At 49.5% G+C, this 72,089-nt stretch overlaps 1 protein-coding gene across 1 annotated transcript; it reads right to left on the reverse strand.

Annotated features, from left to right (window-relative positions):
- Window positions 1–50,381: 50,381 nt before the first annotated feature.
- On the reverse strand, window positions 50,382–53,252 carry LOC119318139 (subtilisin-like protease SBT1.4). Its single transcript, XM_037592658.1, has one exon. The coding sequence runs from the start codon at window positions 52,960–52,962 to the stop codon at window positions 50,611–50,613; it is 2,352 nt and encodes a 783-aa protein (XP_037448555.1). The 5' UTR covers window positions 52,963–53,252; the 3' UTR covers window positions 50,382–50,610.
- Window positions 53,253–72,089: the final 18,837 nt, after the last annotated feature.

Here is a 72,089-nt window from a genome sequence, read left to right on the forward strand (position 1 = left end):
CTAGGGCGGCAAGAGTGGAACAAAACACCAAGCATAAGGCCGAGCCTTCCACCCTTTACCAAGTATATAGATGCATTAATTAAATAAGAGATATTGTGATATCCCAACAAGTAACATGTTCCAACAAGGAACAACATCTCCATGTTCCAACAAGGAACAAACTTCAATCTTCACCTGCAACTAAGAACGCTATAAGAGGGGCTGAGCGAAGCGGAAACATAGCCAATCAACGGTTTGCTAGGACAAGGTGGGTTAGAGGCTTGGTTCAACAGTATATGAGGCATGATAAGCAAGTGGTAGGTATCGCAGCATAGGCATAGCAAAAGAGCGAGCAACTAGCAAGCAAAGATAGAAGTGATTTCGAGGGTATGATCATCTTGCCTGAGATCCCGCAAGGAAGAAGAAGAGTCCATGAAGAAGACAAACGGATGTAGTCTAACGAATCCTCACAAACACGACGTTATCGGAACCAACCCGAAGAAGCAACACCGGAAAGAAGCAAACAACATAGTAAATAACCACCACATAAGCATGACACGATGCACAACCAGTATGATGCATGTCCAGTTTAAAGAAGCATGGCATGGCAAAGTGCACAAACAATCCTACAAATTAAGTGGAGCTCAATATGCAACGAGTTGCATATTGATGGAACACCACATCAATTATTTAGTTCTCTCCCGGTTAGGTACTCAACAATATTAAATGTTGTTAAACATGGCAAGAGGTGAAGTATAACAAAACCACACCATCTAAACAATTTAAATGGGGCCGGATATAACAAATAACGAATCCGGTAAATCCCCATATGCCTTAGTAATTTATTGCAACAACCATTTAAACATTTTAATTGTTGTTATCATGATGGAGATGACATGAACAAGTTTATGCAATTTTTATTAAAAGTTGACAAGAGAATTATGAAGCATTTGTCACCGTGGTGGAAAGGAAAGGGGTGCAACGGCAATGGTAACGAAAACGGTGCCACGGCAACGTTCCGGTTCCGGTAACTCGATTGAGATACCGATGCAAAGGAGAAGTGTGTGGATGCATGCAAAAGATGGTGGGGCGCTCCCGGATTCCGGGTGTCCCACGAGTTGGCGACAAGGAAATGAGTGACAAAGGACATGGTGCAGACACGAGCATCTCAAACATCGCAAGCATCCATTCACGGACATCGTCTCGAGGTTATACCTTCGAAGCGTGCAAGCGGGACAGTTCAAGTTCGTAGCGGAAGTAGGCGTTCTCGCGACGGTAGAGGAAGTAGTGGTACACGTCTCAGAGAAGGACTTGACGCATTCGATGTTTCCGAGGGGACGGTAGGGGAACTTGGCGTTAGTGCTACACGGGTCTTCGGTGACGGTCGATGTACATGGCAAATGTAGAGGTACTATGCTTCGGTCGTCGTGGTACTTGGCGATCGTAGTGGTACAAGGGTTGTAGCCGGCCTTGGCGGTTCATCGTGTAGTCATAAACGTTTCGTAGATGTTCATGTCATCGTAGCCGTTCGGATCTTGGAGCGATGGTAGTCGTTCACTTGACGGTCTTGAAGGATTCGAAGGGGTACTTGGCGGTCTGTCGTGGTACTTGGCGTTGTTCCTTGTTCAGTGGTCGTTGGACTTGGCATCAAAAGCAACAACAATTGGAGGTGCATGATGATAGCAGTGCGTCGTGGTCCGGCACGAGTGCAGGAGGCCGGGGCGGATGACGCAGATGGGCCTCGGTGGGGAGGTCCATGGCAGAGGCAAGCGCTGGTGGTGGATCGACCCTCTGCCTGCTTGAAGCAGGAACACGGCGGCACAGCAGTAGCTAGCGAGGCGTGAGGGAGGTCTAGCGCGGCGCCGGAGACGGGGAACGGGTGCAGGAAGATGGACCCGGCCAGTCTTGAAGGAGACCGAGGCGCAGGAGGCAGCTCGAAGCAAAGGAGGCGGCATCCGGCGACCCACGGCCCTGGCGGCTCGATGTAGGTGCGCGGGGGCGCTCGAGGCAGGGCCGGAACCTGCGGGGCTTGGCGCGGTTGGAGGACAGGACCGCGGGGCGGAGGAAGGCGAGCGCCGGCGTCAACTGGTGCTCCGGGAAGGTCGAGGAGGCAGGGGCGCAGCGTGCAGCAAGGATGCAACGGCGCGGCGCTGGAGCATGGCAAAGTAGCACAGCAGTGGCGAGCTCGGGGCAAGGGCAGCGCCATAGGAGGGGTTCGAGGGAGTTCGAGGAGAGGAACGAGGGAAGTGGGGGCGGCCCTGGGGATCGAGAGGGAGATGGGGATCGGGATGCGGGCATCGGGCGCGTGCATCCTCTCCTGGCGGCGCGAGGTTAGCGAGAGGAGGGAGAGATGGGAGATGAGGATCGGGCTACGGTACTAGGGTTAGAGCGGGACTGGGAAGCGGGCTGGCCTGGACTGAGGCCCAAGTGACCAGCTCGGCTACTCTCTCTCTCTCTCCCCCACTCCTTTGATTTTTTAGAAAAAAACAGAGAACTAAAAGAAAGGAAAAAGGACAGAGGAGAAGGTTGAAGAAGAATTTGGACAAGCGGTAAATTTTCTTGGACTCACAACAATATTTTTGGTCCGAGAAAATAAGAAATGGCAAGATCGAATGATAAGAATTCAAACTCATTTGAATTTAATTCAAATGGGTTTGAACTAGAACGAGGTTTTAGGAGTGCCCAAAAATGTTGAGATTTTTGGTAAAGCTCCAGAAAGTGAAGAAAGAATTTAGGGCAAAGTTTGGAGACCAAACTTGAAGCAGAAAAGACACGGAATTATTTTGCAAGTGTGTTTATGGGCGAATCCAAATTATTGGAATATTTAATATAGCTCTCTAAATATCGAGAGAATATGTTGTAAAGAGAATCACCATGTGAATTCCCTCAGTTTAAATGGATCAAAGATCCATGCCATTTATTTAGTTGAGATGCAAAAAGACTTATGACATGATGACATGATGCAATGCACATGATGCAACGAACCAAAATGAAACACCCGACAACACCCGGAAACATGGAAGGCATCTGAAGCTCCGGTCTTGGGGCGTTACAAATCAGAAGCAATAATGTCCCAACAGCTTTTGAGAAAGGTTTCATTGAAACCATCTGGCCCTGGTGATTTGTCTGCAGGCATGTTTTGACCCGACATTGGTGCTTTCATTGAGAGTTCCTCTGTGTCGTCGCCATCAGGAAGGATGCCTCGCCCCGTCTTTAAAGACGGCACCGTCGCTAAGGGAGCTTTGGCTGTCGGCCAAACCCTCCAGCTAGGTGGTTTTCTTATGACCGCCTATTCGGCTTCTGCGCCGACGATGACCTCTCGAGCCATCGAAAAGAATCTTCATGTCAGCTCGGAACTCGCCGAGCAGTTGGATCCAATGGAGCTCTCCTCCATAAACGAGCTCTTGGATTGCATCGCCGCCCTGGGAGTCGCTACAGATTACGACCAGATTGGGCCTAAACCCGATCTGAGAGAGATTAACTCTCCCCAAGTCACCCATCATGTTGCCATGGTAGAGGGACAGTGTGACGACCCTTCATCTATCTTAAGGACTAGCTACGTCCGGATTCCCGATCCCTCCAAGCCAGATACCCGCGGAGGGGAGGATATCACTCAAGACCTAAACTTAGAGTCAGGCGACGGACTGGATTCATTGAACAACATCCAGGAATCCAAATTTTCGAGTTCGGAAATTCCTCGGCCTCTGAGCCTCAGATGGGGTGAGGCTTCGGATTTAATTCCACCCACCCACCCGAACATTGGCAATCTATCCCAAATTAGGCAAGAGCTCGAAGAAACAGTACATCATTACTGGGCCAGATTCCTCCTCGTTATGAACAGGATAAAGGACTACCGCGAGGAAGACGCATTCTCAATCTTTTGCAATAATTACACGGACAAGGGAATCCTCAATGCCATAAGTCGCCGTGACATTGCACGTGTCGCTGACTTGGCGTCCATCGTATGAAAGTACTGTGCGATGGAAAGCACCAGGAAAACCGAAATAAAATTTTGGGACGATCCGGCCCTGAATACAAACCCAGTCCGGAGTAAACGGGTGCATCATCGCCAGACACCCGGGCCAAACACCAAAAAGCAAAAACCCTCTGCAAGGCATGGAACCGTATTGGAAGGGTGGCTTAATGGACCCTGTAAAATTCACAGTACAGAGGGCGCCACACCAACTCACAGCCTTAGAGCATGTTGGATACTCCGGCAGGTGGCCAAAATTGGCGAAAATCTCATAATTCCGGAGGCCACAAAAAGCCACCCCAGAGATACCAATACGGTATTAACAGTCTTCGAGACTTTCGCATCAAATAATATGTGAAAAAGGACAATCCGCAGCCTTGCCGAAGTGTACCAAGTAGCAACAATAAACCCATGGAGTGACATGGCTATTACCTTTAACGCAAGTGATGAACCTAAATTCCGAACAGCCCGAGCACCAGCCGCATTGGTCCTCAGTCCAATAGTGGACGGCTTTCGTCTTGCCAAGGTACTCATAGACGGCGGCGGCGGATTGAACCTTATTTATGAGGAAACCCTTCAAAAAAATGGAAATAGACTGGAACTGCATTGAGCGAAGCAGCACAACCTTTAGAGGAATAATCCCCAGTCAGGAAGCGCGTTGTATAGGAAAAATCACACTAGATGTGGTGTTCGGCACGCTGGATAATTACAGGTCCGAAGAGGTCACGTTCCATGTGGCTCCGTTCAGCAGCGGTTATCACGCTCTGCTAGGGCGGGAAGCGTTTACAATCTTCCAAGCAATACCCCATTACGGGTACATGAAGCTCAAGATGCCCGGGCCCAACGGGATCATCACTCTCGCTAGTGATCCGGACATAGCACCCCGCTCCGAAAACAAGACAGCCGCACTGGCCCTCGAGGCACTATTCGAAGCCCTAGCGGCTGAGGAACTGACTGCGCTGCGCTCTATGGTGAATAGGGACGATGTGGTACTCGACAAAAGATCCAAGTCCACCTCCTTTAAACCGGCGAACGAAATAGTCAAATTCCAAGTCCATCCAACGGACCCCAATAAAACAGCTTCCATCGGGGCACAGTTAGACCCTGATGTAGACGTCGCACTGCGAAAGTTCCTATGAGAGAACTGGGACATTTTCGCCTGGCACCCTTCAGACATGCCAGGAATCCCACGCAGGCTGGCCGAGCATAGCTTAAATATCCAAACAGGATTCAAACCTGTCAAACAGGCTCTTCGGCGTTTTTTCGAACCTAAGAGACATGCCATGGGAGAGGAGCTAGCAAAGCTATTGGAGGCCGGATTCATCAGAGATATAAAACATCCGGACTGGCTAGCAAACCTAGTGATGGTACCAAAGAAGGACAAATCCTGGCGCCTGTGCGTTGATTTTAAAGACCTTAACAAGGCTTGCCCAAAGGATCCCTTCCCCCTCCCCTGCATCGATCAAATTATCGACGCTACCGCAGGACACGATTCGTTGTGTTTCCTCGACGCATATTCCGTCTACCATCAAATCAAGATGGCAGAATCAGACCAAGCCGCAACGGCATTCATCACACCATACGGCCCATTCTGCTTCAACACAATGCCCTTCGGGCTCAAAAACGCCGGCGCAACATATCAGCGCATGATTCAGACATGTCTGGCAAACCAGATCAGCAAAACAGTGGAGGCATATGTAGATGATGTGGTCGTCAAAACAAGACATGTCGAATCTCTAGTAGACGACTTGAGGCTCACATTCGATAACCTCCGAACATACGACATCAAGCTCAACCCGAAAAAATGCGTTTTCGGCGTTCCAGCCGGAAAGCTCTTGGGCTTCATTGTATCCGGTAGAGGAATTGAAGCAAATCCAGCCAAGATCTGAGCTCTGTCGCAACTGGATATCCCAAAGGACCTCAAACAAATACAAAAGTTAACCAGATGCGTGGCGGCCCTAAGCCGCTTTATCTCCCGCTTGGGAGAAAAGGCCCTACCCCTTTACCGCCTCCTTCGGCGCACCAAACACTTCGAATGGATGGATGCAGCCACGGTCGGACTCGACGAAATAAAAGCCATATTGGCAACAAACCCAGTCCTGGCCGCGCCAAACACTGGCGAACCAATGTTGTTGTACATTGCAGCAACACATCAGGTTGTAAGCGCAGTGCTCATCGTCGAATGAGAAATGGACGGACACAAATTCCCCCTTCAAAAGCCGGTCTATTATGTGTCCACTGTCCTCACTCCCTGCAAATTACGGTACCCGCATTATCAAAAGATTGCGTATGCGGTATTCATGGCATCCCGGAAGCTACGACGCTACTTTCAAGAGTGTTCAATCACAGTAGCCTCGGAAGTACCACTTAATGATATTATAAATAACCGTGACGCAATGGGCCGGATTGCAAAATGAGCCATTGAGCTCCTCCCGTTCGACATAACTTATAAGCCACGGCGAGCCATCAAATCGCAAGTCTTGGCCGACTTCGTCGCAGAATGGACGGAGGCCGAACTCCCTAAAGAGTACGGCACATATTCAAATTGGATCATGCATTTCGACGGCTCCAAGATGTTGGCCGGACAGGGGGCTAGCGTCGTTTTGACGTCCCCCACAGGAGACACAGTTCAATACGTACTCCAGATTATGTACACAGACTCCAACAATGCAGCCGCATATGAGGCCCTTCTACATGGTCTCCGGATGGAAGTATCCATGGGCATTCAACGCCTAGAGGTGCGCGGGGACTCGAACCTCGCAATATCCCAAATAAATGGAGACTTCGACGCCAAGGATCCAAAGATGGCAGCCTACCGCAACGCCGTCCTAAAAATGTCAGCTCGGTTCGAAGGGCTTGAATTTCACCACATAGCCCGGGAAAATAATCAGGCGGCAGATGTCCTGGCACGCATCGGCGCAAAACGCGATGTAGTCCCCCCCCCCAACATCTTCTTGGAAAGGCTGTTCAAGCCATCTGTAGTATGGGAAGGGGAGCCGCACAACAACAGCCCGGATCCAACCGCACTTCCCGACACCGAACATTCTGACACAATCGGCGGCTCTGCCAATGAAATAACACCTTCAGCCCACGTAATAATGGCCGTCATCGCCCCGTGGACAGAACCATTCCTCGCCTACCTTATTAGGCAGGAACTCCCCGAGGACCAAAATGAGGCACGCTGCATAGTGTGGTGATCCAAAGCCTACAAAGTCCATGAGGGAGAGCTTTATAAGAAAAGCACTACCGGAGTCCTTCAAAGGTGCATCTCCGAAGAGGAAGGCCTTGGCTGAAATTCATGCCGGACTTGGCGGTCATCACGCCACAGCTCGGTCCCTTGTGAGCAAGGCCTTCCGCACAGGCTTTTACTGGCCGACGGCCTGGGCAGACGCCCAGGACTTAGTCCAACGATGCACCGGTTGCCAGCTCTTTGCAAACCAAAGCCATATGCCACCCACCGCCCTCCAAACTATCCCCATCACTTGGCCCTTCGCGGTCTGGGGGCTTGATATGGTTGGACCCCTTAAAGGCGGAACCCACAAGCGAAAATACTTACTGGTCATGGTGGATAAGTTCACCAAATGGATAGAAGCCAAGCCTGTTAAGACGGCTGAATCCGGACCTGTGATAGACTTTATATCCGGGGTTGTACACCATTACGGCGTCCCCCACAGCATCATCATCAATAACGGCACGAACTTTACGGCCGACGAGGTAAAACTCTGGTGCAAAAACATGGGCATCAAGCTCGATTATGCTTCCATCTATCACCCACAAACTAACGGCCAGGTCGAACGTGCAAATGGTCTTATCATGAGCGGCATTAAACCCAGATTAGTGCGGTCCCTCAAGGAATCTAACACGCACTGGGTAGAGGAGCTCGACTCCGTACTCTGGGGGCTGCGGACCATGCCGAATCGCACCACCGGATACACACCATTCTTTATGGTGTACGGCGCAGAGGCAGTTTTGCCTTGCGACATAATTCATGACTCACCTCGAGTGCGCATGTACGAAGAAAGAGAAGCCGAGCTCGATCGGCAGGACAGTTTGGACGCATTGGAGGAGGAGCGTGATGTGGCAAAAGCCCGTTCCGCATTCTATCAACAGCAGGCTCGAAGATACCAAAGCAGAGAAGTACGGGCCAAAAATTTCAACGTTGGCGAATTAGTTCTACGCCTGCCGAACAAGAAAAAGGACAAACACAAGCCCAAGTGGGAAGGTCCCTTCATAATTGACCAAGTACTGACTGGTGGAGCGTACCGCCTGCGAAATGCATCGGATAACCGACTCGAGCCGAACCCATGGAACGCAGCCCGTCTCCGAAGATTCTATGCCTAGCGCCGGCTCCTGTGTTCGTCTCCTTACTCTGTCCATTTTTTATATACTTTCTGTCTTACATTTCTCTTCTTCTTCTTCTTCTTCTCTCTCTCTCTCTTATAGCCTTTAAAGGCTCATAAAGTGACGCGCTATCCGTGCTCATTAAACCTAGGGGCTTCTTTAAACAGAAGCTTATTTATACGAGCTTCATGCCCAGCACATGCGTCACACTTCCGCATGTACCTTTTATTCACCATCATATGCATCGATATGACTTAAGTTTTGGCCAAGCTGGGTTGCCTGGCTCCTGTGCTTACCCCTACGTTCCCGATTGTTCGGCTAGGTGGTAAAGGGAGCACCTATGCGATTGTTACTGTCGGGTCAGCTGGACGTGTACCTCAGACTGGGTGAAGCCGAAAGCTAGCATTCTTAAGGGAATATTCGGTCGGTGAACTAAAGATGATCCTTTTTTATTTTTCTATACGCCCCTAGATGTTTTTCCTGCGTTTCTTTTCGCAGCATAGACATGCACTTTAGGGCATGCCTCCCAGGGAAAGGAACCCCTAACGGAACTATTCTCCCTAGAAGATGTTTCTTACTAACCATGTAATATAACATAACTAGTCGGGCACTTGTCTGTTCACGCAATAATGACACCTACGCCTGGTCTCCATGCATTCCCCGGTTCCTATATAACCGCATGAGAATTCGGACACACTCCGGACCGTCAGGTCCCGAGGCTGAAGCGAAAAGGTCGGCCATGACAAATGATCTACAATCCAGCTAGAAGGCATTATAAATGTCAATTAAATTACATAGTCATTTTGACTGATTGTATTCCTCTTCAATACCATCTAACAGGCTGTCTAATTTACAGTCCTGCTGGCAATACTTCGCGGCCAACTCTACTTGGCCGTATACTAAGCTTACAGGGATCTCCTTCCTATCGGGCCCTACAGGACCGACCTCAGCCATATGGTTGGGGTCATCCTGTGTGTACCACGTCTTCACCATGGCCCAAGCCTCCCTAGCGCCTTGACGGCAGGCCGATATCTTCCACAATCGGAAGCACCGCCATGCTCCCTTTAGCTTCTCTGCAAGCTCTCCAAGACCTTCGGGCATGGAGATGGATGAACACAGGGCCTGGGCGACGCCTTGCATCGCCTGCCAAACTCGATCGAGAAGTTGCGAGAGCTCGGGAAGAAGGTCACCCGTAGAACCGGGCATCTCCTCTGCAGGACGACCTGTTAGCACACCTACAGACATTACTCTGTTAGTCGACTTCCCCGCTGAACTCTCTTTCAAAGGTTCGTTCAAGCACTTACTAAATATGTCGCGCCAAAGCCGCTGATTCTCCTTCACGGAGTCTGACAGCTGGGCACGTACATCTTTCAGCTTGACGCCCAGCTTGGTGTTGGCATCTTGGAGATCGTTCTTCTCCCGCCTCACCTTTGTCAGCACCTTCTCACCAGCCTTTAGCTGGCGTAGGAGGTGTTGCCTTTCCGGATTCAATCCGGCGCCATCTGCAATTTCATTTGTTAGATTCGCACCCATGTCATGCTTCGCAAAATACTTATCTTTCGAAGTGTATATTACCAGAGGGGGTCTCCTTGGGCTCCCCTGCTGCGGCTAGTGCGGCCTCAAGTTGGGCTTTGCACTCTTCCAGCTCCTTGGACAGTAGGGAATTCTTTTCTATAAGAACCTGCATAACAAATGATCCTTAAAGCAGTTATTCTAACTGTTTCAACTCTCGGGGGCTACTGGTATACATATAATTACCAAATTTTCTTACTCGTATGTCTTTTACATATTGCTCCGTGGCTCTGGCTAGACCATTTTGAGCGGCATGGAGGTACGCATCTCCCGAATTGAAGGCATCTAACGCCCCTTGGGAGAAACAAGCGCCGCGTAGAATTGTCCGGCGACGCCTGTGGTTCATGGCACTCTCCACCTCAGAGTTGGTGGCAGACAACCCGTCCACATCCTCCGTCAGAGGAGCATCTGGCACGCGCTTTGGGTTCGCCTCCACCTCCGGACCAGGCTTTAGAGCCTGGCTGGTGGAGGCGCGATTGGCAGCCTCTCCGGATATAGTTCGGCGAGGTCTCTTTGTCCTGAAGAGAGCACGAGTGTCAATGTGCCTCGAAGGTATAACACCTGGGATAGGGGGGCGCGCCATACCTTTGCGCTGACGCCTCAGTCCGGACTGCACTTCTTTTCTGCCCACGGGGCCCTGCGGCCCCTCGTTGGCTTGTCGCCGCAGGTTCGGCCTTCCGCCTCATAAACCTCCCCTGCAAAGCTCGGTTGTAATCAGGAAACTGAAAACACGAGAGGGCGGACACCTATTCGGGGTACTAGGACTTCGATCTCAGTTACCTGGGAGGCCGGGATTAGCCCTGGGTAATCGGCCGTAATGGCCACCAAGGGGTTGTCCTTGCTCAATTGATGGAACACTCCATCAATTAGCTCCACAGATATGCCGGATCCTCTTGAGAGGCCGGGTCGAGGGACCGTCCTGGGTCCTCGGGTTGTGGAGGAGGGCTGCTTATTTCCTTAACAGCCCGGCGCAGTTCCTGCGTTGAAGTCGTCAGACTGAATATTTAACAATTGGAATACAAAACGGATGGGCAAGTAAATGCGACCACTTACCTAGCTTGGGGGATTGTGCATAGAGAATCCGCCCTGTGGGTTGACGCGGAGAAATTCCTCCTCTTCTCCCTTATACAAAGTGGACAAAATCTTAAGTAGAGCGGCAGCCGAATCCAGCCCCTTACGGCCGTAGCGGGTGGCGTCGTCCTCCCCGTTGAAGTCCCACATGGGGTGGCTTCTATACTGAAGCGGCTGCACCCCCCGCATGATGCATTCGGCCATAACCCGGATCATGGTTAGTCCGGAATGGGCTAACAATCTTATTCAGCCCATCAGGTAAAAGATGTTCCTGTTACTTTCCCTCTGAGGGCTCTATGGACGCCAGCTTAGGCGCTTCTTTAAAGGAGTACTGTCGAATTCAGGGAGGCCGATCCGGACAGGATCCGGCAGCGGGACGTCTTCTATATAAAACCATTCCGTGGGCCAGTCTTCGGATGCCTTCTTTGGGGTTTCGGATAGATATCCGGTCCCGGCGATGCGCCACACTTCGGCTCCGCCCACTTGATACATTGACCCCTCCTTAGAGCGGGGAACAAGGCAGAATAACCTTTTCCATAGCCCGAAATGAGCCTCGACGCCCAAAAACAGCTCGCAGAGGGCTACGTAGCCCGCGATGTGCAATACGGAGGCTGGCGTGAGATTGTGTAGCTGGAGGCCGTAGAACTCCAGCAGCCCCCGGAGAAATGGATGGATTGGAAACCCGAGCCCCCTTATTAAATAAGGGATAAGGCATACCCGCTCTCCTTTGGAGGGATTGGGGGCACTCTCCGCTTGCTTTCCGCCATTATAGATGGCAAGACCGGCTCGAACCGGGACCATGTTGGCCGGGGGGAGGAATCCCTTGGTCTGGAGCGTCACTAGCTCGCTATGCGGGATGGAGCATCTCTCCCAATACCCAGGCTAAGGGCTGGAAGGGCGAAAGGAGGAGTTGCGATGGCTGGCCATGGTGGAATGGACCTTTGTCGGATGCGCTCTGATGAACACTCGCGAAGGGGGGAAGATGTGGTTTGGATCTAAATCCTCGTCCCCTTAAATAGGGCAGATCATTTACGCGGCTAGGGGTGTGAATGTAAAAACACTCAGACTTTTCGTATTCGTTTGACACATGGGGAGCGGCCATTATTGGGCGTAGAAGCCAAGGAGCGCAACATCTACAAGAAACCGAACTTTATTCAACAGGTACACGGAATTTGGGGGAGAACCCGCCTTGCAATGTTGAAGACAATCTGCGTGCCGGACTCATCGTCATTGAAGCCTGGTTCGGGGGCTACTGAGGGAGTCCTGGATTAGGGGGTGTTCGGATAGCTGGACTATACCTTCAGCCAGACTCCTGGACTATGAAGATACAAGATTGAAGACTTCGTCCCATGTCCGGAAGGGACTTTCCTTGGCGTGGAAGGCAAGCTTGGCGATACGGATATGCAGATCTCCTACCATTGTAACCGACTTTGTGTAACCCTAACCCTCTCCGGTGTCTATATAAACCGGAGGGTTTTAGTCTGTAGGACAACATAGACAACGACAATCATACCATAGGCTAGCTTCTAGGGTTTAGCCTCTCTGATCTGGTGGTAGATCTACTCTTGTACTACCCATATCATCAATATTAATCAAGCAGGAGGTAGGGTTTTACCTCCATCGAGAGGGCCCGAACCTGGGTAAAACTTCGTGTCCCTTGCCTCCTGTTACCATCCGGCCTAGATGCACAGTTCGGGACCCCCTACCCGAGATCCGCCGGTTTTGACACTGACAATCATTCTTAGGAATGAGGGTAATATAGGAGTAATTAATACTCTGAATGTTCACTTTCCCAGCATGAAAATCCTCAATGAGTTTGTAGAAATCAGAAGCAATAATGTCCCAACAGCTTTTGAGAAAGGTTTCATTGAAACCATCTGGCCCTGGTGATTTGTCTGCAGGCATGTTTTTAATAACATTATCAATCTCTTCCTTGGTGAATGGTACTTCTAGCTCAGCGAGATCAGACAATGGTTGCAGCAATTGATGAAGATTCAGAGGGTTAGAGGTGGGAATAGCAGTGCCCATTCTTTCTTTGAAAGCTTTGAATAAAACAACGGCTTTAGCTTTGTGATCATGATGTTCATGCCCAAGTTCATCTTTAATCATGGAAATGGAGTTGTTTCTGAACTTAATGGTAGCTTTGGCCTGGAAGTATTTGGTGTTTGCTTCACCTACTTTTATATTTCTGATAGTGGCTCTTTGCTTCCAATATTGCCTCTGAAAGTCCAGAATAATTTCCAGGTGCAGTTTGAGAATGTTCCTAGCATTGTGTTCTGCCAAGGATAAACACCTGAATTCCTCAAAGATATCATAACAAAGTATCATAAAATTGGTATATTCAATAGTCTTCTTCAGATTGGACAGTCCTTTGGCCCAGTTTTTGATACCTTTCCTCAATCTCTTGAACTTTGCTGCAATGATCTTTGCACTATCATGAGCATCTACCTCTTGAGCCCAGATGGAGCTGACAAGATCTTTGAATTGGTGGTGTTCGAGCCAGTAGTCCTCAAATCTGAATAAGTTGGATCTAGGTATAGAGGAACCAATCTGAATTTTAATGGGCACATGGTTAGAGGTTGTTTTGGCCAGTGGGATGGCAAATGTAGCTGGGTATTTGTTGGTCCAATCCTCTGAGGTAAAACACCAATCTAGTTTCTCTAAAAGTGGTGCTTCCTGCATATTACTCCAAGTAAATTTTCTATCCTTAAGTGGAATCTCAATAAGAGCCTGTCTATTGATAGCTGCATTGAATGAGAACATATCATTTATGCAACCTCCTTCTCTGCTACGGTTGTGTGGGTATCTGATAAAATTAAAATCTCCCATGAGGAGCCATGGAGTATCAGTTGGAGGGACAAAATTTTGCAGCCAGTTCAAGAATATAATCCTTTCATCAGGTTGACAAGGTCCATACACATTGGTTAACAGCCACTGTTCTCCATTATGTTTAGAAGTAAAGAGAATTGAGAGAGAGAATTCATTGCTGTGATGGATTTGACCCAAAAAGACCTGTTCATTCCAGGCCACAAGAAGCCCCCCAGAAGCCCCAATGGAGCGAAGAAAAAGCAAATTTACCAATCCTCTTGGGATGGAAGTTTCTTAGGTAGGAACTGTCAAAAGATTCTCTCTTAGTTTCTTGAATGCAGATAATGGAGCATTGAGATTCCTCTATTTTATTAGCTAAAGCAGTCCATTTCTTAGGATCATTGATACCTCTAACATTCCAAGTTAAGATGTTCCAGTCTCTATTCATGTAAAAAAGCACTGGTAGGCAGCAGAATCACTATGCAACAGAACAGTAACCTTTCCAACCAACATGAAGCATGGGTACCAAATCCACTTAACCAAGTACAACTGACTGATAAGAAACATAGAGTACCCACTTAAACTTAAGTTTGAATACATCAGGAGGCCACTTCTTACAGATCTCATAACTCTCATCACAAAAGACAAACACATAACTGACAAATGGGCTTAGACCAAAGGGGAGTAGTTAGACCCCCTTCTTCTTTATCTCCCTCCCAGTCCTGGCTCCCTCCATGCAGGATCCTCCACTCTTGGCTTTCTTTTGCTTATTGGTGAGCAGTTCTTCAGTTGTGTCCTTATCTGAGACCTTGCAGAAAGAAGTATTTAAACTTTTAACAACTTTGGGTGGGATCAGCGGGGGAACAGAGTGGCAGGCCAAACAATCTTTATCTTTACAAACCGAGTTCTTATACCCTTTATTAAGTTGTTTAAGTCTACAGCTCCTCCTTACCTCAGTCTCAACAAGTGGCACATTCTCTTTTCTCTTCTTGGCCCTATGAAGAGCAGTAGTAGAAGAGGCAGACAAAGCTTCAGAGAGGTTGGTATCTGCAGGTGGGGAGTTGTTCTGCTCCTTAGAGCCCTTAGTGAGTGTATGATTCCCTCCCCCCATGATGCCAAGTTTCAACCTATATATTTGTTGCTACCATTGAATGCTTTATGCTATGTTGCATCAACAAGATTGACTATGTCAATTCATAGTGTTCCCTTCATTGCCCCTCATGTCTGAAGTGATATGTTAGATCAATTATGTTTTGTGGGTACTAATCCAGGAGGTGATATATCCTAACACACTGCTACTAGCTCGGTGGTCGAAGAAGTCAGTAGTTGATGGTGTAAAAATATTTGGTATAATGTCAGCTTTGGTTCTTCATTGAAGGTTGGATTTAACCTCATTATATAACTTTTCGTATAGTGCCATTTCATGTTAAAATAGTTTGTGTTTTGGAAAATGTTCAGGCGGTAATTTGTTTCATATATTGTGCTATTAGATGATTTTTGAACCAATAGATTAAAGAAGAGCCCCATAAAGATTTTTTATAGGGTTGTAAATCTTCAAGGCATCTTGTGCATCGACAATTAAACCTTCTAAATCACATTATTTGTAAAGAACTCGCTAAAGTCAGATATATGTTTTTTCATGCATAATGTATAAGTTGTAAAGCATCTTGTGAGGCATGGGTTCTTTTTGTATGCTGAAAGGATCGATATAGTTGACTAGAGGGGGTGAATAGGCAACTAACAATTTTTAGCTTTTCTTTATCAATTTAAACTTTGCATCAAAGTAGGTTCTCTAGATATGCAACTAGGTGAGCAACCTATACGATGTAACAAGAACAACTACACACGCAAGCAAGGGATATAACACACAAAACTTGCACAAGTAAAGGCACGAGATAACCAAGAGTGGAGCCGGTAAAGACGAGGATGTGTTACCGAAGTTCCTTCCTTTCCAGGGGAAGTACGTCTCTGTTGGAGCGGTGTGGAGGCACAATATGCTCCCCGAGAAGCCACTAGGGCCACCGTATTCTCCTCACGCCCTCACACAATGCGAGATGCCGTGATTCCACTATTGGTGCCTGAGGGAGTCCTGGATTAGGGGGTGTTCGGATAGCCGGACTATACCTTCAGCCGGACTCCTGGACTATGAAGATACAAGATTGAAGACTTCGTCCTGTGTCCGGAAGGGACTTTCCTTGGCGTGGAAGGCAAGCTTGGCGATACGGATATTCAGATCTCCTACCATTGTAACCGACTTTGTGTAACCCTAACCCTCTCCGATGTCTATATAAACCGAAGGGTTTTAGTCCGTAGGACAACATAGACACCAACAACCATACCATAGGCTAGCTTCTAGGGTTTAGCCTCTCCGATCTCATGGTAGATCTACTCTTGTACTACCCATATCATCAATATTAATCAATCAGGACATAGGGTTTTACCTCCATCGAGAGGACCCGAACCTGGGTAAAACTTCGTGTCCCTTGCCTCCTGTTACCATCCGGCCTAGACGCACAGTTCGGGACCCCCGACCCGAGATCCGCCGGTTTTGACACCGACATTGGTGCTTTCATTGAGAGTTCCTCTGTGTCGTCGCCGACAGGCTCGATGGCTCCTACGATCATCGATAGCGATGCAGTCCAGGGAGAGACCTTCCTCCCTGGACAGATCTTCGTCTTCGGCGGCTTCGCACTGCGGGCCAATTCACTTGGCCGTCTGGAGCAGATCGAAAGCTACGCCCCTGGCTGTCAGGTCAGATTTGGAAGTTTAAACTACACGGCTGACATCCGCGGGGACTTGATCTTCGACGGATTCGAGCCACTGCCGAGCGCGCCACACTGTCCCGACGAGCATGATCTAGCTCTGCCGCCGAACAGTGCCCTGGAGGCCGCACCCGCATCGGCTTCGACCCTTAATTCGGAGCCAACTGCGCCGATCGAGGATGGGTGGTTGGACGCCGCCTCGGGGGCTGCGATCCCAACGGCGATCGAGCCGAACACCAGCCCCGCACTCTGCGAGACTTGTGACTCCAAGGAGCCAGACTCCTCTCCGGACTCCGAACCCTCCGCGACCCTGCCAATCGAATCCGATTGGGCGCCGATTATGGAGTTTACTGCCGCGGACATCTTTCAGCACTCGCCTTTCGGTGATATTCTGAAGACACTGAAGTCTCTCTCTTTATCAGGAGAGCCCTGGCCGGACTACGGTCAGCAAGGATGGGATTCGGACGATGAAGAAATTCAAAGCCCACCCACCACCCACTTTGTAGCCACTGTCGACGACTTAACCGACATGCTCGACTTCGACTCCGAAGACATCGACGGTATGGACGCCAATGAAGGAGACGATGAAGAACCAGCGCCTATCAGGCCCTGGAAAGCCACCTCGTCATATGACATATACATGGTGGACACCCCAAAAGAAGGAGATGGCGATGGAACAGCGGAGGATGACCCCTCCAAGAAACAGCCTAAGCGTCGGCGTCAGCGGCGCCGCTCAAAATCCCCCCAAAACAAATACGGTGATTCCAGCATGGGAGATAATAATGCTACGGAAAGTGCCGAAGAAAACCCTCTCCAGCAAGATTTAGCACAGGAGGATGGAGAAACCATCCCTCATGAGAGAGCAGCAGATAGAGAGGTCGAGGACGATAATTATATGCCTCCCTCCGAAGACGAGGCAAGCCTCAATGACGACGAATTCGTCGTGCTAGAGGATCCCGTCGAGCAAGAGCGTTTTCAACGCAGGCTTATGGCCACTGCAAGAAGCCTCAAGAAAAAACAGCAACAGCTTAGAGCTGATCAAGATTTGCTAGTCGACAGATGGACTGAAGTCCTTGCGGACGAAGAGCATAAACTCGAACGCCCCTCCAAGAGCTACCCAAAGCATAGGTTGCTACCCCGATTAGAGGAGGAAGCACCTGATGCGGCTGACCGGCCACCTTGTGGCCGCGACAGAGAGGCCTCCCGGCCCTCCACTCAAGCCGCACCCCGTACCAAGGCACGAGAATATGCGTCGGACTTACAAGATATGTTGGAGGACAAGGCAAGGCAAACAAGATCGATCTACGGATCGCGTGGGCGCCCTACGGCTCGAGACGGTAACCGTCACGCCGGCCACAAATTCGGCAGGGCCGAACACAGTAGACAAAGCTCATTGGAGCTACGTCGTGATATAGCCCAGTACAGAGGCGCCGCACACCCACTATGCTTCACAGACGAAATAATGGATCATTAAATCCCCGAGGGTTTCAAACCCGTAAACATCGAATCATATGATGGCACAACAGATCCTGCGGTATGGATCGAGGATTATCTCCTTCACATCCACATGCCCCGCGGCGATGATTTCCACGCCATCAAATACCTCCCACTCAAGCTTAAAGGACCAGCTCGCCATTGGCTTAACAGCTTGCCAACAGGATCAATCAGTTGTTGGGAGGACCTGGAAGCCGCATTCCTCGACAATTTCCAGGGCACTTATGTGTGACCCCTAGACGCTGATAACCTAAGTCACGTAATTCAGCAGCCAGAGGAATCGACCAGGAAATTCTGGACACGGTTCCTAACAAAGAAAAATCAAATAGTCGACTGTCCGGACGTTGAGGCCCTAGCAGCCTTCAAGCACAATATCCGTGACGAGTGGCTGGCCCGGCACCTTGGACAGGAAAAGCCGAAGTCTATGGCAGCACTCACGACACTCATGACCCGCTTTTGCGCGGGAGAAGACAGTTGGCTTGCTCGTAGCAACAATATGACCAAGAACCCTGGTAATTCGGATATCAGGGACAGTGGTGGCAGGTCACGTCGCAACAAGCAGAAGCGCTGCATTAACGGCGACAATGCTGAGGATACGGCAGTTAATGCTGGATTCAGAGGCTCTAAATCCGGTCAGCGGAAAAAGCCATTCAAAAGGAATCCTAGGGGCCCGTCCAGTTTGGACCGAATACTCAACCGCTTGTGCCAAATACATGGCACCCCTGAAAAGCCGGCCAATCACACCAACAGGGATTGTTGGGTGTTTAAGCAGGTAGGCAAGTTAAATGCTGAAAATGAAGACAAGGGGCTGCATAGCGATGACGACGAGGAACCCCGGCCGCCGAACAATAGTGGACAGAAGGGTTTTCCCCCACAAGTGCGGACGGTGAACATGATATATGTCGTGGTTCTAAGCCTGACAGTAGAGTGGGGGGTAGGTATGGAGAGGCAAGGTCCTAGCTATGGAGAGGTTGTAAGCACAAAAGATGTACGAGTTCAGGCCCTTCTCGGAAGAAGTAACAGCCCTACGTCTCGGAGCCCGGAGGCGGTCGAGTGGATTATGAATGTATGAATTACAAGGTGCCGAACCCTTCTGCCTGTGGAGGGGGGTGGCTTATATAGAGTGCGCCAGGACCCCAGCCAGCCCACGCAGGAGAGGGTTTAAGGTGAGTTAAGTCTGGGGCGTTACTGGTAACGCCCCACATAAAGGCCTTTACTATCATAAAGTCTACTTGATTACAGGTCGTTGCAGTGCAGCGTGCCTCTTGACCTCCTGGTGGTCGAGTGGGTCTTCGTGGTCGAGTCCTTCAGGCCAGTCGAGTGAATCCTCGTTGGTCGACTGGAAGGCGACCTCTTCTAAGGATGTCCTGGGGTAAGTTATTTGGATCAGGTCCATGACCCTACCCTAGGTACATAACCCCATCATTAGCCCCCGAATGGATTGAGGCTTCGAGTGAAGAAGGAGTTGATGTCGTTTCCGATTAACCTTTGTGCTCCGGTTGTGCGCTGTTCTGGACCAAAGAATCCCTTTGTCGACAGGAAACAACTTGCCTTCAGTCGACTTGATCCATTCTGTTTTTGCGTCGAGTGATCTTTCAGGCTTCGACGATCTCCGAGCGACGGATCGCCGGAAACACCGCGCCTGACAGACTGATTTGTTGCTCGCGGATTCTGCGGGATGCGAAATTTTGGGGTGCGCGCGAAGCGGGGCGGACCGCGGCGTTCGGATGGGACGGGGCATGGACGCCTCGATCTCCGCGCCGCCTTTTTCGCCACGTATCCCGTCTGCATAACTGTTCCAGATATGATTAGATCGACCGGGCCCACCTGTCATCCACTCGGAAGGGACCTTATAAATGTGCCCGGCGAGGATTTCTGTGCTGCGCCTTAGCATTCTCCCCCTCTCTCTGCTTCCTTCCTCCCTGCTTAGCGTGCTCTCTCTCGCCCCCGCACCACTTCCCTTTGCGCATCTCGCCGGCGACCATGGCCAAGGAGAAGACGGCGGCGCTGGAGCGCGCAAAGAAGGCGTCGGCATCGGAGAAGGCGAAAGGAAGATCCACCACCCGCGGAGGGTCCTCGTCCAGATCCCGCCTGCCGAAGGGCTGGGTCCAAGGAGACTGGATCCAGTCGACCATCACGGAGAATGACCTCCTCGACATGGCCAACGAGGGCTTGATCCCCCACGGAGCTGCGAGGCTTCCGGGGAAGGAGTGGCAGCCCCAGCCAGAGGAGGGTGAGTGTGTGCTTTTGGCCACCCATGTTGATCGCGGGTTTTCCTTGCCACCGAGTGTTTTCTTTCGTGGCTTCTTGAATTTCTTCGGAGCGCAGCTCCACCATTTTACCCCAAACTCCATTGCCTATCTTGCTGCGTTCGTGTCCATGTGTGAGGGTTTCTTGGGCTGTCGACCGCACTGGGGTTTGTTCAAGCATATATTCACGTGTCGCTCTCAGACCGTGAAGAAGGCGAGTCCAGGCGACGAAAAGACCCGAGTTGTCCAAATGTGTGGGGGTTTGGGCATCCAGGTGAGGAATAAGAGCACCTTCCCGCCCATGACCTTTCCCGAGTCCGTTAGAGGCTGGCAGTCGACTTGGTTCTACTGCCAGGTCCAGTCGACGCCAGGGCAGTCGAGTGGACTCCCTCCGTTCACCATGGACCGAGTGAGCAAGCCTTCCCCTCTGAAGCTGGTTCCGGAGGAGAGAGCCGACGTGAAGATGTTGATGGAGCGCGTGGTGCAGTTGGTTCGGGAGGGAGTGACAGGCATGGACCTCTTGGAGGTTTTCCTCAGGCGTCGCATCCAGCCTCTCCAGTTCCGGAGCCACTGCATGTGGTTGTACTGTGGGACCGAAGACGAGACTAGAGTCCATCCAGAAGCAGTCGACGATGTCACTCTGGAAAGATGGATGGCAGCCGTCACCGGAAACAAGGACAACCCACGCGGAGCCAGAAGGATTCCTCCACTCGACCACAACAGTGATCCAAATAAGGTACACTTGCCCTGCTCTCCACTGCATTCTTGTCGCATTCATCTCTGTCCACTCTGCCGACTGGTCGACTGATCATTGTCTTGATATCTGCTAGGCCCTCACCGAGCTGTACTCGATGCCCAATGGGGCACAAACTCCGACTGAGGAGGGTGAGGCGAGTGGGGGCGAGAGCCAGGACGAGGAGGAATGGGACTCGGACGTTGCAGGGGACGACGACGACGATGATGATGACGATGGCGATGATGATGATGCCGAAGACGAGGAGGAAGAGGAGGAGGTCGTGCCACCGCGCTCGGAAAGGCGGTCGAAGCTCGTCCACGACCCTTCGACTAAACGTGGCAAGGGGGTTGCGACGCAGTCGACCAAGCGCCCTAGGACCACTTCTCCAGCGCCGACTGAAAAGGCGCCGAAGCAGCTTAGGGGGGCTCCGCCAAAGCCGACCAAGCTCCTGCCGAAGATGAAGGTGTCCATCCCCACCATATCAGGGTAATTGTTCTGCTCATATTTTCTTATTCTGTGCGAACTTTATCTCTGGTCGACGCTGAAGTTAGTCGACCGATCCTTTGGAGTTGCAGTGCTGCTAGTTCTGAGACCTCGGCCCGGGCTGATGACCACGAGATGGAGGATGCAGCAACTTCGAACCCAGGTACTGTATTCTTAACATCGTTCTTAGTCGACTGACTCGCGATCTCTGATCCTGAATCTTCTCCGCAGCTCCACCCAATACTGTTATCAATCTCCCTGATGACGACGAGGATGAAGAAACACTGGCACGCAGGAGGAGTCGGAAAGCGTCCGCCAGTAAGGTGCCTCAGGATGTGACGGCGCCTGAGATTCTGACTGTGGAAGAAGAGAACATCACTCGACACACGGTGTCCTTCGCAAATCCACTGACGAGTGCTCAGCAGTCCTCCCTCTTCACGACGCACCACGTCCCAGAGGACCAAGCTGGCGCAGCGAAGGAGGCAATACGCCAGGCGGGACTCATGATGGAGCAGCTGAAGACTATCCGGGACGCGAGCCAGGCAGCTTATGACGCCAGCTCTGCCCTCCAAATCAATGTCCAGGTCAGTCGACCGCTGTTTGTTCTGTTGGATATGCTACCAAAAACTTTTCTTTTCCGGAATTTATAGTAATCACCCACTGGGTGTGTCGACTAAACTCCGTGTTTAGCGGGGGCACGCTGAGTGCACCCGCTGGGTGTAGTCCCCAAGGCTAAGGTCGACTGCTGGCAGTCGGCCTTAGGCTTTATAATGTCAATCTATCTGTAAGTCGACTGGTCGACTGGATTTCACAAACCGGTGGGGGCACGCTGAGTGCACCCACTGGGTGTAGTCCCCAAGGCTAAGGTCGACTGCTGGCAGTCGGCCTTAGGCTTTATAGTGTCAATCTTTCTGTCAGTCGACTGGTCGACTGGATTTCACAAACCGGTGGGGGCACGCTGAGTGCACCCACTGGGTGTAGTCCCCAAGGCTAAGGTCGACTGCTGGCAGTCGGCCTTAGGCTTTATAATGTCAATCTATCTGTCAGTCGACTGGTCGACTGGATTTCACAAACCGGTGGGGGCACGCTGAGTGCACCCACTGGGTGTAGTCCCCGAGACTGTGGTCGACTGCTTGCAGTTGATCACAGTCTTAGAGAATGCAACTCGCACATTTTTTTTTGAGGTCGACTGGTCGACTTTGTCTTCAACAGGATTAGTGGGGGCACGCTGAGTGCACCCACTGGGTGTAGTCCCCGAGACTACGGTCGAATGCTTGTATTTGGCTGTAGTCTTAGAAACGTGTGTTTATCTCTTTTTCACTCGGAAGTGAATTATATTTGACATTTAGTCGATAGGTTCTTCACAGAACTCCTGTGATCTTGTGGCTCGCTACTCAGAGCTGGAACAAAAACATACTCAAGTCGAGCTGAGCTTGCGGCTGGTTCAGGAGAAGCTGACAAAGGCAAAGGAGGAGACCGATGGTATGTTTGGTGAGACCCTGACGACTGCTTTTCCCCTTGCTTGTTTCAGCATCTGATCTTGCTGTAACTTGCAGGTAAGGTAAGGGAGGCCCAGCAGAAGAAAGACCTTGAGCTAGCTGAGAAGATCAAGCTTGCTGACGAGAAGTTAGCTTCAGTTACCAAGCTCGAACAAGACAATACCAATCTGAAAGCTGCTCTTGGGATTGCCAACAAGGAGGTCAGTCGACTGAAAACTGACAAAGCTGCCCTGACCGACCAAGTCAGCAAATTGACTGAGAAGAAAACTGAACTGGAGGCCTTCCTGAGCGGCCTTGCCAAAAAGTTGTTCCTTATGCTTGAAGGTAAACCTCCATGTTTGGCAAATATTTCCAATTGTGGCTTTTTCCATTCGACTATCTCCTTGACTTAGTGATCACCCTTGCAGAATTTTGTCAAAACTTTGAAGAAGAAACCAGCCGACTGGAGCCAAACCTTGACCCCGTCAATTCTCCGGTGAACGACGAAGTTGCCATGGATGTTTTCCGACTGGAGTCTCGTGTTGCAGCTGTCGTGGACTATCTCGCAAGGCTGAAGGCCGCCACATCTCGCATCGACTCGATGCTCTGGCCTGAGGAGACACTTCAGAATGACCTTGAGTCGCTGATGGCCCGCTTGAACACGATCCCTGGTCGAGTGCAGGAGTGGAAGAAGTCCTCGGCTCGGTGTGGTGCAGATGTCGCTCTGTGTCTGGCCCGAGTCCACTGCAAAGATGCGCGAGAAGAGAAGCTGGCGGCCCTTCGGGTGGCCAATACCAAGAAGCACGACTTCAGATCCTTTATGGAAACTTTCCTTGCAGCTGCCACTCGGATCGCCGACGGGATTGACCTTGATGAATTTGTTGCACCTTCCAGCCCTCCACAGGAGGGGTAAAAAACTTCTTCTGGCTCGACGCTTTAAATTTGCCTCGGTATGCCGAGTGGAATTGTAACCGACAAACCTTAACAGGCTTGACGCCTGAGCACTTTCGGTTCCTTTAGATATCAATTCAAACTTGAACTTGGCGCTTGAATACGATTGCCTTCGGCTCGGAATGTCTTTTGCAGGTTCAAAGCAAGGTGCCTGTGCTGCAATCGACTTATTCTTTAGTCCACTTAGACGAGCACTGGGCTGCAGCTAAGCCCCCGAGTGAGAGGGTTGCTCTTCACTCGGTAGGATTTTGTAACTTAGGCGAGCACAGGGCCGCAGCTAAGCCCCCGAGTGAGAGGATTGCTCTTCACTTGGTAGGATTTTCACAACTTAGGCGAGTGCTTGGACTGCAGCTAAGCCTCCGAGTGAGAGGGTTGCTCTACCACTCGGTAGGATTTTTATAACTTAGGCGAGCACGAGGCTGCAGCTAAGCCTCCGAGTGGAAGGCTGGCTTACCACTCGGTAGGATTTTTACAACTTAGGCGAGTGCTTGGACTGCAGCTAAGCCTCCGAGTGGAAGGCTGGCTTACCACTCGGTAGGATTTTTATAACTTAGGCGAGCACGAGGCTGCAGCTAAGCCTCCGAGTGGAAGGCTGGCTTACCACTCGGTAGGATTTTTACAACTTAGGCGAGTGCTTGGACTGCAGCTAAGCCTCCGAGTGGAAGGCTGGCTTACCACTCGGTAGGATTTTTACAACTTAGGCGAGTGCTTGACTGCAGCTAAGCCTCCGAGTGAGAGGGTTGCTCTTCACTCGGTAGGATTTTTATAACTTAGGCGAGCACGAGGCTGCAGCTAAGCCTCCGAGTGGAAGGCTGGCTTACCACTCGGTAGGATTTTCACAACTTAGGCGAGTGCTTGGACTGCAGCTAAGCCCCCGAGTGAGAGGGTTGCTCTTCACTCGGTAGGATTTTGATAACTTAGGCGAAACGGATTCGCAGCTAAGCCTCCGAGTGGGAGTCTGGTTCACCACTCGGTAGGAATTTGATACCTTAGGCGAAACGGATTCGCAGCTAAGCCCCCGAGTGAGAGGGTTGCTCTTCACTCGGTAGGATTTTTACAAACTTAGGCGAAACGGATTCACAGCTAAGTCACCCACTGAGGGGAATTTCATTGGACAAAAAATAAAAAGTGACAGATATTATGGAGGAACTATGACACTTATTATTTTGGGGTCCATGAACTACAGAAGTACTTTATTGCAACTCATCCGAGTGATAAAGCTTAAGTGTAAAACGGGCGGAGTAGCTCCGCGTTCCAAGCTCGGGGCTCGTCGATATTATGCTCGACGTTGTAAAGACGATACGCCCCGTTGTGGAGAACCTTGGTGACGATGAAGGGGCCTTCCCAAGAAGGAGCAAGCTTGTGTGGTTTGTGCTGATCCACTCGGAGAACCAAATCCCCTTCCTGGAAGGCTCGACCTCTCACATTTCGGGCGTGGAAACGCCGCAGATCTTGTTGGTAGATGGTCGACCGGATCAGAGCCATCTCCCTTTCTTCCTCTAAAAGGTCGACTGCGTCCTGCCGCGCTTGTTCAGCTTCTGCTTCGTTGTAGATTTCAACTCGAGGAGCATTGTGGAGAAGATCACTCGGCAAGACTGCTTCAGCTCCATAGACCAAGAAGAATGGAGTTCTTCCGGTCGACCGATTAGGCGTGGTCCGCAGTCCCCAGAGTACAGATGGAAGTTCGTCGACCCAAGCTCCAGCCGCGTGTTTGAGATCACGCATCAGTCGAGGCTTCAGTCCTTTGAGAATCAGTCCATTAGCTCGCTCTGCTTGTCCATTCGACTGCGGATGGGCGACTGATGCGTAGTCGACCCGTGTGCCCTGGGAGTCGCAGAAAGCTCTGAATTCCTCTGAGTCAAAGTTCGACCCATTATCCGTAATGATGCTGTGCGGGACTCCATATCTGAATATTAGTTCCCTGATGAAGCTAACAGCAGTACCGGTGTCAAGGCTCTTGATTGGTTTAGCCTCGATCCACTTGGTGAACTTGTCGACTGCCACCAGTAAATGCGTGAAGCCACTTCGTCCTGTTCTCAAAGGACCGATCATGTCCAGCCCCCAAACTGCAAAAGGCCAGACGAGCGGGATGGTCTTCAAAGCTGACGCAGGCTTGTGCGACATATTCGAGTAGAACTGACATCCCTCGCACTTATCTACTATCTCTTTTGCCATCTCATTCGCCTTGGGCCAGTAAAATCCGGCTCGGTATGCTTTGGCCATGATGGTCCGAGAGGACGCGTGATGACCACAGGTCCCCGAGTGAATATCATTGAGGATGAGTCGACCTTCTTCTGGTGTTATGCACTTCTGACCGACTCCAGTCGCGCTTTCTCTGTATAATTGTCCTTTGATTATGGTAAAGGCCTTAGATCGACGGACGATCTGTCGAGCCTCTTCCTCATCCTCCGGAAGTTCTTTCCTCAAGATATATGCGACATACGGAATCGTCCAGTCGGGAATGACCACCAAAACCTCCATGATCAAGTCGACCACCGCTGGGATTTCAACTTCAGTCGGATCTGTGGCGCCCTTGGGCTGCGGAGTTTCTTCTGTGAAAGGATCTTCTTTGACTGATGGAGTGTGTATATGCTCCAAGAACACACCACTCGGAATGGCTTCTCTCTTGGAACCTATCTTTGCTAGATCATCAGCTGCTTGATTTTTCAGTCGGGGTATATGATGGAGCTCCAACCCCTCGAACTTCTTCTCCAGCTTCCTCACTGCACTGCAGTATCCAGTCATGGCTGGGCTTCTCACGTCCCACTCTTTCATCACCTGATTGACCACTAAATCCGAGTCGCCATAGACCATTAGGCGACGGACGCCGAGTGAAATGGCCATGCGCAACCCATATAGGAGGGCCTCATATTCTGCCTCATTGTTGGAGGAATCAAAGTGAATCTGGAGCACATATCTGAGCTTATCTCCTCTGGGGGAAACCAGGACAACCCCAGCACCGGAACCATTCAACATCTTAGAGCCATCGAAAAACATGGTCCAATGCTCCGATTGAACTTCAGTCGGCTGCTGTTGTTCAATCCACTCGGCGAGGAAATCTGCTATCGCCTGGGACTTAATGGCTTTCTTTGCCTCAAACTTGATATCAAGGGGAAGAAGTTCAATCGCCCATTTGGCCACTCGACCAGTTGCGTCTCTGTTGTGCAAAATCTCTGATAGTGGAGCGTCGCTGACGACTGTGATGGAATGGTCAGAGAAATAATGAGCAACCTTCTTTGTAGTCATGTATATTCCATACACAAGCTTCTGATAATGAGGATATCTCTGCTTGGATGGAGTCAAGACTTCAGACAAATAATACACTGGGCGCTGAACTTTGAGAGCTTTTCCTTCTTCTTCCCGCTCGACCGTTAGCACAGTACTGACAACTTGTCCTGTGGCTGCGATGTAGAGCAACAGAGGCTCTTTGCTGATTGGAGCAGCAAGCACCGGCTGGGTGGAGAGCAGAGCTTTTAGCTCGGCAAACGCTGCATCAGCTTCTGGAGTCCACTCGAACTTGTCAGCCTTCTTCATCAGTCGGTAAAGAGGCAGTGCCTTTTCACCGAGTCGTGAGATGAATCGACTTAATGCGGCCAAGCATCCAGTAAGCTTCTGGACATCGTGCACTCGCACAGGGCGTTTCATTCGGAGAATAGTGCCAATCTTCTCTGGGTTAGCATCGATTCCCCGTTCGGAAACGAGAAAACCGAGTAACTTGCCACCAGGAACTCCAAATGTGCACTTTGATGGATTGAGCTTGATATCATACCTTCTGAGGTTGGAAAATGTTTCGGCGAGGTCAGCGAGCAGGTCGGAACCTTTTCGTGACTTGACAACAATATCATCCATATAAGCTTCCACATTCCGACTGATTTGGGTGAGTAGACACTTCTGAATCATTCGCATAAATGTGGCTCCGGCATTCTTGAGGCCGAATGGCATGGTGATATAGCAGAAGCACCCGAATGGAGTGATGAAAGCTGTTTTTACCTCATCGGGCCCGTACAGACGGATCTGGTGGTACCCGGAGTAAGCATCTAAAAAAGACAACCTCTCGCATCCCGCGGTCGAGTCAACAATTTGATCTATGCGAGGGAGAGGAAAGTGATCTTTCGGGCAGGCCCGGTTGATGTGCTTGAAATCAATGAACATTCGGAGCGACTTGTCCTTCTTAGGAACCATGACGACATTAGCGAGCCACTCGGAGTGGTATATCTCTCGGATAAATCCTGCCGCCAACAGTCGAGCCACTTCTTCACCGATGGCCTTTCTCTTCTGGACGGCGGACCGCCGAAGATGCTCTTTGACTGGCTTTGCAGACGAGTCGACTCTTAGGCGATGCTCAGCCAGTCCCCTGGGAACACCTGGCATGTCAGCGGGCTTCCATGCAAAAATGTCCCAGTTCTCACGGAGGAACTGGATGAGCGCTTCTTCCTATTTTGGGTCGAGTGTTGTGGAGATGCGGGTCAGAGCTGCTTCGGGGTCGGTCGGGTGAATGTGAACAGGCTTCGTCTCACCGGACGACTGGAATGCAGACTCTATGGCGGGCTTCTTGGATCGCAGCAAGTCACTCGGATCTGCGTTTTGCTTGTATTCTTCGAACTCGACCGCTGTCACTTGGGAATCGGCAATCTTGGAGCCCTTCTGAAAGCACTCCTCTGCCTTTTTCCTATCACCGGTGACAGTGATCACACCTTTGGGACCGGGCATCTTCAGTTTGAGGTACACGTAACATGGTCGAGCCATGAACCGTGCATAGGCTGATCTCCCCAAAATGGCATGATATGCACTTTGAAAATCCACGACCTCAAACGTCAACTTTTATTTGCGAAAATGCTTCGAATCACCAAACACTACATCCAAAGCTATCTGGCCGAGTGACTCGGCCTTCTTCCCTGGTATAACTCCATGGAAGCTCATGTTACTAGTGCTCAGTCGGGACATCGGAATGCCCATACCTTTCAATGTGTCTGCATACAATAAGTTCAGCCCACTTCCACCATCCATCAGCACCTTTGTCAGTCGAGTGCCTTCGACAACTGGGTCGACCACCAAAGCTTGCCTCCCGGGGGTGGCAATATGAGTCGGGTGATCCGATTGGTCGAATGTGATGGGTGTTTGAGACCATTTCAGATAATTTGCCTTTGCTGGGGCAACCATGTTCACCTCTCGGTTAATCACTTTCAGTCGACTTCTGCTTTCCACATCTGCAAAGATCATCAAAGTGGAGTTGATATGCGGATATCCTCCCTCACTGTCCTCTTTGTCTTCGGCCTTGTCCGACTCCTTCTCCTTAGACTGTTTTCCCTGAAACTGCTGGATCAGGAGTCGACATTGGCGAGTGGTGTGCTTTGGGTAAATGATATTCCCCTCTTCATCTTTCTTCGTGTGAATGTGACATGGCATATCCATCACGTCATTCCCTTCTTTATCCTTTACCTTCTTGGGGTTCCAGGATCCTTTTGGTTTCCCCTTAAACTTTCCTTGAGTCACGGCCAGAGCCTCTCCAGGAGCTGCCGGTTCCTTCCGCTTCTGTTTCCGACTGGTGTTTCCTTTTTCTGACTGACTCGGCTTGTGCTTGCCGCTTCGGAGTCGGTCTTCTTCTTCGCCGTTGGCGTACTTGGTAGCAATCTCCATCATCCGACTCAAGGTCATGTCACCGGTTCGACCAAATTTCAAACTCAGTTCTCTGTTCTTGACGCCGTCTTTGAAGGCGCATACTGCCTGATGATCAGAGACATTTTCCACAGTGTGGTGCAAAGTGATCCACCTCTGAATATACTCTCTGAGAGTCTCATTAGTTTTCTGCACGCAGACTTGCAACTCTGTCAATCCCGCTGGTCGCTTGCAAGTCCCTTCAAACGTTCTGACGAACACTCGGGACAGATCTTCCCAAGTGTAAATGCTGCTAGGAGGTAATTGAGTCAACCATGCCCTGGCAGAACCTTCCAACATGAGGGGCAAATGCTTCATGGCCACCTCATCGTTCCCACCACCGATCTGAACTGCCACTCGGTAGTCTTCAAGCCAAGTTTCAGGCTTAGACTCACCAGTGAACTTGCTGACTCCTGTTGCCAACCTGAAATTGGGGGGGATAATTGCGGCTCTGATAGCTCTGCTGAAACATTCAGGACCAGAAACATGTACTCGACTGCTCGTGGGTACATCTCTGTCGAGTGCGCCTCGATGGGCTCTGTTCCGGTCGACCAACCCTTGCACGATAATGGATCGCGCATCGAAGCCTGGCTCTCTGGGGTCAGCTGGAACCCTACGCCCTGTACTGTACTGACGCCTATCATCTGGCTGCCGAGGAGCGTAAGACCCACCCCTCGGAGGGGAATAGGGCACTCGACGCCTATCATCTCGGTCGAGTCTGTCGCCATATTGATCTCGCCGATTCTCACGCCCTTCGCGCCGCAGAGGCGATCTGGGGCTGTGAGCCGACTGAATCGTATTCACAGTGACAGATCGACTGTGAATTCTGTTGCACGACTGAGACACGGCTGAATTCTGATCTCCTGCTGCCCGGAGCAGATCCCTGATCTGCAGCAAACCTCTGCCAGCTTCCGACTGCGAAGGCTGAATGGACTCTGCTATACGGGTCGCAGCTGCTAAATTCTGAATTGGGGTTCGATATACCTGAGTCGGCGGGAAGAGTTGACGTCGACTGGTGTCGGGAACTCGTTGCCGCGCGCGCTCGTCGAGTGCTCGCTGAAGGTTCTCCAGTCGAGTGCGCTCGGCCAGATTGGCCAGACGCGCCTCCTCCAAGGCGCGAGCCTCGGGGGTTTCTCCTGCGATGGGAATACGCAGGGGATCCTCGTTCCTGCGGCGAAGCTCTTCTCTTTGCAGAGAGTCGAGTGGCTCGGGCTGGTACTCTTCGTAGTCTCGTGCAGGGTCGCCGCCGTCACCTGCTCCACCACCACGGGCGAAGCCAGGAGGGCTGTGGGGCCCGTCGACCATCAAGATTTCCGCCGCTGGATCACTGCTTCCGCACTCGGATGCAGTCTCTCCGGAGCCAGTCGACTGATCGAACAAGCCGTAGAGAGATTCGTTGGGCTCGATTGCCGCAACTTGTGTAGTGGCCGATTGGCGAGCCACCGCGTGACTCACCCATCGCTGAAGCCTCGACCGGCCCGAGCGCTTGCGCTGGCAGGAGACCGGGAGGGTGGACGATGGAGGAGCCGACCGATACTGGGTCGACGGTTGCCGTAGCAGAACGCCGCGGACACATGCGCGAAAATGCGTCGCACCGCGGACGGGGAGCGCGTCTACGTCGAGTGGAGCCTCCTGGAGCCATGCGGAGTCGTCGGCGATGAAGGTGAGGGTGCCGAGACGGATCTCTTGACCCTTGACCAAAACTCCAGCAGACACCATGATGAAAGTACTCGGAAGAATCGCAACTTCTCCACAGAATCGCTAAAACACCTGCCCCACGGTGGGCGCCAACTGTCGTGGTTCTAAGCCTGACAGTAGAGTGGGGGGTAGGTATGGAGAGGCAAGGTCCTAGCTATGGAGAGGTTGTAAGCACAAAAGATGTACGAGTTCAGGCCCTTCTCGGAAGAAGTAACAGCCCTACGTCTCGGAGCCCGGAGGCGGTCGAGTGGATTATGAATGTATGAATTACAAGGTGCCGAACCCTTCTGCCTGTGGAGGGGGGTGGCTTATATAGAGTGCGCCAGGACCCCAGCCAGCCCACGCAGGAGAGGGTTTAAGGTGAGTTAAGTCTGGGGCGTTACTGGTAACGCCCCACATAAAGGCCTTTACTATCATAAAGTCTACTTGATTACAGGCCGTTGCAGTGCAGAGTGCCTCTTGACCTCCTGGTGGTCGAGTGGGTCTTCGTGGCCGAGTCCTTCAGGCCAGTCGAGTGAATCCTCGTTGGTCGACTGGAAGGCGACCTCTTCTAAGGATGTCCTGGGGTAAGTTATTTGGATCAGGTCCATGACCCTACCCTAGGTACATAACCCCATCAATATATGCAACCCACGTCCCCAAAAGGGAACGGAAGCGCGCGTTAAGGGACGTATACGCGGTAGAGCCAGTCGCCCCAAAGTTCAACCCATGGTCCTCCTGCCCGATCACCTTTGATCGAAGGGACCATCCCACTAGCATCCGTCATGGCGGATTCGCCTCATTGGTTCTAGACCCAATTATTGACGGATTTCATCTCACTAGAGTCCTTATGGACGGCGGCAGCAGCCTGAACCTGCTTTACCAGGATACAGTGCGGAAAATGGGCATAGATCCCTCGAGGATTAAACCCACCAAAATGACCTTTAAAGGCGTAATACCAGGTGTAGAGGCCAACTGTACAGGCTCAGTCACACTTGAAGTGGTCTTCGGATCTTCGGATAATTTCCGAAGCGAGGAGTTAATCTTTGACATTGTCCCGTTCCGCAGTGGTTATCACACACTGCTCGGGCGAACCGCATTCGCCAAGTTCAATGCGGTACCGCACTACGCTTACCTTAAGATCAAGATGCCAGGCCCTCGAGGAGTAATCACGGTCAATGGAAACACCGAACGCTCCCTCCAAACGGAGGAGCACACAGCGGCCCTTGCAACGGAAGTACAAAGCAGCCTCTCCAGGCAGTTTTCCAGTCCGGCCACTAAACGACCGGACACCGTCAAGCGCACCCGGAGTAACCTACAACAAGACCGCCTGGCACGATCCGAGCAGGCATAGCAATGCGGCCCCAACCCCAACCCTCGCAAAAAGGCGACGCCAGTACTTTGCGTACATAACTACGCTCTAGAGATACCATGGGTACAGGGGGAGGGGCACCATCACGGCACGCCCGAAACATGGCTTAAACCATACCAGGGGCTGCCGATTTTTTTAATTTTCTCTTACTTTCAGGACTCCATCCTTCGGAAGGCCTGTTCGGCAGTTCAATTGCCGCACAAACGATGCAAGAACCAGGGAAGCAGACAAGCCATGCCGCATTACGGAACTCCCAAGTGGTCTCTATCACGAGCAGTATACCTGTTTCGCATATCATTCCGCAGCCTGCCCCTGGAGCGGACATGTTAAATAGTCCAACCTTTTGCTTATCGCATTATTTGTATCATTCTGCTTTGATCGCAGCCCCTTTTTTAATAAACAATGCATAGCTTTTGTCTATTTTTGCATTACTCTTTTTTTCTTTATATATATATATATATATATATATATATATATATATATATATATATATATATATATGTTCCTTAACGACATGTTGCACCCGTACACGTTGGTACGGCCAAAATACGCCAGGGGCTTTAGTACCCCTCAATATGGTGTGAGAAGTCCGAACACTTTAACAAGTGCGGCACCCCGAACTTATAGCATTATATGCATCGGCTCCGAATCATGTCTTGGGTCAATAGTTGGGTTTGCCCGGCTCCTATGTTTTGGTGCCTTACGTTCCACTGTATCGGCTAAGGTAGCACTAGGAGAACCACTGTGATTGTGCCTTAGTTGAGCTGGGTCGAGCACCTGAGTGGAGAAAGCTAAAACTGACTGTCATGATGAAGCGAGAGCTGGTCGCTGTTCGAGAGGTTTTTCGAGTCCCTAAAGACTTATGCCGCTTAGGGCGAGGAGCCGGCTCTGTCCGGCCAAGGCGTGGATAGCGCCCCGAACTCGGTCTTCCGAATACCAGGGGCTTCGCCGAAATTTAAAATTATAGAATTCTATGGCTAAGTGAGAGTGTTCACACATTATAGTCCGATTGCCTTGTTCGTTGGGCTGAGCGCCTCCCTCGAAGGACCCAAACATGGGAAAAAGAGCGCTCAGGTTTATCCCCGAACACCCCAGCACTAGCGGCACAGGGGCAGAAGCTGACGACTTGCCATCTCTCAGAATTGATAAACAGCCGCACAGAAGGTAATATTTTAAATTCCAAATAGCATTGCTTAGCGCATATGAACAAGTTTTCAGCACACAGGACAAAACGAGCAAGTTTCACTAAAAATTACATCCCTAGAACATTCATCCGCCACAAGGCAGGCACCCTTCAAAACATCCTTATAATAATTCTCGGGCTTGCAATGCTCTTTCCCCGGCGGTGGCCCGTCCTTCACAAGCTTCTCAGCATCCAGCTTGCCCCAGTGCACCTTAGCACGGGCAAGGGCCCTACGGGCACCTTCAATGCAGACGGAGCGCTTGATGACTTCGAACCTTGGACAGGCCTCCACCAGCCGCCGCACCAGCCCGAAATAGCTCCCAGGCAAAGCCCCTCCAAGCCACAACCGAACTATGAGGCCCTTCATGGCCTGTTCGGCCGCCTTATGGAGCTCGACCAGTTGCTTCATCTGGTCGCTCAGGGGCACGGGGTGTCCGGCCTCAGCATACTGAGACCAGAACACCTTCTCTGTCGAGCTGCCCTCCTCGGCTCGATAGAAGGCGGCGGCATCGGACACACTCCGGGGAAGATCTGTGAACGCTCCTGGAGAGCTCCAGATTCGGGTAAGTAACAAGTAACTCATGTTTATGTGTTTGCTTTGCATAAAGAATGCCTTACCCGCCGCTATCTTCTTCACCTCATCCAACTCCTGGAGGGTCTTCTGGGATTCGGCCTTGGCAGACTTAGCATTTTCAATAGCCGCCGCGAGCTCGGACGCTCGCGTCTTTGAGTCAAGCTCCAAACTCTCGTGTTTTTTCATGAGAACCTGGAGATCTTGCCGCACCTTGCCAACCTGGGCCTCATACTTCTCCCGCTCGGTGTGCTCCGTGGCCGCCTTCTTCTCGGCCTCGAGCAGCGCTTGCTTAAGGGTCGCCACCTCAGACGTGCCCCCTACAATAGCCATGATAGTCCTGTCATTTTTTGCAATTGCACCTTTTTATATATATTTAAACAAGGTATATCTTACCTTCATTGTCCTCGAGCTGCTTCTTGGCACGCCCGAGCTCTTGCTCGGACCGCTCGAGGTTCTGCTTTAGCGTGTCCACTTCCGCAGTCAGTGCGGCGGACGCAAGCAGAGAAGCCTGCATACACATATTGACTCCTTTTTGTTAGACTCCTGCGAATTTTATTTGATCCTCTATTCGGCTTCTCTTCCCGAACGCCAAATAGAGCATCGGGGGCTACTGTCTATGCGGTAATATTATTTACACAATCTTTACTTACCTCAAAGCCTGTTAAAAGGCTAGTACAAGCTTCAGTCAGTCTGCTCTTGGCGGACTGAACCTTCTGGACCACCGCACTCATAATGGTGCGGTGCTCCTCGTCGATGGAGGCGCCTTGGAGCGCCTCCAACATATTGTCTGGCGCCTCCGGTTGGACGGGGGTCACCGGCACGGTGGGCTTGCTCCTCTTGGAAGGAGGTCCCCCACCGGACTCTGGAACCTTCAAAGGTTCCCGAGCGGTGTCCAGCCTAGAGCCAGACTTGGAGCCCTGGGGGCTTTCATCCCCTTTACTCCTGGAGTCCGGGAGGTCGCCTTGCGGCGCCTCCAGGACCACCTCCTCCCGGCTTGGAACCTGTCGGGACAACACTTTGGTGTCGTCCGTAGGGCAGGGGGAGGAAGCCGTCGGAAGCGAGTTCTGTTGGAAATATGCCCTAGAGGCAATAATAAAAGCATTATTATTATATTTCCTTGTTCATGATAATTGTCTTTATTCATGCTATAATTGTGTTATCCGGAAATCGTAATACATGTGTGAATAACAGACACCAACATGTCCCTAGTAAGCCTCTAGTTGACTAGCTCATTGATCAACAGATAGTCATGGTTTCCTGACTATGGACATTGGATGTCATTGATAACGAGATCACATCATTAGGAGAATGATGTGATGGACAAGACCCAATCCTAAACATAGCATAAAGATCGGTTAGTTCGTTTGCTAGAGTTTGCCAATGTCAAAGTATCTTTTCCTTAGACCATGAGATCGTGTAACTCCCGGATACCGTAGGAGTGCTTTGGGCATACCAAACGTCACAACGTAACTGGGTGACTATAAAGGTAGACTACGGGTATCTCCGAAAGTGTCTGTTGGGTTGACACGGATCAAGACTGGGATTTGTCACTCCGTATGACGGAGAGGTATCACCGGGCCCACTCGGTAATGCATCATCATAATGAGCTCAAAGTGACCAAGTGTCTGGTCACGGGATCATGCATTACAGTACAAGTAAAGTGACTTGCCGGTAACGAGATTGAACGAGGTATTGGGATACCGACGATCGAATCTGGGGCAAGTAACATATCGATTGACGAAGGGAATTGCATGCGGGGTTGATTGAATCCTTGACATCGTGGTTCATCCGATGAGATCATCGTGGAGCATGTGGGAGCCAACATGGGTATCCAGATCCCGCTGTTGGTTATTGCCAGGAGAGTCGTCTCGGTCATGTCTGCTTGTCTCCCGAACCCGTAGGGTCTACACACTTAAGGTTCGGTGACGCTAGGGTTGTGAAGATATGTATATGCAGTAACCCGAATGTTGTTCGGAGTCCCGGATGAGATCCCGGACGTCACGAGGAGTTCTGGAATGGTCCGGAGGTAAAGAATTATATATAGGAAGTGCTGTTTTGGCCATCGGGACAAGTTTCGGGGTCACCGGTATTGTACCGGGACCACCGGAAGGGTCCCGGGGGTCCACCGGGTGGGGCCACCTATCCCGGGGGGCCCCATGGGCTGAAGTAGGAGGTAACCTAGCCCATAGTGGGCTGGGGCACCAACCCCAAGGGCCCATGCGGCTAGGGTTGGAGGGGAAACCCTAGAGGGGGCGCCCCCTTGCTTTGGGGGCAAGCCCCCCACCCTAGGCCGCCGCCCCCCCTAGTAGATGCCATCTACTAGGGCCGGCGCCCCCCTGGCACCCCTATATATAGTGGGGGAGAGGAGGGACTTGATACCCAGCCCCTGGCGCCTCCCTCTCTCCCCGTTACGTCTCTCTCTCGCAGTATAGGCGAAGCCCTGCTACTGTGACGCCCTGCATCCACCACCACGCCGTCGTGCTGCTGGATCTTCATCAACCTCTCCTCTTCCCTTGCTGGATCAAGAAGGAGGAGACGTCTCCCGTCCCATACGTGTGTTGAACGCGGAGGTGCCGTCCGTTCGGCGCTTGGTCATCGGTGATTTGAATCACGTCGTGTACGACTACATCATCACCGTTCTTTGAACGCTTCCGCACGCCATCTACAAAGGTATGTAGATGCATCCGATGGCTCGTTGCTAGATAAACTCCTAGATGGATCTTGGTGAAACGAGTAGGAAAATTTTTGTTTTCTGCAACGTTCCTCAACAGTGGTATCAGAGCCAGGTTTATGCGTAGTTCTTCTTGCGTGAGTAGAACACAATTTGTTGTGGGCGTAGATTTGTCAACTTTCTTGCCGCTACTAGTCTTTTCTTGCTTCAACGGCATTGTGGGATGAAGCGGCCTGGACCAACCTTACACGTACGCTTACGTGAGACCGGTTCCACCGACTAACATGCACTAGTTGCATAAGGTGGCTGGCGGGTGTCTGTCTCTCCCACTTTAGTTGGAGCGGATTCGATGAACAGGGTCCTTATGAAGGGTAAATAGAAGTTGACAAATCACGTTGTGTCTTTAATGTAGGTAAGAAGACGTTCTTGCTAGAACCCTAATTCAGCCACGTAAAACTTGCAACAACAATTAGAGGACGTCTAACTTGTTTTTGCAGCAAGTGGTTTGTGATATGATATGGCCAAAGTTGTGATGAATGATGAATGATCTATATGTGATGTATGAGATGTTCATGCTATTGTAATAGGAATCACGACTTGCATGTCGATGAGTATGACAACCGGCAGGAGCCATAGGAGTTGTCTTTATTCTTTTATATGACCTGCGTGTCATCGAGTAACGCCATGTAAATTACTTTACTTTATTGCTAAACGCGTTAGCCATAGTAGTAGAAGTAATAGTTGGCGAGCAACTTCATGGAGACACGATGATGGAAATCATGATGATGGAGATCATGGTGTCAAGCCAGTGACAAGATGATCATGGAGCCCCAGGATGGAGATCAAAGGAGCTATGTGATATTGGCCATATCATGTCACGTTTATTATTTGATTGCATGTGATGTTTATCATGTTTTGCATCTTGTTTACTTAGAACGACGGTAGTAAATAAGATGATCCTTCATAATAATTTCAAGAAGTGTTCCCCCTAACTGTGCACCGTTGCGACAGTTCGCTGTTTCAAAACACCACGTGATGATCGGGTGTTTTATTCAGACGTTCACATACAACGGGTGTAAGACAGATTTACACATGCAAACACTTAGGTTGACTTGACGAGCCTAGCATGTACAGACATGGCCTCGGAACATAGAAGACCGAAAGGTCAAGCATGAGTCGTATAGAAGATACGATCAACATGAAGATGTTCACCGATGTTGACTAGTCCGTCTCACGTGATGATCGGACACGGTCTAGTTAACTCGGATCATGTAATACTTAGATGACTGGAGGGATGTCTAATCTAAGTGGGAGTTCATTAATAATTTGATTAGATGAACTTAATTATCATGAACTTAGTCTAAAATATTTTACACTATGTCTTGTAGATCAAATGGCCAACGTAGTCCTCAACTTCAACGCGTTCCTAGAGAAAACCAAGCTGAAAGACGATGGCAGCAACTATACGGACTGGGTCCGGAACCTGAGGATCATCCTCATAGCTGCCAAGAAAGATTATGTCCTACAAGCACCGCTAGGTGATCCACCCGTCCCACAGAACCAAGACGTTATGAACGCTTGGCAGAGTCGTGTTGACGACTACTCCCTCGTTCAATGCGGCATGCTTTACAGCTTAGAGCCGGGGCTCCAAAAGCGTTTTGAGAGACATGGAGCATATGAGATGTTCGAAGAGCTGAAAATGGTTTTTCAAGCTCATGCCCGGATCGAGAGATATGAAGTCTCCGATAAGTTCTTCAGCTGTAAGATGGAGGAAAATAGTTCTGTCAGTGAGCATATACTCACTATGTCTGGGTTACACAACCGCTTGTCTCAGCTGGGAGTTAATCTCCCGGATGATGCGGTCATTGACAGAATCCTCCAGTCGCTTCCACCAAGCTATAAGAGCTTCGTGATGAACTTCAACATGCAGGGGATGCAGAAGACCATTCCTGAGTTGTTTTCAATGCTGAAATCAGCGGAGGTAGAAGTCAAGAAGGAACATCAAGTGTTGATGGTCAATAAAACCACTAAGTTCAAGAAAGGCAAGGGTAAAAAGAACTCCAAGAAGGACGGCAAGGAAGTTGCCGCGCCCGGCAAGCAAGCTGCCGGGAAGAAGCCAAAGAATGGACCCAAGCCCGAGACTGAGTGCTTTTATTGCAAGGGGAACGGTCACTGGAAGCGGAACTGCCCTAAATACTTAGCAGACAAGAAGGCCGGCAAAACAAAAGGTATATGTGATATACATGTAATTGATATGTACCTTACTAGTGTCCGTAGTAGCTCCTGGGTATTTGATACCGGTGCAGTTGCTCACATTTGTAACTCAAAGCAGGGGCTGCGGAATAAGCGGAAACTGGCAAAGGACGAGGTGACGATGCGCGTCGGGAATGGTTCCAAGGTCAATGTGATCGCCGTCGGCACGCTACCTCTATATCTACCTTCGGGATTAGTTTTAAACCTTAATAATTGTTATTTAGTGCCAGCTTTGAGCATGAACATTGTATCGGGATCTCGTTTAATTCGAGATGGCTACTCATTTAAATCTGAGAATAATGGTTGTTCCATTTTTATGAGAGATATGTTTTATGTTCATGCTCCTATGGTGAATGGTTTATTCTTAATGAATCTCGAGCGTAATGCTACACATGTTCATAATGTGAGTACCAAAAGATGTAAGGTTGATAATGATAGTCCCACATACTTGTGGCACTGCCGCCTTGGTCACATAGGTGTCAAACGCATGAAGAAGCTCCATGCAGATGGACTTTTAGAGTCTCTTGATTATGAATCATTTGACACGTGCGAACCATGCCTTATGGGTAAAATGACCAAGACTCCGTTCTCAGGAACAATGGAGCGAGCAACCAACTTATTGGAAATCATACATACTGATGTGTACGGTCCAATGAGTGTTGAGGCTCGCGGTGGCTATCATTATGTTCTCACCCTCACTGATGATTTGAGTAGATATGGGTATATCTACTTAATGAAACACAAGTCTGAAACCTTTGAAAAGTTCAAGGAATTTCAGAGTGAGGTTGAGAATCAACGTGACGGGAAAATCAAGTTTCTACGATCAGATCATGGAGGAGAATACTTGAGTCACGAGTTTGGCACACACTTAAGAAAATGTGGAATAGTTTCACAACTCACGCCGCCTGGAACACCTCAGCGTAACGGTGTGTCCAAACGTCGTAATCGCACTCTATTAGATATGGTACGATCTATGATGTCTCTTACCGATTTACCGCTATCTTTTTGGGGCTATGCTTTAGAGACTGCTGCATTCACTTTATATAGGGCTCCATCGAAATCCGTTGAGACGACACCGTATGAATTATGGTTTGGGAAGAAACCTAAGCTGTCGTTTCTAAAAGTTTGGGGATGCGATGCTTATGTCAAGAAACTTCAACCTGAGAAGCTCGAACCCAAGTCGGAAAAATGCGTCTTCATAGGATACCCAAAAGAAACTATTGGGTACACCTTCTACCTCAGATCCGAAGGCAAGATCTTTGTTGCCAAGAATGGGTCCTTTCTAGAGAAAGAGTTTCTCTCGAAGGAAGTAAGTGGGAGGAAAGTAGAGCTTGATGAAGTATTACCTCTTGAACCGGAAAATAGCGCAACTCAAGAAAATGTTCCTGAGGTGCCTGCACCGACTAGAGAGGAAGTTAATGATAATGATCAAGATACTTCTGATCAAGCTCCTACTGAAATTCGAAGGTCCACAAGGACACGTTCCGCACCAGAGTGGTACGGCAACCCTGTCTTGAAAATCATGTTGTTAGACAACGGTGAACCTTCGAACTATGAAGAAGCGATGGCGGGCCCGGATTCCGACAAATGGCTAGAAGCCATGAAATCCGAGATAGGATCCATGTATGAAAATGAAGTATGGACTTTAACTGACTTGCCCGGTGAACGGCGAGCCATAGAAAATAAATGGATCTTTAAGAAGAAGACAGACGCGGATGGTAATGTGACCATCTATAAAGCTCGACTTGTCGCTAAGGGTTATCGACAAGTTCAAGGGGTTGACTACGATGAGACTTTCTCACCGGTAGCGAAGCTGAAGTCCGTCCGAATCATGTTAGCAATTGCCGCATTCTATGATTATGAGATATGGCAAATGGACGTCAAAACGGCATTCCTTAATGGTTTCCTTAAGGAAGAATTGTATATGATGCAGCCGGAAGGTTTTTGTCGATCCTAAGAATGCTGACAAGGTGTGCAAGATCCAACGCTCGATTTATGGGCTGGTGCAAGCATCTCGGAGTTGGAACATTCGCTTTGATGAGATGATCAAAGCGTTTGGGTTTACGCAGACTTATGGAGAAGCCTGCGTTTACAAGAAAGTGAGTGGGAGCTCTGTAGCATTTCTCATATTATATGTAGATGACATACTTTTGATGGGAAATGATATAGAACTCTTGGACAGCATCAAGGCCTACTTGAATAAGAGTTTTTCAATGAAGGACCTTGGAGAAGCTGCTTATATATTAGGCATCAAAATCTATAGAGATAGATCAAGACGCCTCATAGGTCTTTCACAAAGCACATACCTTGATAAGATATTGAAGAAGTTCAATATGGATCAGTCTAAGAAGGGGTTCTTGCCTGTATTACAAGGTGTGAAATTGAGCTCAGCTCAATGTCCGACCACGGCAGAAGATATAGAAGAGATGAGCGTCATCCCCTATGCATCAGCCATAGGTTCTATTATGTATGCCATGCTGTGTACCAGACCTGATGTAAACCTTGCCGTAAGTTTGGTAGGAAGGTACCAAAGTAATCCCGACAAGGAACACTGGACAGCGGTCAAGAATATCCTGAAGTACCTGAAAAGGACTAAGGAAATGTTTCTCGTTTATGGAGGTGACGAAGAGCTCGTCGTAAAGGGTTACGTCGACGCTAGCTTCGACACAGATCTGGATGACTCTAAGTCACAAACTGGATACGTGTATATTTTGAATGGTGGGGCAGTAAGCTGGTGCAGTTGCAAGCAGAGCGTCGTGGCGGGATCTACATGTGAAGCGGAGTACATGGCAGCCTCGGAGGCAGCACATGAAGCAATATGGGTGAAGGAGTTCATCACCGACCTAGGAGTCATACCCAATGCGTCGGGGCCAATCAAACTCTTTTGTGACAACACTGGAGCTATTGCACTTGCCAAGGAGCCCAGGTTTCACAAGAAGACAAGGCACATCAAGCGTCGCTTCAACTCCATCCATGAAAATGTTCAAGCTGGAGACATAGAGATTTGTAAAGTACATACGGACCTGAATGTAGCAGATCCGTTGACTAAACCTCTCCCTAGGGCAAAACATGATCAACACCAGAATTCCATGGGTGTTCGATTCATCACAATGTAACTAGATTATTGACTCTAGTGCAAGTGGGAGACTGTTGGAAATATGCCCTAGAGGCAATAATAAAAGCATTATTATTATATTTCCTTGTTCATGATAATTGTCTTTATTCATGCTATAATTGTGTTATCCGGAAATTGTAATACATGTGTGAATAACAGACACCAACATGTCCCTAGTAAGCCTCTAGTTGACTAGCTCGTTGATCAACAGATAGTCATGGTTTCCTGACTATGGACATTGGATGTCATTGATAACGAGATCACATCATTAGGAGAATGATGTGATGGACAAGACCCAATCCTAAACATAGCATAAAGATCGGTTAGTTCGTTTGCTAGAGTTTGCCAATGTCAAAGTATCTTTTCCTTAGACCATGAGATCGTGTAACTCCCGGATACCGTAGGAGTGCTTTGGGTATACCAAACGTCACAACGTAACTGGGTGACTATAAAGGTAGACTACGGGTATCTCCGAAAGTGTCTGTTGGGTTGACACGGATCAAGACTGGGATTTGTCACTCCGTATGACGGAGAGGTATCACCGGGCCCACTCGGTAATGCATCATCATAATGAGCTCAAAGTGACCAAGTGTCTGGTCACGGGATCATGCATTACGGTACGAGTAAAGTGACTTGCCGGTAACGAGATTGAACGAGGTATTGGGATACCGACGATCGGATCTCGGGCAAGTAACATATCGATTGACGAAGGGAATTGCATGCGGGGTTGATTGAATCCTCGATATCGTGGTTCATCCGATGAGATCATCGTGGAGCATGTGGGAGCCAACATGGGTATCCAGATCCCGCTGTTGGTTATTGACAGGAGAGTCATCTCGGTCATGTCTGCTTGTCTCCCGAACCCGTAGGGTCTACACACTTAAGGTTCGGTGATGCTAGGGTTGTGAAGATATGTATATGCAGTAACCCGAATGTTGTTCGGAGTCCCGGATGAGATCCCGGACGTCACGAGGAGTTCCGGAATGGTCCGGAGGTAAAGAATTATATATAGGAAGTGCTGTTTTGGCCATCGGGACAAGTTTCGGGGTCACCGGTATTGTACCGGGACCACCGGAAGGGTCCCAGGGGTCCACCGGGTGGGGCCACCTATCCCGAGGGGCCCCATGGGATGAAGTAGGAGGGAACCCAGCCCATAGTGGGCTGGGGCGCCAACCCCAAGGGCCCATGCGGCTAGGGTTGGAGGGGAAACCCTAGAGGGGGCGCCCCCTTGCTTTGGGGGCAAGCCCCCCACCCTAGGCCGCCGCCCCCCCTAGTAGATGCCATCTACTAGGGCCGGCGCCCCCCCTGGCACCCCTATATATAGTGGGGGAGAGGAGGGACTTGAGACCCAGCCCCCGGCGCCTCCCTCTCTCCCCGTTACGTCTCTCTCTCGCAGTATAGGCGAAGCCCTGCTACTGTGACGCCCTGCATCCACCACCACGCCATCGTGCTGCTGGATCTTCATCAACCTCTCCTCTTCCCTTGCTGGATCAAGAAGGAGGAGACGTCTCCCGTCCCGTACGTGTGTTGAACGCGGAGGTGCCGTCCGTTCGGCGCTTGGTCATCGGTGATTTGAATCATGTCGTGTACGACTACATCATCACCGTTCTTTGAACGCTTCCGCACGCCATCTACAAAGGTATGTAGATGCATCCGATGGCTCGTTGCTAGATGAACTCCTAGATGGATCTTGGTGAAACGAGTAGGGAATTTTTTTGTTTTCTGCAACGTTCCCCAACAAGTTCACATCCGACGAGTCCAGTGAGCCGCTCAACGACGCGTCGAGCCGGTCTTTGGGTGGGCTACATAAACATATTCGACATAAGGGAAAGTTGTGCAATAAACGAATACTATGAATTACTCTGGTATCCGGATACTTACGATTTTGCCAGGGGCATAGCCCTGGGCAGCCACTCCTCTCTGTCGTCGTCGGCGTCGGTGGAATAGTCCGGAGGAAGGGTTTTCCCCTTCTTGGGCCCTTCAGCCTCCCCAGTTGGGGCGGCCTTCCTTTTCTTCTCTCCTCCCGCTGGAGGGGGAGAGGTCTCTTCTTCTTCCTCCTCGTCTTCACGGGAGGAATGCGCCTCGGAACCATCGGATGATGGATCCGACACCTCCTGGCGCCGGGCACTCTTTCGAGTCCCCATGGCCTTCTTCGTGGCCTTCTTCTCCGGCACCACATAGGGTGCCGGAACCAGCATCTTCGCCAAACGAGCGTCTGCTGGGCCTTCGGGCAAAGGAGCCGGACAGTTGATCTGTTCGGACGTCTCCTGCCAGTCCTGTCAAAGGTAAGGGAGCTTAGATCCCGCATGGAGTCAAACTATGAAAAACTGATACCCTGTAAAAGGAAAAACAGCCTACCGCATGAGCGTGACATTGCGTACTGAATCCGCGATCCTCGGTAGCGGATGCGGGGGCCTCGGCGCCCTTGAAAAGCACCTTCCAGGCATCTTCGTACGTCGTGTCGAAGAGCCTTCTCAGAGTTTGGTGCCGCGCCGGGTCGAACTCCCACAGGTTGAAAGCCCGTTGTTGACACGGGAGGATCAGGCGGATGAGCATAACCTGGACTACGTTGACAAGCTTGAGCTTCTTGTCCACCAGGGTTTGGATGCATGTTTGGAGTCCGGTCAGTTCTCCTTTCTTACCCCATGACAGGCCCGTCTCCTTCCAGGAGGTGAACCGCGTAGGGGGTCCGGATCGAAACTCGGGGGATGCGACCCATTCCGAGTCACGCGGCTCGATGATATAAAACCACCCCGATTGCCACCCCTTCAGGGTCTCCACAAAGGAGCCCTCGAGCCATAGGACGTTGGCCATCTTGCCCACCATGGCGCCTCCGCACTCCGCCTGGTTGCCACGCACCACCTTCGGCTTGACATTGAAAGTCTTGAGCCATAGGCCGAAATGGGGGCGGATGCGGAGGAAAGCCTCACACACGACGATAAACGCCGAGATGTTGAGGACAAAGTTCGGGGCCAGATCGTGGAAATCTAGGCCATAGTAGAACATGAGCCCCCGGAAAAATGGGTGAAGAGGGAAGCCCAGTCCGCGGAGGAAATGGAGGAGGAACACCACCCTCTCATGGGGCCTAGGGGTGGGGATGAGCTGCCCCTTTTCAGGAAGCCGGTACGCAATGTCGTTAGACAGGTATCCGGCCTTCCTCAGCTTTTTGATGTGTCCCTCCGTGACGGAGGAGACCATCCACTTGCCTCCCGCTCCGGACATGGCTGGAGAAGGTTGAGGTGGGAGTGCGGACTTGGGCGCTGGAGCTCGAGTGCGCGAGAATGGATAGGCAAAGGAGGAAGAAGGTGTAGGTGAAAAGGTGGATCCTTATCCCCTTATATGGGTGGACGCAACTACGTGTCCCCACCAGCCTGGTAAAACTCGCTTATCTCCAACCGTCGTAATCAATGGCGCGGTTGGGTTACCCATGCCCGTATTGATGAGAATCCCGAAATGAGGGGACACGATCTCTGCTTTAACAAGACGTGCCAAGGAAACCGCCTCGCATGACGCGCTGAGATGGGATAATGAAACGACTCGGATAAAGGCTTGGCCGTGGTGTGTCGCACTACGGAATACGTTAGTAGATTAGATTTGTGTAAATATTATTCTCTCTACGGAAATATGTGGAAACTTATTTTGCAGAGCCAGACACTATCTTTGTGTTCAAAATCTTCTATGAAGAACTTGGAGGAGGAACCCGCCTTGCAATGCTGAAGACAATCTACGCGCCGGACTCGTCGTCATTGAAGCCTGGTTCAGGGGCTACTGAGGGAGTCCTGGATTAGGGGGTGTTCGGATAGCCGGACTATACCTTCAGCCGGACTCCTGGACTATGAAGATATAAGATTGAAGAGTTCGTCCCGTGTCCAGAAGGGACTTTCCTTGGTGTGGAAGGCAAGCTTGGCGATACGGATATTCAGATCTCCTACCATTGTAACCGACTTTGTGTAACCCTAACCCTCTCTGGTGTCTATATAAACCGGAGGGTTTTAGTCCGTAGGACAACATAGACAACAACAATCATACCATAGGCTAGCTTCTAGGGTTTAGCCTCTCCGATCTCGTGGTAGATCTACTCTTGTACTACCCATATCATCAATATTAATCAAGCAGGACGTAGGGTTTTACCTCCATCGAGAGGGCCCGAACCTGGGTAAAACTTCGTGTCCCTTGCCTCCTGTTACCATCTGGCCTAGACGCACAGTCCGGGACCCCCTACCCGAGATCCGCCGGTTTTGACACTGACAGTGCCCTTGGAGGCGGCGACCGGACCTTTACAAACAAGATTGTGGCAATCTCCATAACTTAATTGGAGGCTTCCAACGACACCACAAAGCTTCACCACAATGGAATATGGCTTCGTGGTGACCTCAACCATTTAGGGTGCTCAAACACCCAAGAGTAACAAGATTCGTAAGGGATTAGTGGGGGGAATCAAATTTCTCTTGGTGGAAGTATAGATCTAGGCCTTCTCAACCAATCCCTAAAGAATCAACAAGATTGATTGGCTAGGGAGAGAGATCGGGCGAAAATGGAGCTTGGAGCAACAATGGATCTTGGGGATAGAAGAGGGAGTCAACTCGGAGAAGAAGACACCCCTTATATAGTGGAGGAACAAATCCAACCATTATCCACCAACTCAGCCTGCGTAGCACGATACTACCGCGCCGGGACGCGGTACTACCGTGCGGGCACACGATACTACCGCAGGGCCCCGCGGTACTACCGCCCGTGTAGCAGAAACCAGAACAGCCCAGATGCAATGAAGCAGAGAGCGGTAGAACCACTGGCGCGGTACTATCGCTCCCCCTTGCGGTACTACCGCAAGGCAGGGATAGTCCAGATTTTGGGAAGGCACGAACATATAAAAATACATCCGTTGCAACTTCCGCTGAGTTGGGATCTATGCAAAAATCTGACACGTAGTACTACAAGCCAGGAGCGGTACTACCGCGTGGGGTGCGGATGAAAAAAATTACATCCGCTCCTATTGCCGCGCAAGCTGCTAAGCCTGGCCAGAGCGCACGGTACTACCGCCCACCTGGCGCGGTACTATCGCGTAGGGCGCGGATGTAAAAAATTACATCCGCCCCTACTACCGCAATAGCAGCAGCGCTTGGCCTGAGGCCATAGTACTACCGCTCCAAGGAAGCGGTACTACCGCGAGCACTTGTGGTACTATCGTGCCAGAGGCCGGTACTACCGCAAGGGCCTGCGGTACTACCGCTCCTAGGAGCAGTACTATCGCATGCCCCAGTTCAGCAATCACGACATTTTGCATAGACAAGAAAAGATGGAGGATGCTCCAAAGTACCAAAGGAAAGGTGCTGCAAAAGGAGTAGACGTGTACGTGATGATTCCACCCAAACCTTTCCAAAGCGGACCCCCTCTTAATAGTACGGCTTTCCTACGACTCAAATCCACCAAAAAGAAACATAGAGAAACACCGTCTTCAATAGTCTTCGAGGGGCACCAAATCGTCTTGTGCCTAGTGATGAAATGTCTGAGATACTCAATGCACACGATTAGTCCGCAAAAGCATTGTCATCAATCACCAAAACAACTAAGGGGTAAATATGCCCTTACATATGCTAGGGCTAAAGAAGTAAGTGTTATTTCATGAGATTCTTTTTACGATCCAGCTTGAATGCTTTATTCTGAAATTAATGATTAGGACGACCAATGATGAGATTGAAAAATGTCTTCTTTTTAAGTGATGTTATTGTTCATTATTAGTTGGAGTGGATGGTTAATTTTGATAACAACATTGCGAATGAGACATGTTTATTTGGTAGTATGTGATAAACTGTCTTAGCATACAAATCACATCGGAATACCATCTGACATTTGAAGGGCTATGATTCATTTGATAGGAACAATAACCTACGAGGTTTGATCTGCTAAAGATAGCTTCCATGCATGCCAAAACTCATTGTATTTTTTCGCGTAGTTCTGCAATAAATAATGTTCCATGTGATTAAGATTGATTCCAGGCCCAATCTCATTGTTTCTTGTGCTTTGCTTTCCAAATATATTTCTAATGAGATTGACCAGAAAGTCTCTGAGATAGATCATCCTTGTTTCGAAACCTGCAGGTACTCACAACAACAACACACAACTTCAATATTAGCATATTTTCTCCCATTTGCTAGCATGTTGGTTTGTCTTTAAGTTTCATCTTTTCATCAAATATTTGTGAAAATTCATGTCAATCCATAGTAAAATAGATGGGCGAGCAACGCGCGCCTTGAATGATCTAGTTACATATATAAATCGACAACAAGTCTTGTGTAACATAGATTGGCGAACTCTTTTTATTCTTTCAAAATGGCATGCCAAAGTCTTGTCGTTGTAAGATTAGGGCTAAGTTTTTTTTCTCTTGCATGAGACCATGGCATTTGTAGTTTATCTATCATGGCAAAAAAATCCTCTTTTTAGCAACAATGGTACCAAAAATACTTTGCAATGGAACATGGCAACTTAAGTTTGCGGAGCATGGCAAATGTAGTTTATGGGGCACGAAAAATCTATTCTTCTTTGTACATCCACTCCCCCAATCATTTGCCTAGGCTCACTCCCCTTAGTAAATAGTTTCCATGGCAAATTGCTTTTAATTCTTTACATATCATTTCTTGCCATGTAAATACACTATGATGTACATATTTGCCATGTAATAGAAATCTTTTTGATTTAGAGATCTCTAAAATTGCCATGACAAATGATCTATAATTCATATACCTTTTTTTTCTCTTGCAACATGGAAACAAGTACTTCCTACGAGACTATGCATATTAAGTTCATGGAGCATGGCACTTGTAGTTTATGAAGCATCGCAAATTATCTTTCTTTCTGCAACAATGGCAAAAAAAATTACTATCTAATGGAACATGGAAACTTAGTTCACGGAGCTTGGCAAATGTAGTTTATGGGGCATAGGAAATTCTTTTCTATGTTACACCCATGGAATTTTAACTTCCCACTGTATGGCAAATTTATTTTCCAGTACATGGAAATTAATTATTTTTAAGCATGGCAATATTTATTTTCTTGTTGGTGCATGGCAAAAAATCCTTCTTCTTAGTGCGGACCATGATTTTTTTTCTAGTTGTCCTCTATCATGACATTTTTTTTCTTTTTCTTTGTGTGTTTTTTGTGTGCGTGGTTGTTTTAACAAGTATAAAAGTCAATTTTATCATTTAACCCATGGCAATTTTTATATATTTCCCATCAGTTTTTATATGAATTTTCTATATTTCTGTGTGTTTTTTACTGTAGAGTTTTTTCTCTCGGTTTTTTAGTTGGTTTTCTGTTTTTTAGCGTTTTTGATACCTAAATTGGCTTGTTTGGCCTGCTAGCACAAGCGTCTGGAAGGTTCGCTCTGGGAGGCCTCCGCTCCGAACGAAATCGTTCAATCGTTTCCCCATGCTCTGGGGAACGATTCGTCCTGTTCGAAAAGGGCTCTCACCGAACGACCCCGCAATATCAACGTCCTTTTATTTTGGTGGGTAAAAACCACGGAACAAGATAATACACAACCAAAGCTACAAAATGAAAAATAGCTTTTGTAGAATAATTAAAAAAACTGTATGCGCCATGTATATTCTCGGAAACAAATTACTTTAACTGTTTTGCTAAATCATATCTAGATGTGTCATAAGTATTGCACATCTAAATCCTATATCATTGATCTTACCTGGAGATTCGTGCGGGTATTTTCTTCTCTCTTTTTCTTTTCAGTTTTGCTAAAGCACATCTAGATGTGCCATAAGTATTGCACATCTAAGTCATATTTCATTGATTTAACGCTAATATTCATGCAAATCTTTTCTTTGTCTTTTTTCTTTTTCTCTTTACACTTAACTCACTCATTTAGATGTGCAATAACTAGAGCACATCTAGATGTGCCCTAAACACACCCCTTTCTTTTCCTTTTATACTTAATAATTAAGTCACTTAGACAAGCTGACCTGGAGAATTATGATTGGTATTTTCACATCGGTATTTATGAACAAGTTCATAATCCACACCGGTATTTTCTTTTCTGTTGTGGCATGTACACGGTGGTGCAGAGCGGAATAAACAACATCGAGCACGAGACAGTATTATGACCCAAGATAAATTATTCCAGAGTTAATAATAATGGAGTAGACATTCACAGGCGCGCGCAGAGTAAACTCAAACAGTCGTGTGACACCAGCGTCGCTACATCTCTACATGGACGCCGCTCCGGCGCTCTCCGGCCACGTCACGGCGATGGGGCTCGTGACATTGTGCTTGCCGTCGCTCCACGTGACAGACCCGAACGAGTACTTGCCGTCCACGATCACCGGGTTGCCGGACGCGGCCAGGGTGATCTCGTACGCCAGGCTCCGGTGCTCCTCGTCGAACACCAGCTTGGCCGGCGTCACCGTGGCGTCCACGCCCGCGGGGCTCTCCACCTTGGCCTCGTACACCGCGCCGGCGTCGCCGCCGACGTTGCGCACCACCCGGTGGTAGGTCACCGAGTCCTTGTACGACGAGAGGACAGCCGCGAACGCCGGGTAGTTGAGGTCGCCGGAGCGGGCGGGCTTCTCCGAGCAGTCCGCGACGGAGCCGTCCCTGGTGAACACCGCGATCTGGGACGGCGTGTACCCCAGCGCGCACAGGAAGCCGATGTAGTCGGAGGTGTCGGCGTCGTACACCAGCCCGGGGTCGAGCGCGCTGTTGGGGTCCACGTGCCCAGCGCCGCGGACGAACGGCGTCGACTGGTCGCCGGTGGCCAGGTCCTTGATGATCTCGCCGGAGTTGTCCAGGTTGTACGCCGTGGTCATGAGCGCCGACTTGACCGCCGCGGGGCTCCACTCCGGGTGCGCCTGCCGGAGCAGCGCCGCGAGGCCGCTCACGTGCGGGCACGACATGGACGTCCCGGAGATGATGTTGAACGGGACGCGCCTCGGGTCGATGTCGAGGTCGGTCGGGGAGGCCTCGCCGGTCCATGCCGCGAGTATGTTGACGCCGGGGGCCGTGACGTCGGGCTTGAGGATCTCCGCCGCGCGGGAGTTGGGGCCGCGGCTCGAGAAGGACGCGACGCGCGGCGCGGACGGCGACTTCCCGATGACCGTGCCGTGGAAGACGATGGTCGCCGTCGGGGACGGGTCGGTCTTGACGTACTGCCTGATCTTGTCGCCGAATTTCTGCCCCACCATTGTCGACGGGATGAGGTGGGGGTCGGCGATGAGCTCCTCGCCGCTCTCCTCCGTGTTGGCGAGAATCATGCCGATCCCGCCGGCCTTCCCGACGGCCGCGCCCTTCTCGACACGGGCGTTGACTCCGCGCTCACAAAGGACGATCTTTCCGGCGACCTTGTCCTTGTCAAGCTTGCCGATGAGGCAAAGCCGGGAGCCACAGTCCGCGGCGTACACGAGGGGCTTGGTGGAGTTTAAGGGCTCCCCTGCATACAGCGACACGCCGCCGTACACGCTGCCGTCGCCGAGCACCGCGTCGGCGGGGAACTCACGGTCGACGGTGGACGCGCCGACGGTCAGTATCCACGGCGCAATGTTGCTCGCGGTGTACTCTCCGGGGCCGGAGTTGCCCGCGGAGGCGGAGACGACGATGCCCTTCTTCACTGCCCCGAAGGCGCCGATGGCGATGGAGTCCTCGTAGAAGTCGGCGGCGTAGGTGGAGCCGACGGAGAGCGAGATGACGTTGACGCCGTCGCCGACGGCCTCGTCGAACGCCGCGAGTATGTCGGAGTCGAGGCAGCCGGCCTTCCAGCAGATCTTGTACGCGGCGATGCGCGCGCCGGGGGCCATGCCGACGGCCCTCCCGCGCGCGTAGTCGTAGAACCCGGCGCCGTCCACCGGCGAGCCGGCGGCCGTGGACGCGGTGTGGGTGCCGTGGCCCTCCGTGTCCAGCGGCGACTTGGACTCCAGCGTCTCGTCGATGGGGTGCCCGAGGGCCTGCTCATACCCCTTGTAGAAGAACTTGGCGCCGATGAGCTTGCCGTTGCAGAAGGCGGAGGCGTTGAACTTGCCAGCCGAGACGCAGCCCCCGGAGAAGGAGGAGGGCGGGGGGCCGAGGCCGTCGCCGACGGGCTTGAAGGAGCTGCGGTTGAGCGGGTAGATCCCGGTGTCGAGCACGCCCACCACGACGTCGGACACGGCGCCGGACGCGGCGGGGAGCAGCCCGGCCGCGCCGTTGAGGTGGAGGAACTCCGGGGTGTGGGTGGTGTGGAGCTGGCGCGCCTGGTCGCGGTGCACGGCCAGCACGCCCGGCTGGGCCGCGACGTGCGCCGCCTGCGCGTCCGTGAGCCGCGCGGCCACGCCCGTGGCGGCGCGCGCGTAGGTGTAGAGCAGGCGCGGCCGCGGCGCGCTCAGGCGGCGCGGGAGGCCGAGCAGCGGGCCGAGCAGCGCGTTGCGTCCGCCGCGCGCGGGGGTCAGGGACAGCGCCGGGTGGTCGGGCGCGAGGTGCACGATGTACGTGGACTGCGGCTGGGCTGCCTCGACCAGTGCCGCTGCCGCGGCGACGAAGAGCAGGACGAGGCACGGGAGGAGTAGCAGCTTGCGGCTCGCCATGGCCATGGCGCCGGAAGAGATGGATTGGTCAATGCGAGGCGATGACGATGGTGATTGGGCTGGTGGTGATGGGATCCAATCGGCGGTGATTAAAGGGAGGGAGGCGGGCCCGTGGGGAGGGTGGGGTGTGCGGTCGTGTGGATCTTGGATTCGCCGCTCAGCTGCGGATTGGAGATCTTCTCGTCTCGTGGCAGAGTATGGTTTGGTTTCCCGTGGAGATTCTGGTGCCTACGCCGCCACCATCATCTGAGCTATGGTGGACTCTGTTTGCTCGCTCGTGCCTCGTGCATGCCGGCGATACGGCGCCTTTTATAATGCAGGGTCGCTGGACTCTGTAGGGGAGCAGCAGTTGCGTGCGTGTTTTGTTGAGCACAGGTGGACGTACCAAGGTGAGTAGAGTTAGTGATTTGTGTTGGCAAGCAACGGAGAGACAAGACCGCAGATTCCCCATGTGATGGCGAGAGGCCAACTTATTTAATTACTGACAGTCTTGCTGAGTATTAGTCGACCGAGACTTCGTTGTTAAGTCTGATTGATGTTATATCCGTGAGATTTTACATTTTTTCTCTCTTGCATGTTATGTTAATTGAGTGAGACTTGGCAATATCTCTAAGACCTAGGCACACCCAATTACGATTATTATCAGACGATTCACTTTGGTGCTAGTGGTGCTAAGACCGTCTACGACCACTCTACACCACTACGCACTCAACCACTCTGCACCACTCCCGTCCTATCTTCTTCCTCTCCAAGTCCCCTTCCCTCCCTTCCACCATGGCGGGAAGCGGACTCGACCAAGCTTACCATGGACTCGTCGAGCTCGTATGCACCGGACTAGCAGGAGCTAGTCTCTGCATTGCCCTGCGCTGCTCACAAATGGACTGGGGCAAGAGCTCCTTGTCCACGGCGTCCCCGGCGGCCAGGGTGGGCAACAACAGCTCCGCGACTATCCGCGGTCGCACTACGCGGTTCCTGCCTTCCCCGTGAGGCAACAAGGTGACCAGTGGTACCCAACACCGCCAACACATGCTGCCGAACGAGCTGGGTACTAGTGCCCGCAACCTATGGCGCCAGACGAAAACCGAGGGCGCGCATATCGGTGCGCACTGAAAAGGGCAGCGGAGGGCGCGTCGAGCCGCTCCGGTTGCGGGTCCTGCAAAATCGGCATCGGAGCCGCTGATGTCCGCCTCCGACAACAACGAGGGGCTCTGTGACGTGATCCACCGCTCATTCACCTCGGCGGAGACAGCCGCTCCCCGTGGGCGTCGCAAAAATGCGAAGGCGCTCCGCATCGGGCTCGACGAGTCCGAGATGTTGGCGTGACAGAGGGTAGTTGTGGCGGAGAGAACCACACAACTTGCGGCGGAACAGAACCGCACGCCCGGCGCATGACGCGGATCATCATCAACTCCTTCTCAGACAATGACACGACGGACGACGACGCTCCGCCTGCCGCCAACGCCTACGTCGAGTACAACCGCCGCTCCCAAGACCCTAAGGGGAAGCGGCCAGCAAGGAAGTGGTGAACTCCGGCGGCCTCCCTATGTTTAATTACTTTTTAATCTTGTATGCTAGTTAAGTTTGGACTCCGATGATCTTTTTGAATGAAATTTATGCGTGTTAGATTGCCCTATCTATGTCCGATCGTAGTGTTTTATAAGTTGTATGGATCATCTACATAATGTAAATACATTTGTACGGATTTGGGTGTGGACATACGGGGTTGTGGTTGTGGGGCAGAGACCAAAAGAATGTGCCGGGTCACTGATCGTGGCCGCGTCAGGAGGCGTCTAGGGCCCTAAATTAGGCTACAGGTTGTAGATGCTCTAAGCAACCGGATCGCTGTCGTTGCCATACATATGCATAGTGCTAGGCTGATAAAGCAATGGGATCGCTGTCGTTGCCATACATATACACTGACAGTGCTAGGCTGATAGGCAATCGGATCACTGTCGCCTGCCATTGATAGTCAAGGCGTGGCTCGGACGAGACGCCGGCCGCAAAACATGTCACACTCGCGGTCAGTCGCCGTCGCATTCTCGCATTACAGGGTCGGAGCGGCTTGTTGCGCGCACGCTACAGGCTCCAAAAATTAATGCCAGGCCGTCCCATTTAGTAAGTGGGGTGTCGTTTGGGCGAGCACCATCGATCCACAAATATCATTGGTCTGATCGGCTCAATTATCTACGAGTAGGTGGGAAAAAGAACAAGTGGACGCGGGTAGCTGGTGATGGGGTCGGAGGAAGATAATGAACGTGGACGCGTTTCGATCCGGTGGCGGTGGCCGGCTCTGCTGCGCTGCGATTGGTGGTGCGAGTGAAGCAAAAGAACCACGTACTCGTGTGTGTAGACGGATGGGTAGAACGGTGAGTGACCCGGCCAGTACGTTCGTGTGGTGCTAGCAGTTGCGTTGCGTGCGTGCATTGAGCATAGCTCGACGTAACCAAGGTATAGTTCCCTGTATTGCTAGTGGTTCGTGTTGGCAAGCGACACGGAGACATCGACGGAAGCTGCAGATTCTCCTAAGCTAGCCAGTGATGGCGAGAGGTCGTGCTTAATTAGGGCGGAGGAGGACAGTGGGTTTCCCTCGGAGGAAGGCGCATCAATGGAGTACTTAGTACTTTCTGCTAGTGGTTACTGTATGTGTTAAGCAGATGATCACTGTCGTCTCGTCCTGACGCCATGGATGGATAGTCAAGGCGGGCGTGGCTTGGACGAAACGCCGGCGTACGTCCGGCTGGATCGGACGAGGAGCTCACGGTCGCAGTCAAGCGGTGCAGGATGGGAACCACGCCTGGCAGGGTTGCGCGCACGCCACCGGCTCCGATTCCAGGCAGGGCAGGGCGTGCGAGTGCGAACCACATATGTACCGCTCGGCCGTACGTCTAATCGAGTGGCCGGGACGCCATTTGCCCGATCGGCTAAGCAAGAATCAGTGGCCGGTTCTAAAAGGAGAAACAAGAGTTGGGACAGGCCTGGCGACGAACATGTATTTGAATGTCGAATGAGTATCTAAAAAATGTTGATCAAACATTTCAAAAATGTTAAATAAGCATTCATACAATGTTGAATGTGTATTACACAAAATGTTGATCACTTATTAAAAAAATATTTTTGACATTTACAAAAGGAAAAAGTCTAAAATAAACCTCAAACTTGTAGACGAAAATAAATCGAACCGTAAACTATGAATCCCGGAAATTGGCACTCTGAATTTGTCGATCCCGGTCTATTCTAAACCCTGTGCCTGTTTTCTATATGTCAGAAAAAAAACACAAATTGCTACTCTCACGGACAGCACTGACCCACTTGTCATATCTATCTTCAACCTTCTTTCTCCTCCCAATTTTTCTCTCCCGACCATCCTGTCGCTCGACGCCAACGCAGTTCCCCGTCTCTCGTGAAATCAGAGCCGGCTGTACCGCTAGAAGGCGTGGATGTAGGGCTCCCGGTTTTGGCGTCTTTTTTGGTCCGAATGGTGTAGGGGCATCCATGGAGGTCCGCTCCAATAGAGGACGACGTGGCCGGCGCCAGCGCTGGCGATGCAACGTGAGAGGAAGAACCGAAGCTGCCAAGGGATGACCCCCGATGGAGTGTGGAGGTGGCCGGCGAGCCGCTGGGTCGATGCGGCGGACCGCGTGCGGACGACCTCCGGCATGGCGATGGCCGGCTGGAGGTGCGCGACGCGGCGCACACGTACAATGGATACACGAACCTGCTCGGCTTCGTGCTCCAGTCCCTCAGCAATTACATCGTTGGCCACTATGTGGTACATGCGCGTGCTCGAAGTGCTCCTTGAGAGCAATGGAAGCTCGGAGCTAGGCAAGCAGGTGGATGGATTTTGTCAAAAGTTAGCTCTCGTACGTAACAAGTTGCACGCCAGTAGCTTGATTGATCTGTGCAAGTTGAGCGGCGCCGGCACGTGAAGCAAGGTCGGCGACTGGGAGCGGCCGTTCTGTGGACGCGCCGATTCCAGAACTTGGCTTTGGCTTCTTGGACCTACGCACATGGCCGGCGGCACGACACATGCTGGGACCTATCCGGCCGTGGCGGGGCCTCCACTACCTAGCGCCCCCACGGGCGCCAGTTCGCCGGCTGCGGGAACACGGGAAGGGGATGGATATGACATGCGGGCCCTAGTCATCAGTGAGGTAGCATGTTATCCCCGTCTGGATTGTAGTATTTCCGGTGCGCCAAATAGGTCTAGTGTCTAAAATAGACTGGGATCGACAAGTTTAAAGTGCTAATTTTCGGAATTCAAAGTTTAGGGTTTGATTTATCTTTCATCTACAAATTTAAGGTTTGTTTTAGACTTTTTCCTTTACAAAATGTAGAGTGAACGGAAACAACATAAGAAAAACAAAAAATGAAGAAACAAAATGCAAAAAAAATGAAAAATGGAGTGGTAAAAAAGAAATGAAAGAAAAGAAAACGAGAAAGAACCCAGCTCAAATGGCCTCAAAGTAGGTCGCGCCCCTAGTGTTTACCACGAATGCAATGTGGCGGAGTGGCTAGCAGGGCGCCTCATCTCTCTGCAGACCAGGAATCGAAACCTGGTACTTGCATTTTGTGATCTCTTGTTTACTTTAATGCGCGAACGAATGGGTTGGCCCAAATACTAAGGCTCACTAATAGAAAAAGGGCCTTTAAAGGGCGCGGCCACGTGGAGCTCCATCTTTAGTCCCGGATTTTTTTTTGAATTATTTTAACCTCTAGTCTGTAATCACCACCCCTCATCACTTCTCAATTTATCCTCTAATCACTCCTCATCATTTTAAATCATCTAACTTCCCAAACGGTCACCCATCATCCCACTTCCGCAGCCTGAGCACGCTTAACTTCCGGGTTCTATTCTCCCTCGCTCCAAGTATGCACTTGTTGTTTTCCTGACAATGCTAAGATGTCAATCCTATTAACCTTCAGGAATTTTGCTTGAGCATGAAGTGACACATTTCATAGTTTTATTTTGAAACTATTGTTTTAAAAAACAATAATTATTTAGTAACACTAATATTTCTTGAATAATTAGTTTGACCATTGTTTGACCACAGTTTGACCAGATTTAACCAAAATTGAAATAACAGAAATAATTATTTAGTAACACTAATATTCTAGAATAATTAGTTTGACCATTGTTTGACCACAGTTTGACCAGATTTGACCAAAATTGAAATGACAGAAATAATTATTTAGTAACACTAATATTCTAGAATAATTAGTTTGACCATTGTTTGACCACAGTTTGCCCACTGTTTGAATTTTTTTCGATTTTTTTCACTCTAGATCTTAAAAGCCCAGTAACTTTTTTCTATTAGGTTTTTGAGGATTTTGAAAATGTTTAACGGGGTTCCCCCGGTTAAATTCGGATGTAACTTTTCGAGTAGATGATTTTTCATATAATTTTTTTTTCATCCGAGTTAGTATGCAAAAGTTATGCCCATTTTTACAAATTTCAGAGAGATTTCGCAAATAAAGTAAAAATTCATATTTGCAAATTTTCCCAACAACTAGACCACATATCACATGGGAAACTTATTTTCTTTTACTTTTTTGACATTTCCATCATTTTCTTTTATTTTTTTTAAAACTGAAAAGGCGATCCAAGGGGGGTAGAGTTTGAAAATAGGACCTTTAGTACCGGTTCGTGGCACGAACCGGGACTAAAGGTCTCAACCCCATTAGTCCCGGTTCGTGCCTCAAACCGGGACTAAAGGTCTAATCTTTAGTCCCGGTTTGAGGCACGAACCGGGACCAATGGTTGTGGGCCAGGAGCAAGGCCCATTGGTCCCGGTTCATCCCACCAACCGGGACCAAAAGGTCCAGATGAACCGGGACCAATGCCCCAATTGGTCCCGGTTCTGGACTGAACCGGGACTAATGGGCTGACCCGGCCTGGACCAAAGCCCTGTTTTCTACTAGTGGCTGGTCACAATGGGCAAGAACATAGTCTAGTAACTTAGACACTTCCTTAGACTATGTTACTACCTCCACAGTGGGTAGGAACATCTATGTAGTGTCATGCAACAATGTATTTATTAGGTTATAGACTCATTGTTTCTTGGAGTGTGTGATGTTCCGGTAACTTAGCTAGTTACCACAAGCACCTCTCTCTTCATTAAATATGTGACACATAAGCAAAGTTGTATTGGAGTGTGTGATATTACTCCTAAGTTCCTCCCCATTGTGACCAGCCTAAGAACCTTCAGTGGCACTTTCCTACCGCCTCGCTTAAAGCGAGAAATGGTCGTTGGGTTTCACCACCCGTGTTGGAAGTCTGGAACAGGCTAGGCCCATGCATCGTCTTTTCTTTTTTGCAACATAAGGTCATCTTCAATGGCAACCCGTAAATTTCCTCCCGCATCCCCCGCGGGTAAGGGGGACCAGTCCGCGGACACGGATGCGGGAAGACGCCATCCAACCGCAGTGGCAAACATTTCAAACCGCATTTTAACTAACCGGACGAAATTCATGCAAAGCGACCGATATTCATCAAAGTTTGGATAGAAAATAGCACAAATCATCCATACATAACATGCAAATTAAGTCTAGTACAACAATGTCTTAATTCGACTAGATCCCAGATGTCCAACAAGTTTTTCATGAACGGATCATGTCGTTCCACACATACTCCTCCTTCACCTTGATCCAACAGTATGTGCACGTAAATGGCCGTCCCTCTGTCCTGTGGTAGACCACGGCAGCGTTTGCGGACTATATATAATGTGTAGATCAACATTGAGTGAATGAATCAATCAACAAGTTGAGCAAGAGGAAGTAAACCTTATGATCTCATCCTCTGCCGCGTGCAGTGGCCACCTTTCCTCGAGTTGACGAACCATGTTGCAAAATTTGATGACACTGATTTGGATAGCGTGCCAGCGATATGACAATGGCCTCATGTTACGTGATTGAATGATGTACATGTCGTGGGACGCAATGTGCTTTCATGCATGAAACTTTTCATGCACTTGCTCTCAGAAGGGCTCCCCTCTACTCCTACCTATGAGATCCACGGATACAGCCAGCCACGTATCGCACAACTCATCCTTCATGGTTGAGTAGCTCACCATCCTTCGTACTATAAAAATGACATAACATTTGAAAATAAGCTCAATGGCATTTGACCGAACACCTTCTGGGCGTGGTATCCGCCATTTTGTGATCTCTTGTTTACTTTAATGCGCGAACGAATGGGTTGGCCCAAATACTAAGAACCTTCAATGGCACTTTCCTACCGCCTCGCTTGAAGCGAGAAATGGTCATTGGGTTTCACCACCCGTGTTGGAAGTCTGGAACAGGCTAGGCCCATGCATCGTCTTTTCTTTTTTGCAACATAAGGTCATCTTCAATGGCAACCCGTAAATTTCCTCCCGCATCCCCCGCGGGCAGTGGGGACCAATCCGCGGACACGGATGCGGGAAGACGCCATCCAACCGTAGTGGCATACATTTCAAACCGCATTTTAACTAACCGGACGAAATTCATGCAAAGCGACCGATATTCATCAAAGTTTGGATAGAAAATAGCACAAATCATCCATACATGACATGCAAATTAAGTCTAGTACAACAATGTCTTAATTCGACTAGATCCCGGATGTCCAACAAGTTTTTCATGAACGAATCATGTCGTTCCACACATATTCCTCCTTCACCTTCATCCAACGGTATGTGCACGTAAATGGACGTCCCTCTGTCCTATGGTAGACCACGTCGGCGTTTGCGGGCTACATATAATGTGTAGACCAACATTGAGGGAATGAATCAATCAACAAGTTGAGCAAGAGGAAGTAAAACTTATGATCTCGTCCTCTGCTGCGTGCAGTGGCCACCTTTCCTCGAGTTGACGAACCATGTTGCAAAATTTGATGACACTGATCTGGATAGCGTGCCAGCGATATGACAATGGCCTCATGTTGCGTGATTGAATGATGTACATGTTGTGGGACGCAATGTGCTTTCGTGCGTGAAACTTTTCATGCACTCGCTCTCAGAAGGGATCCCCTCTACTCCTGCCTATGAGATCCACGGATACAGCCAGCCACGTATTGCACAACTCATCCTCCATGGTTGAGTAGCTCACCATCCTTCGTACTATAAAAATGACATAACATTTGAAAATAAGCTCAATGGCATTTGACCGAACACCTTCCGGGCGTGGTGTCCGCCATGGAGGTCGTCGACAGGGGACAGAGTGTACCTGGGTACAAACAACTCCATGGTGGGCAACTCCATTGTAACGTCAAGCGGACGCGTCGCTCTTGGTTGCAGACGTCCGGCAATGCCTCTGTGGCGGCCGTAGACGTAAAATAGCGACGACGGAGGTGGAGGGTGCATATGCAAAGCAAGGGAGAGAAGGGCAGAGTGGAAGGAAATGGGACTGAGAGGGGGGATTGGGTGGGCTGAGGGTGTCAGTGTCCTACGTTTTGGGTGTCCGAACTACCACAAACCTTCCTCCACTTTGTCTCCAATTTGCGGGAGAAATCATGTTCGGACCGCCCCACGAACTGATACAGGTCGGTGTTGGATGGCTTTCGCGGTCCGGACAGACACTGGCGCGTTGCGGGTCTGCCTTGGATATGCCCTAACCTTTTCTCCTCACCGGACATCCCCATCCGTTAATTCTTCTTCCCTGCATCGCAAATTCAACCTTTTGTTTCTTTCTCCACCAGTGTCCCGCACGCCATTGTTCATGCCCACTCTCGGACCGCTGCGCACGACACCGTTTTTGCTGTAAGGACTGGATGCTATGGGCGTCCCGGTCCACTTTTTTCTCCTATTGGAAGTAGTCGACAGCCGATCTTCAACCCTTCGATGATGAAGCTGCAACCGTGAGGGGAAAGGTGGGGAGGTGGGGAGAAGACCGGTGCTGGCGATGCCGACAAAGGAAGCTACATTTGAGGTGCTACAACTGATTAGGTAGAAAGATGGAACCGTCGTATGTGGATGCTGCGGCCGGCGAAATCTCAAGATGCAATCGGTGGAGCACGGTCACCATAGGATGCTACCAACAACGTCGACAATTGCTAGAACCAGAGTCTCGGGTTGCCGCGACCGTGAGCGCAGATATTTATGTGTAGGAAAATAAGGCCCAATAATTGTCTCATACCTTTATGTGTAGGAAATATAAGGCCCAATATTATCATTAACTTTAATACTAACATTGCCTCATTGATAATATGCATTATCCAATCAACTCATTTACCAGGGAATCCTTTAATTTGCAACATTTGTAAAGCAAAGGCCATTCCATCTTATCATGGACTTTCTCAAAGTCAACTTCGAAAAGTAAGGAACTTTGTTTTTCATGATGAATGCTATTCAAAGCTTTGTGTAAAATAAGCACCCGTTCCATGGTATATCTACCTTTAACAATGCAGTTTGAATGGGGGAGATAACCTCTCCAGCAATCCCATTTAATCTATTCATGAGGACTTTGGTAAAAATCTTAAAGTTCACATTCAGTATACATATAAGCCAGATTTTTTATTTTATTTGTTAGCATCTTTTGGTTTTTGGCACCAAAGTGATGATCACATAGTTTAGCCTAGATATGTCAAGTTCTCCTCTATGGAGATCATCAAACAAAGCTTTAAGATCTTCATAAACAAATTCACTAAATGTTGGTAGAATTCTGCAGTAAATCCATCTGGTCCAGGGGCTTTATTATGAGCCACTCATTTGAAACACACAGTTGTCTTGATTTGTTCCAGAGAAAACTCGAATGTTATTTGTCCATAAAATCTCTAGATATAGCTATAGGATTCTCAGTATCTAAAGATAAAGAAGAGCTTTCTGGATGAGAAAAAGTTTCTTGTGAAAATCAGTAATATGTTGAATTAATTATTTGTCACCCTCTATCTTACCCTCTTCCTAATGTAAATGGTTGATTTTATTTTTCCTTATTCTGCCATCAGCCTTGGCAGGAAAGTATCTAGTATTCTATCTGCATATAAAAGTTCATCAATTTTAGCTCTTTGTTTCCATTTGACCTCCTCTTGTTTCATAAACCTGTCTAGTTGGTTCCTGAGCTCCATTTGCTCCGTCCTATCAGCAAAAGTAATGTTGGGAAACGTAGTAGGAAAAAAAATCCGCCCTACGATCATCCACGAACAGTATGAAGATGCATTAATGATTTGGATTTGATCGTTACTGACTGCGAGTAGCAGCAGAATTAGACGAGGTCAACATAAAAGGTCGAAGTCAATAATGTAGGCAAGAATCAAATCAACCTAAGTCTAAATAGGTCCAGGCAACCAAAGGCTCATGTATGCCGAAAGTAATTTTTTGAGCCCGAGTTCATATGCTCCCGCATGAATAGTAAAATCAAAACAAATAGTAAAAAAAATTAAAAAAATCTGAATTTTTTGTGATAAACATTGATGAATGTTCTAACTGCGTGCAAAATTTTAGGTCAAAATGACATTCGCGAAGGTCTGGGCAAAAATAACAAAATCGATGCTCCAAAATGCTTCAACAATAGTCTTTTTGGACCATCGATTTTATTTTATTTGCCCAGACCTACACGAATGTCATTTCAACCTGAAATTTTGCATGCAATTAAAAATTTATCAATGTTCATCACAAAAAATCAGGTTTTTTGATTATTATTTCTTACTATTATTTTTTGATTTTACTGTGCATGCGGGAGCATATGAGCTCGGGAGCAAATACTCCATGTCCCATGTATGCACCGATGAAGGCTAGTGGTGCACCATGGACTATGGATACCCCCTCCTTTGATTAGTCTTCATGGACACATGGGCCTAGACTTATCATCTACCACTCCTACCTACCACCAGCCTTGTTATTCCATCTCAGACGCCCCATGGGTATGTAACTCATTCGTTCTCACTTAAATAAACTTAATGAAAATGCACTATTGCTAGTGGCCCTTTCAATAGCCTCAAGTGGTGTTAGGGTCGAGTTCGAGGAGTCCCCTTACAGCTCAGAACAGATGGATAGAATGTGCCTCGGTCTGATGAGTGACCCACTTGTTCATGCGAGTGGTGCTAGCAGTTGCGTGCGTGCACAACTCAACGTAACCAAGGTTAGTAGTGGTGTCTACTGGTTCATGTTTGCAAGCGACACAGACAGATCGACAAAAGCTGCAGATTCTCCTAGCTAGTGACGGCTGTAGAAAATATGAGATGCCTGAATATTATGTTGTATTGATCTGACCCATGTATGGGGTATATAGAGAGGTACAATGGAGGGAGAGAGACTTGGAGTAGAGGACAAGCTAAACCTATCATATCTCTATCTCTTATCTCTATCTTAAACGTAATTATACTTCTAACATTCCCCCTCAGTCGTAGCGGGAGTGAAGCGGACGATGACGACTGAATTTGAACTCTTGTGCTTCCATCGTCTTCTCCGCTGCACCATCATCAACTGCGTCTCTGATGGGTCAGCACCTAGGGCGGTGACTGCATCCCCTTCTGGTGCCTTCCTGCCTTCTCCTCTATTCCCTCCCGCAGTCACAGCGGGAGTGGCGTGGACGCTAGTGACGACGCGGACGCTGTTGACTGGAGTGGTTGCCGATGTGTTGCTGTAGACGTAGCCATGAATGTCAATGTCGAGGTAGCCGATCATGTGATGTAGCCGTGGTCGAGATAGTCGTGGATGATGAAGCCGCACAAAGCTGGAGGCGCAAAAAATTGCGCGATGTTGTAGATGACAGAGCTGCAGTCGTGGACGATGCACCTTGCGGATGTCAGAGGGTGCCGTCGGCGATGAGTCCACCGGTTTTGCCAAGACCGGAGGAAACCCATCGAGCACACATCGGTTTTGCCAGAACCGTGTGGCCGTGTAGGGTCGTCACTATAGTGACGCCTTGTCGATGCAGTCGTGCCGTCGTGGATGACGCGGTCGATGCCGTCGTCGTGACGCGGTCATTACCGTCGTCGAGGTCGCGTCTTGCAGAAAAGTCTGTCAGAGGACGCTAGGTGTCCATCTTGTGGACAAGGCAGCGGCGGTGTGTTGACGAAGATGTTGGTGAAGACCACATTGATGAAGACCTTGGCGATGAAGTGTCGGCGATGACGTTGTAGCGGCGTGTCAACGATAATGTGTCGCTTGAAGGCGTCCCTCGCGGCGACCAAGTGTTGATGCCGTGCCGCGACGGAGAAGGCGATGAAGATTGCATCTTACTCCACACCGACCTGGCGTGTGGATGGTGCATGTCGTGATCGCTTCTCGTAGATGTGCTCGACGAAGTATGTTGGCTTGTAGCCTGACGTAGTCTTACAGCTCGATGATGCAGCTCGGGTCGATGGAGGAGTCGGTCGTTCGGTAGCTCTGATACCATGTAGAAAATATGAGATGCCTGAATATTATGTTGTATTGATCTGACTCATGTATGGGGTATATATAAAGGTACAATGGAGGGAGAGAGACTTGGAGTAGAGGACAAGCTAAACCTATCCTATCTCTATCTCTTATCTCTATCTTAAACGTAATTATACTTCTAACAACGGCGAGAGGCCGTACTTAATTAGGACGGAGGAGGACAGTGGGTTTCCCTTTGGAGGAAGGCTCATCCATGTACTTAGCTAGGTTCTAGTAGTGCTTACTGTATGTGTTAAGTAGTTGATCACTGTCGTCTCGTCCAGGAGCCATGGATAGATAGTCAAGGCAGGCATGGTTTGGACGTAACGCCGGCGTACGTCCGGCTCGACAAGACAAGAGAAAATGAGCTCACAGTCGCAGTCAAGCGGTACAGGCTCCGAATCCAGGCAGGGCAGGGCGTGTGAGTGCGAACCACATATATACCGCTGGGACGTATTCCCTCCTTTCCGGTTTATAAAACTTATCTTAAAATTTTAGTTTTTCCATTTTATAAGGCTCAATTTGGTTGTTTCCCATCACATGTTCAGACTTCAAGGTGCATTAAATCATTGCATGCAAATATTAAGAGAAAGCTGACCAATGCATGCACTTTATGCATGCATGCATTGCAATTAATGCATTCGTAAACATATTTTTTTAAGAAAAACAAGAGCATTAATTGGGTGATTTTACAAACTACAAAAAATATTCCACCACTCATCATCTACCTTGGTTGGTGAGATTTTTGAATTGAGTCTTATAAACCAGAAAGAAGGGAGTACGTCTAATCAAGTGGCCGGGATGCCATTTACCCGATCGGCTAAGCAAGAATCAGTGGCCGGTTCTAAAAGGAGGAACAAGAGTTGGGACAGGCCTAGCGACGAGAGCCCGGCCGGCCGTGTGGGTGCGCGACGTACGTGGACACGTTTCGATCTGGGAAGGTAGATGTTCATCTCCGGCCAACCATCTGAAGCCTCGGCCGGTCGTACGCGCGCCATGTGATTGTTTCGACCATGCCCCTCGCACCCTCATCACCCACCTCTTTTGCCACGGTCACCCCTATTTCCCGCGTTAAGTGAGACAGGAGACGCCCCTAGTAGTAGGTAGGGGTACTTACCCTGGTAGGCTGGTACTACCTAGTGGTGAGCTATGGGCCTACCCGCGACGTGTGAAAATCGAAAATGGCACTGTTTTAGTTGTGTCCTTACACCATTTTGGTTGTCAAACTAAATTACTTTGTTTCATTGTTTTCTGTAGGAGTAAAAAAGGAAGTTGTGTTTGATCTAGTCGCCTATACAGCGTACACTGCCTGTTTGTATTTATGCCTCTGTAATTTTTTTGTTCATCATAATTTGGTCATACCATGGCTGCAGTAATTGCAAAAACATTCAAGAGAAGCACTATAGAGTAGAGAAAAAACAATATGATTGAGAAGTTCAACTTCATCGTGTGCTATAGTTCAAAGACAGACATCCGATGAGTTCAAAGGGTTTGTGCGTTAAAAACGGTGTGTCTACAACTATGAGAGAAAATGGCCAAAAGAGTTTTTATAGTGTTTTTCAACCACTTACTTTCTGTAGTTCACATATGGTGCTAGTGGTGCTAAGAGCATCTACGACCACTCTACACCACTACGCACTCAACCACTTTGCACCACTCCCGTCCTATCTCCTTCCTCTCCAAGTCCCCTTCCCTCCGTTCCACCATGGCGGGAAGTGGACCCGACAGCGGCTCTGAGGATATTGACGCGACCAAGCTCACCATCACTAGTAGAAAAAGGGTCAAACGTGAAGCACATTAGTACCGGTTTGAATTTGAGCCGGCACTAATGTGTACATTAGTGCCGGTTCCAACGGCTAGCCGGGCCGCTCTCATTAGTACCGGTTCGTGGCGAACCTTTAGCACCGGTTCGTGCCACGAACCGGTACTAAAGTGAGTGGTGGCAGGATGTTGTCAGTCCGGGGCCCCTCCAGCACGTTTAGTACCGGGTCGTATCACGAACCGGTACTAAAGGTCGTCCTACATAGACCCTTCGTCCACCCGAACTCGCTCTGTTCTTCCCCTTTCCCCTCTCCTCTCTGTTCTTTTCCTTCTTCCTCTCAAGCTCATCACACATTTTGCCCAAGATTTGAAGGCCCCCATCCATTCAAATGATCACAAAGGTTAGCAACTTTTTTCCTTTCATCTCTCATTGCTAGATTAGCTCGTGCAATGCTTTATATAGTGATTGATTTTTGAGTTTAGTAATTTGGGAGGAATTATATATATGTGCTAGTATTTGATTTATATGCAATTTGAGGTCAAAAATAACACTTAGTTTGCATATGTAGGTGTGGTTTACTTAGTACCTTCTAAATCTCCATCATAACCACCGTCGATCGCTCGCAACGTCCCGTCGCTGGCACCACCTTGTGGTGAGCCTCTTGTTCATGAAGTTTTATATAAAAAATTGATGTTTGTGTGATTTGGATATATAGTTACTCGTATAATTATCTTACCCATACGTTGTTTGTTATACATAGTGCCATGGTTTTGATATCCGTCCCGTCGGCCCTCGTCCGGGTTATGATTCGGATGTGGTATATTCTCTTTTAAAACTATTCATTGCATTTCGTGTTTATGACAAATTATACCCATCAAGTTGACATAGATATTTGTATGTAGGAGGTAGTTGAACCGGAAATTCCAACCGACCCTATTGTCGAGAGGTTAAATTGAGTTGAAAGAGAAAACGAGGATTTGAAGGAAAAATTGAAAAGAATTGAGGGGGAGAAGATGGAATTGGAGTTGCATGTTGCCGATGTCGTCGATGATCACAAGATTAAGATGGAGAAAATGCGCTTGAAGATTAGAAAGATTAGAAAATATGTCATTCATAGTGAGGCTTGGTATCATTATGCTGTTGGATCAATTGTTACCTTAGTTGCGATCTTGATCGCATTTGTTGTTGCATTTAAATTTTTTAGCTAGAGAGTTATTTGTTTGTTGCATTTAAGTGTTGTATGATCTTTATGTATGAACTTTATGTATTGTATTAATTTGATGTTTTCGGTGCTGTGTATTGAAGATGAGCCGGCAATGGATGTACGATGACCGATGCTCTCCGGAGTTCATTAATGGCGTGCGTACTTTTCTGCTTGCGGCTGAGGCAAACAAGCGAGCGGATTGTTTTATGCATTGTCCATGTGCTGGCTGTAAGAATGGTCACAATTACTCTACGTCAAGAACCATTCACGTCCACCTGTTTGAGTCCGGTTTCATGCCCCACTATAATGTTTGGACCAAGCATGGAGAAAGAGGGGTTATGATGGAAGACAATGAAGAAGAACAGGACGACGACAGCTATCCTGGCCATGGGTTCCCTGAATACGATGATACAACAATGAGGGAAGAAGCTGAGCCGGTAATGCGGGAAGAAGCTGAGCTGGCAATGCGGGAAGAAGCTGAAGAAGAGACATCGGATGAGCCCGTTGATGATCTAGGTCGGGCCATTGCCGATGCAAATAGAAACTGCACAAGTGATTTGGAGAAGAAGAAGTTGCGGCGCATGTTAGAGGATCACAAAAAATTGTTGTACCCGAATTGCATAGGTGACAAGAAAAAGCTGGGCACCACATTGGAATTGCTGCAATGGAAGGCAGAGAATGGTGTATCTGACAAGGAATTTGGAAAGTTGCTGGTAATGATAAAGGATATGCTTCCAAAGGACAACGAATTGCCCGAGAGTACGTACGAAGCAAAGAAGGCTGCCTGCCTTCTAGGGTTAGAGGTGCAGAAGATACATGCATGCCCTAATGATTGCATCCTCTACCGCGGTGAGTACGATGATTTGAACGCTTGCCCGGTATGCGGTGCATTGCGCTATAAGATCAGCAGCGATGACCTTGGTGATGTCGAGGGCGAGCGCCCCAGGAAGAAGATTCCTGCTAAGGTGATGTGGTATGCTCCTATAATACCACGGTTGAAACGTTTGTTCCAAAACAAAGAGCATGCCAAGGCGATGCGATGGCACAGAGAAGACCGTAAGAAAGACGGAAAGTTGAGAGTACCCGCTGACGGGTCGCAGTGGACAAAAATCGAAAGAAAGTACGGGAAGGAGTTTGCAGATGATGCAAGGAACGTATGGTTTGGTCTAAGCGCATATGGCATTAATCCTTTTGGGGAGCAGAGCAGCAACCATAGCACCTGGCCTGTGACTCTATGTTTGTATAACCTTCCTCCTTGGTTGTGCATGAAGCGGAAGTTCATTATGATGCCAGTGCTCATCCAAGGCCCTAAGCAACCCGGAACGACATTGATGTGTACCTAAGGCCATTAGTTGAAGAACTCTTACAACTGTGGAATGGAACAGGTGTACGTGCGTGGGATGAGCACATGGGGGAAGAATTTGACCTAAAGGCATTGCTGTTCGTGACCATCAATGATTGGCCTGCTCTCAGTAACCTTTCAGGACAGACAAACAAGGGATACCGCGCATGCACGCACTGTTTGGACGATACCAATAGTATATATTTGGCTAATTGTAAGAAGAATGTGTACCTGGGACATCGTCGATTTCTTCCGAGCAGGCATCCCGTAAGAAAGAAAGGCAAGCATTTCAAAGGTGAGGCGGATCACCGGACGAAGCCTCGCCACCGTACTGGTGCTGATGTACATGATACGGTCAAGGATTTGAAGGTGGTCTTTGGAAAGGGTCCTGGTGGACAACCTGTTCCGAATGACGCTGACGGACGCGCACCCATGTGGAAGAAGAAATCTATATTTTGGGACCTGCCCTATTGGAAAGACCTAGAGGTCCGCTCCGCAATCGACGTGATGCACGTGATGAAGAATCTTTGTGTGACCCTGCTTGGCTTCTTGGGTGTGTATGGGAAGACAAAAGATACACCTGAGGCACGGGAGGACCAGCAACGTATGCACGGAAAATACGGCATACATCAGGATCATGCAAGCTACGCTCTTACCAAAGAAGAGAAGGAAATCTTCTTTGAATGCCTACTTAGTATTAAGGTACCGTCTGGCTTCTCGTCGAATATAAAGGGAATAATAAACATGGCAGAGAAAAAGTTCCAGAACCTAAAGTCTCATGACTGCCACGTGATTATGACGCAACTGCTTCCGGTTGCATTGAGGGGGCTTCTACCGGAAAACGTTCGATTAGCCATTGTGAAGCTATGTGCATTTCTCAATGCAATCTCTCAGAAGGTAATCGATCCAGAAATCATACCAAGGTTAGAGAATGATTTGGTGCAATGTCTTGTCAGTTTCGAGTTGGTGTTCCCACCATCCTTCTTCAACATCATGACGCACGTCCTAGTTCACCTATGCGAAGAGATTAACTTTTTGGGTCCTGTATTTCTACACAATATGTTCCCCTTTGAGAGGTTCATGGGAGTCTTAAAGAAATATGTTCATAACCGTGCTAGGCCAGAAGGAAGCATCTCCAAGGGCCATGAAAATGAGGAGGTCATTGAGTTTTGTATTGACTTTATTCCTGACCTTAAGCCGATTGGTATTCCTGAATCGCGGCATAAGGGCAGACTGGATGGAAAAGGCACGCTAGGAGGGGAACAAATAATATGTATGGACGGACATTCTCTCACCGAAGCACACTACACAGTTCTACATAATTCCGTCTTGGTGGCTCCGTATATGGATGGACACAAGAATTTGCTACGCTCCAAACACCCGGAGCGGTCTGATGACTGGATTACACGTGAACAAACCAGGAGTTTCTCCAGCTGGTTGCAGACACGTACCATGCATGACACCTCTATTGAAGATGACCTGTACTTGCTATCCCAGTTACCATCTTCGAATATAATGACTTTCAAAGGGTACGAGATACATGGTAATACATTTTACACGATCGCCCAAGATAAGAAGAGCACCAACCAAAACAGTGGTGTCCGCTTTGATGCAGAAACCAAGACGGGAAAGGAAACATATTATGGTTATATACAGGACATATGGGAACTTGACTATCGACGTGGTTTGGAGGTCCCTTTGTTTCGGTGCAAATGGGTCAATATGACACGAGGCGGGGTAACGGAAGACCCATAGTACGGAATGACAACAGTGGATCTCAACAATCTTGCGTATGCAGACGAACCATTCGTCCTAGCCAATGATGTGGCACAGGTTTTCTATATGAAGGACATGTCTACCAAGCCAAGAAAAAGAAAAGATAAGGAAGCGAATGCATCGTACGATGAGCCAAAGCGGCACATAGTTCTTTCTGGGAAGAGAAACATCGTGGGAGTGGATGACACAACAGACATGTCAGAAGATTATGAAAAGTTTGATGAAATTGCTCCATTCACAGTGAATATTGACCCGAGCATCCCGTTAAATGATGAAGATTTTCCATGGTTACGGCGCAAAGGGACACACGCGAAGAAAAAGTTTCACACCCAAAGATCTGGGATGTGATCGGCTTCACTATCACCACTTTCTTCTGTGTTTCACACCCAGGAGGGAATCTCTATAATAGTTAGGGTAGTTATGTGTTTTGGCATTTGAAACACGAAGAAATTTTATGTGCAAACAAATTATTTCATGCCTTTACTGATTTTTAAAGTTAAGTTATTCACAAACTAGTGATTCACATTAATTTTAAATAATTCAAAATTTAAACTATTCAAATTTGAAAACTACGGGCACTAACAGAAAGTTTGTAATTTTTTGTACCTAAAGCAAAAATATTCACAAAGAAACTCTAAATACACTGATTTTTAAAGTTAAGTTATTCACCAACTAGTGATTCACACTAATTTCAAATAATTCAAAATTTAAACTATTCAA

This window comes from Triticum dicoccoides, chromosome 6A (genome assembly GCF_002162155.2).
Source record: "Triticum dicoccoides isolate Atlit2015 ecotype Zavitan chromosome 6A, WEW_v2.0, whole genome shotgun sequence".
Lineage (NCBI taxonomy): Eukaryota > Viridiplantae > Streptophyta > Magnoliopsida > Poales > Poaceae > Triticum > Triticum dicoccoides.

Bases quoted from the DNA above. Each gene is read 5' to 3' on its own strand.
- LOC119318139 (XM_037592658.1), bottom strand. From the start codon at position 52,962: ATGGCCATGGCGAGCCGCAAGCTGCTACTCCTCCCGTGCCTCGTCCTG.